Genomic DNA, 72,089 nt, shown 5'->3' on the forward strand with positions numbered 1-72,089 from the left:
GGCTTCCTTAATGGTCCTTTAACAAACTCTTCGATCTCTCTTTGGCCGCCCTGGCTCTCTCTCGCCTGCCTCCTCCCTCTTCGCCTCTCCACTGCCTCCATCAGTTATTTATGACCAGCGTTAATTATTCATGAGAAGAGAAAACTCCAGCTTTGGGAACTTTTGTAGGAGCGTTTAGGGGTTTTCTCCTTTTCCTGACTCTATTCGGTCGGATCCTGCCGCGAAGTGGTGAAAGGGAAGCCCAGTGGTTGGGCCGAGGACAGAGCGGAAGAGGGGAGAACTGGGGGGAGTGGACCCTTCGTGCTGCCCGCGCTGGGTAAACTCCTGGAACCCGGAAGTTACCAGGCGCGCTCGCGGGAGTCGCTGTCCTGGGGTGGAGGTGCTGAAACCGCTCCGTCTGCTCTGGGCTGCGGGCTGCGGGGGTGTGGGCGCGAAAATGCGGCCGCAGTCCTAGAAGGGGTAGCCTCTTTCCACAGTTCTCCAAAAAGTCTCGTTCTTTTCTCTATCTCTATACCGCCCCCCCCCGCACAAGTGACACTAGAACGCTGTAACCAAAGATTAATTGCCTTAATCAAATTGACCCACCCTCTGCAATTAATCTTTTAGCAACAAATTAGAGACAATTTACCTGAACCTTCCGGGTCAGGCAGAGAGAAGAGGTGGGATGGGGTGGGGGACTAACAGGATGGGAGAAATTGACAAAATCCACAAACGATGCGGGGTGGGGACTTGGGAATGGATGTGCGTTTAAGGTGGGAGGGGAGGGGTGGAGGTAGGGGTCAGCTGTGGGGCTGTACCGGGAGCCGGAAGTTCCTGGAGTCCCTTTCAACCCAGTTTTCTCCAAAGGAGGGGAGGCCGAGGGCGGAGGACGAGGCCACTTACCTGACTGCGCCGCCCTCGCGGTCTCCGACCCTCCGCGCTCGATCCTCCTTGCCTGCCTCTCGCTCTTCGGCTCCACCGCCGCTCTCGGCCTCCCGCGGCGCCTACCGCCTCCCAGCGCGGGATCCGCCTCCGCTGCCCGCTGCCCGCCGCCCGCGGTCCTCCTCACTCCTGCTCGCGGTCGGGTCTTCCGCCGCTACTCTGTCCCGTCCCGCCTCTCCCCTTTTCGGCGGTCCCCCGCAGCCACCCAGCTCTTCCCACTCCTCTCCTGGGCAAGTTCGTAAGTTTGGGGTGAGGGTCGCTCTCCTCGCTCCCAGCTTCTCGGCTTAGCTTGCTTAGATCCGCACCCCCCACTCCCCAGCTCAGACCTAGATCTCTGACGCCGCCTGTTGGCCAGGCAGGGCAGGGCAAGGCGAGGAGCGCCGCGCCAGCCCAGTCCCCCACCCCCACCTTTCCACGCCCAGTGGTCTAAACAGGAGAGAAAGGAGGCGAGAGTTGGAGGCCTGATAATTGGAGTGGGGCCAGGGGCAAGAAGGAGCAAATTGCCTTGGGGGCGTGCAGCCCGGGATGGCAGCTTGGGCTCCCTGCCAGGAGAAGGGTTATCCCGGGGCGCGCAGGTGCGCCTCTCCCTTGCCGCCCTTGGGCAGTTCACTACCAGCAGGCACCCCTCCCCCAGACCCCCGGAGAACGGCCACTGGAGGTGAGGTCCGACCTGGAGCGCAGAGTGCATAGGGAGTGCAGGTTAAGACACTGTGTGTCTCCATTACGTGGAGATGTGTGCGTGGAGATGTGTGCGTGGATATCTAGGGGCTGTGAATGCTGGAGATGAGTGAGTTCTCAGCACAGCCACAGAGTCAGGCTGTAAGACTAAACTTTATGTTGCTTTAAAAAGAAAAGTTAGCCGAATCCATCACTGTGAAATGTTAGACCTTTTGGCGGGGTGAGTGCCGGCCAGGGGTTCCAGTGGGAGTCCAGCGCTCCAGGACGGTGATGGTGAGAATATGGGCTATGGGCCGAATTCGGGAGGACTGAGTGGTGTTACAAAGGCAGCCTTTCGGCTTCCGGCCTCGTCCCTCCCTTGGCAGCTTTCCAAACGCCGGCAGTGCTCACCGGGCCACCCTACGCTTGGAGCTTCTTGGGAAGCCTCGGTCTAGCCCTGGCTCCATCAAGACATCCGCGCGCAATGGAGGTCGTATCCCCCTCCCCACTCTCATCCTGTCTTTTTCATTGAAAGAATTGATGGACTGTTTCTCCCCTACCCCCTCCTTCTCTAATAAACGCTTCCCATAGATTATTCGACGCAGAGAAGGAAGGCGGCTGCTTAAAAAACAAAAAGCCATAGCCCTAATGAGTTCAATTACAATGTGGTAAACACATTGCCTCTACGCTTTAATTAAGCCTGCTGCCCAATTTTAACTCATTAGTAATTCATTAAGAGAACAGCCCGATGCTGGCGGGTGGAAGGCACCGCAGACCGACTGTGCGCCACGTAGTCCACACACGTTCCAGCCGCCACCGACCCTGTCCCTAGTGGTGCAGGTGATCAGGTCGAGTTTGCGACCCAGTGACTTCGGTACCTACAGATACTTAGAGTTCTCTCCCCCAGATGAAAGGGGCTTTGCCACCCTGAGCCGGGAGATGACTTCTCCTGGCTCAAGTTCCTCGGACTTGAAATGGAGTTTGCAAACCTGTTGGGTAGGTGGTGGTGTGGACTGGCCCAGAGTGGGGAAGAAAGTCCCCGGATTAAACGTGTTTTTTACTCCAACGTCAAATCCAGTCTCGGAGTTCTGGGCACACTCCCTCCCACTTCCTTCACTTTGCACTAGTTTCTGGAGAAAAATCTAGGTCCAGCCTTAGAGACCTGCTCTGGCTACCTGCTGCAAGCCTCAGACACTGCCATCAGAAGCTTCCATACAAAACAGATAGTGACTTGGGGGGTGGGGTGGGTGGATGGGTGTGAGGTTGGGAGAGAAGATTGTTCGGCTAGAGAAGTGGAGGTCTGATTGGGAGCTCAGACCTCTGCTTTCCCCTTTCACTTTCTACTCCGCTGCTTGGGAGCAAGCAGGGGTATGGCCACATTTGTAATTATGTCAGTTGAGAACCGTCCTCTTTCTGGAAAAGAAAGGGAGACAGTTGCGAAGGAAATCACGCCCCAGGCAAGGAGAAAACTGTACGGCTTTTCCCCTTAATAATCGAGAGGAGAGAAAAGAGTGAGGGCAAGCAGTTCACCCCTAACTGGGCGGGTTCTTGGAAGAAAGTGCCTGCGTGGTATGAGCGTCCCACGGTTTGGATGGAACTGAACTCAGAGGTCCCAGCCTCCAACGTGGAATTTCCAAAGAGAAAGGAAGAGTGAGTGTTAGTGGGTGAAGCTTCGGTTGAGAAAGGGACCTTTACCCTCCTTCGTTCCCCAGCCCTGGCGCTTTCTTCCGATAGGAGGAAGAAACCGGCAGCGCACCGCTGCGCTGGGCGCCCCCTACCTAGGAGAGACGGGAAACTTCTCCCTCGGGACTGCCGCTAGCCCGGCTCCCATAGGCGGCTGGGGACTCCCTGGAGAGTCAATGGAGAGCCCTCAGTCCTGCCCCTGCACCTCGAAGAAATGCCAGAAGCTGTTTGCTCTCCCTTCATCCTGGAGCTCTTTGTCAGGGTTGCCAGTTGCCTCTGCAGGCGCGGGGCCCTTTCATTCCCTCGGGTGAGCGGCAACTCCTCCAGGAAGCTAGTGGACTGACGGGATTTCCTCTCAGCGAAGGGTATTGGAACCTGCAGTCCAGCACCGTCGCCCTGGAGGAGCGCCGGGCGTGCGTAGGGGCTTCTTTGACGTGTGTGTGTGTATGTGTGTGTGTGTGTGCCGTTCGTTCGGAACCATGGGAGGCAGGAGTAGGTCTTTAACTTTGGGTCTACCCCATCCCTTCTCTAAGTCCGGAGTCAAGAAATGGTGCGGGATCAGATTGGGTGCCCCGAGGACCAGGGTCAGGCTGGGCGTCTCCCTCCAGGTTCCGGGGAGTCGGCTGGCTGGGAGGAACCGTGGCCCAGCGTGGTCCCTGTGCCAGCTCCTTTTAGGAATTTGCGGGGGACCGACCGGAGGAGGGCGGATGCCCGGCGGTAGCTTCCAGAAGGGTTAGGCGCAGAGCCGAGTGGACCCGGGTCTTAGATGTGAGGCTCAGCCGAGGGTTTCGTGGGGATTTGTTGTTGTTTTCCACGGGATCTGCGGGGGCCTCGCCCTGCTGCCGCTTGCTGGACTCTGCAGCAGCGCCTTCTCATGCCCCGAGGATTGTCGCGCGGGACTTGCCTGGAGAAAGGTCACTCTCCGGCCCAGAGTGCTATGAAAGTATATTTAATAAATAAATAAATTAAATAAATAAATAAATAAATAAATAAATAAATAAATAAATAAATACAATCCCTACCTCAGGCGATCAGGGTGCCTGAAATGAAGGAGGGCAGCGATGGGATCAGAAATGCTCGCAAGTTGACAGCTTTGCAGGAAACCCGCCTGGCATTTCCGAGTTTGGAATCCAGTTGGACGTCTGCGGGGAGCTCCGAGCTCTCACCCAACAGTGGCGTTCTTGGCTACTCTGGGGGAAAAGTGGCTGGGGCAAACGTTTCGGAAATGTCCCTCTTGCCCCATGTTAGTGACATCTGAAATAGACTCTCTTCCTTCATTTTTTTCCTGCTCTAATGCAAGGACGGGGAGGTAGGATATCCTTTATTTCTGTCGCCAGTGGGAGAAGTGAGCACATTTTTGGATTACTAAGACTTTCCCGGTGGAGGAGGGCCTCTTTCGGACAGCCTCAGAAGGAGGCTTTAGAATTGACTCTGGGGCACGGAGGTGGCCGTGTTTGTCTAGTGCTTTTTTCCCGACCATTACCGCAAATAGTTCCTACCCTTTTCTTTCCTGACCTGGGATATGGAGAACTAGGGCAAAGGAGGCTAGTTTAGGGGGCACAGCTGTTAGAGATTTGCCGGGGTCAGCTTGAGCCAACCTTTAGGTTTGCCTTTCATTTATTTCTTTTGCCACTCTTCGGAGCACTGGCTGCTGTGAAAATACATCCTTAGATATCTGGCCACACCAGATATCAAGGGCAGATACCTGTTACTATGTCAAAGCATTTTTTAACTTTCTTGAGAGGTCACTACAGTGGCAAGGCGGTTACCCCTTAGTTTAGGTCTGTACATGGAGAGAGGTGTGGAGAGGGGACGAAATGGAAGAGAATCAGCTCTTTGGAATTGCTCAGAAGGCAAAGATACCAGTTTATTAGTCCCAAGTAAGCAGCCTACTTGTAGCTGTTTACAAGCCTGTCTTAATAGGCACTGGGAGAACCTGGGCACCTGCTCGTGAAGGCAGGACTTAAGCCCGAGCTGAGAAGGTCTGCAGGAAAAGTGTCCTGAGACCCAGTGTAGTACTAAAACAGGAAGTATGTGCTGACTCATGTTTGAAGAATTTTCTGAAGAGGAGGAGAAATGTGTCCATGCTTGAAGTATTTGCCATGTGCCGGGCATATGTGAAACATTTGACATGCATGTTTTATTTAGTTTAGTCCTCATGTGGTTTCCAGGAGCTAGGTATTATTATCGACATTTTACGGACTGTGGAATTTGATGCTTAGAGAGGATAGGTTTTCTCAAGGCTACGTAACAGGTAAGTGGCAACACCAGACATCAAGCACAGATCTGTTTGGATCTCAAATGTGCCGCTAATCAATAAGCCGGACTATGGCTGGACACCATAATATTTCGATCCCTCTAACAATCTCATTAAGTGTAGACGGCTTGCCTGAGTCCCATTTGCCAGGTAATAAACCCAGAGGCCTTGGACCATGGTTCTCAAATGTGAGTCTGGCCCCACCCCTAGACACTGATGCTGTCATTCAGCCTGGACTGGAGCCCAGATCTGGAGCCGGTGATTCCGAATCTGGGATTCTGGGAGTGCATTTTGAGAAACACTGCCACAGAGGTTAGTAGTTTGCTCAAGGTCATAAGGATTGGGCCAAACTGGTAGCAGACCCCGTTCTCCTTTCCTCTTCATCAAGGTCTCAGTGGAAAGTGATGTCTCCTTTATTGAAATCCACATAGTCAGAAGCCAGAGGCTGGGTGGGGGTGGGGAAAGAAAGCTGTGGCTCTGACAGCAGAAGGCGCCTCCCCTTCACTTCCCAGCAGCCACCAGCCCAAACTTCATGGAGGTCAGGAACCTGAAGTACCTTAATATCACACACATCCAGCTCACCTGGACAGGCAGACCCAGGCACTCCAAGCAGCTGGGAGTGCTTATAGCTGGGACTCAGCAACACCCTCCAAAAGAAATACTGAATAGAGAGAAATGAGCCACAAACATGGACTTGTCCTTCTCTACAGGGTGCAGCTTAGAAGGAGGTGGGAAACACTGTCAAAGAAGACAAATGTCTGGACCCAAATGGCATACAATTTAAGAGAAACTACAAATCAAGGTCTGTAGGAATGTGAATGTAGGACCTGCTCCATCCCGAAAGGTTTGGACTTTCTCTGGGTGCATCCTGAAATGTACCAAGGGTTCCATTCAGGGAAGCAGACAGGCTCTGCCCCACCAGACACCAGAGAACCTATTGGTTGATGACCCTTGTTTTTTCGGTCCCACGAAACTCTCAACATTTTCACAGGAAATTCCCAGGAGCGGTTCCCTTGTTGGTCTCCAGTTTTAGGCCCATGCAAATCTTTATTATCAAGAGGAAACCAAATCACTCTCTGAATCCTTGAAAAATGGCATCTGTGAAAGTAGATGGCAAGAGGTTCTTACCTGCCAAGTCATAACTGTGGGGTAGTGATAGGAACCAAACATTTAGACCCACAATCTAGCTTGGCTTTTAGGCGTCGCAAGACTGCATTAGTCTGTTCAGGCTGCTGTAACAAAACACCACAAACCAGGTAGCTTATAAACAACAAAAATGGTTTTTTTTTACAGTTCTGGAGGTTGGGAATTCCAAGTCAAGGTGCCGTCATGGTCAGATGAGGACCCCTTTCCTGACTTAAGGCTGGCACCTTTTCCCTGTGTCCCCACATGGTTGGAAGGGTCTCAGGATCTCTCTGGAACCTCTTTTATAAGGCACTAATCCCATTCATGAGGCTTTCACCCTCAAGACTTGACCACTGCCTAAAGGCCTCACCTACGAATACCATCACTTTAGGGGGTTAGTAGTATTTCAACATATGAACCTGGCAGGGACACAAACATGCAGACCATAGCTCTGTCTTAACTGTGATATATCATATATTTGCATTATGCATGAAATAACTTGACATATGCAGTTTTAGCAGCACATTATTAGCTCCAGATGGAGTGCTTATCTGCCCTGCCTTTTGGATGACACACATTCTGTATTTATCTGGCTAGCTGAGTAGCAGAAATGTATTTAATATAATGAAAGGGCCAGATTTGTCATTATTACATCATATGGTGTGAACTTATTTGATAGTCAAGCTATTTCACTGCAACAAATCACTTGATGGAGGGGCTGATAGAATTTCCATTGCTTTTTTCTTGTCCAGGAAAACAATAAATATCCCACAGTTGTTTTCTTTTTAATTTAAAAGGCTGACTATAGGGGCGCCTGGGTGGCTCAGTTGGTTAAGCGTCTGACTCTTGATCTCAGGTCCAGTCATGATCTCAGGGTTCATGAGTTCAAACCCCGCCTCGGGATTTTCTCTGACGGCACAGAGACTGCTTGGGATTCTCTTTCTCCCTCTCTCTCTCTGCCCCTCTTCTGCTTGCTCTCTGTCTCTCTCAAAATAAATAAATACACTTTAAAAAAAATGAAAAGGCCAGCTATAAGCAAGAGGGAGGAAGTAGGAAAGTAATTGATGGATAGGCTTTTGTTTAGGCCCAAAGAGGTAGATGCAGAAGTCACTGGAAAGTCTGGAACCTCAGAGGCGCCAGCAAAGCCCTATGCCCCTCAAAATGATGTCATTGCCAATCTGCCAGTACTTAAAATTCTAGTGGTATTTGTTTGTGTGGGCATTTCCTTAAACTCAAGCGTCATTTGTATGTTAGGATGAATTAGTTTACTAGATTTTCCCCAAGATCTTATTTTGATTCGCTTGAAGGTTTCAAAAGTATGAAGATGCCAGGTACCTGGGATCCGAGAGGAAGTGGTGTAGTCCATAAGGGGAATCAGGAGCAAAAGAATAGGGCCCCAGAGGAAGAAACGCTTATTGACAAACTTTACCAAGGGCTGGTGAGGCACTATGGGGCACTATGAGGGATTCAGGCATGGTGCCAACGAAGGTCCTTATATTCTACGTGGCGAGATAAGATTGACATCGACATTACGGAGGACAAGATAGGACAGCATGTAACCAAGGCTAACTTGCGTGATTCAGAATAAGAACAATACAGGGCTACAGGGAAGACAAACCCTTTTTTTGTGTTGAAGGTCTGGGGCAGAGATTTAGGGGACTTTTGTGGTGCCAACAGATCCTATGTGATTCTAAAAACACTGAAACCCAAGGGCGCCTGGGTGGCTCAGTCAGTAAAGCATCCAACTCTTGATTTCAGCTTGGGTCATGATCTTGTGGTTCATGAGTTCGAGCCCGGATCCAGCTCTGTGATGTCAGCGTGGAGCCTGCTTGGGATTCTCTGTCTCCTCTCTCTCTCTCTCTCTCTCTCTCTCTCCCCCTCCCCCACCTGTTCTTGCTCTTGCTCAAAAATAAGTAAACTTAAAAAAACCCCACCCAAACCCCAAACCAAATAAACATTTTTTGGATCTACATTTTTCGTTACGGAAACCCCTGAAGAAATGAATCTTCCTACTGCGGTATAGAAAGTAAGAAGCAAGAAAGAAACACGGAGAAGAGTCATATGCCAGCCCGTGTCAAGATCAGCAATCGTTGCACCTGCACCCCAGAACCAGTAAAGGCAGAGACTCTTAAGTTCCTGCTTGCTGCCAGCCCTGACTCTCATCTCTTGGTGGAAACCTCTTCTGTCGCTGGTCGCACTTGGTGACGTATGGCCCAATGGGTACCTTCTTGAGGAAGAAGAATGCTAATTGAACTGGTCAGATTTTAAGGAGCTGATAGGACCACATTTGCTGGTCAGTGCAGGGTGTGTGGGCCTTGCTTTGTCGTTCACAACCAGGAATATAATAAGATTTGGCATTTGAGGGCAGTCATTGGCAAAAGTAGAGCTGAACAGGAGGCCTCCTGGCCCAACTTTAGTTGGAGGCCTGACCAACTTAGGGAAAAGAGCGGGCTGTCTGGCCTAACCTCTCCCCTACTTGGTGGGACATTTTCTTCTGTTCCTTCCTGTGTCACATTCCTTGGGAACCTTACGGGGAAGGTGGCTTTGTTCACATCCCCACCTTTTGTAAAAGTTTGTCTCTTTTCTCCCAGGATAATCTTGGGTTATCATTGAGGTTCAGCTTTGATTTCTTCTCCTTCAGTATTACAACCTCAGTTCTTGGCAATTTTTCCCTCCTCTGATCTTTTCTGGACCTGGACCCTCTATCACCTGCTTTATCATTTACACACCACCTTGCTGTTTGCTATAATTTGCTATGCTTTAAGTGTATCTTTTTTTTTTTTAATGTTTATTCATTTTTGACAGAGAGAGAGAGTGAACAGGGGAGGAGCAGACAGAGAGGGAGACAGAGCCAGAAGCAGGCTCCAGGCTCTGAGCTCTTAACACAGAACCCAGCATGGGGCTTGTACTCACAAGCCACGAGATCATGACCTGAGCTGAAGTCGGACGCTTAACCAACTGAGCCACCCCGGTGCCCCAATCTTTTTTTTTTTTTAAGTAGGCTCCATGCCCAGTGCAGAGCTCAATGCGGGACTCAAACTCACAACCCTGAGATTAAGATCTGAGCTGAAATCAAGAGTTGGGTGCCAGACCAACTGAGCCACCCAGGCATCCTGTTTAAGTGTATCTTAAATGGCCAACCAGAGCACGAATTTCTCAGTGGCCCATACCTGCCTTTTCAAGAGCAGGGGACAGCTGCCTGTTATGTATAAGTCTTTGTGCTGGTCTTCGATTATTTAGATGTTTAGAGATTATCTTCCTGACTTTGAAGGTTATCTTCTAGCTTGGCATCCACTAGCACCGTAGTGGAGAGGTGAGCACTAAAGGGTGGTCAGTAAATGCTTGCTGACAGTTTGACTCATCCATGATACATATCCTAACATTTTCCGAGATCTGTGACCCACAGTGGAGTAGGCTGGACTTGATGAAACATGGGGGGAATCCCAGCACTCGGTTTACAGTCAGAAGAGAAGTCTTTAAATGGCAGCGGGACGCTTGGTGCGTGTTTTGAACACAGCAGCGACCTAAGCCCCTTGAGATTTTTCCTAATAGCCTGCCTCTCGGGGATGGGCCCCATGATATTCCCTAGCTGTCAACGTCTGTTAATCCATCAGCATAACATACAATATTCTCTGAGATTTTCTTGGGGTTGCTTCTTAGCATTGTATCTTGTCCAGTTGTTTTGTGGTTTCCACCTCTCTCCCCACCTAACTAGTTCACGCTTCAGTCGCATTTCTACTAATGATGTTTTATTTATTTACTTATTGAAGTTTGTTTATTTTGAGAGAGAGAGAGAGAGAGAGAGCGAGAGCATGAGCTGGGGAGGGGCACAGAGAGAGAGGGAGAGAGAGAGAATCCCAAGTGTGCTCTGTGCTGGCAGCACAGAGCCCGATGCAGGACTCCATCTCTCCATCTGAGATCATGACTGAGCGGAAATCAAGAGTTGGACACTTAACCAACTGAGCCACCCAGGGGCCCCAAGGTCACTTATTTCTAACCTCAGCGCATCTTGGCCTATACTGACTAGTACAGCTAACAATGTTTTTTAACTAGATAATTCAATTGATTGATTTAAATGGATTTATTTTGATTAGTGATATATTTGAATTTCTTTCTAGCATTTTCTTGTATTATTTGCCCTGCTTTTCTGTTTTCTTCATCCTTCCTTTCTTTTGGGTTGATTTAATTTTTTACAATAATGTTCTAATTTTATTTTGCACTTCTTTTCATTTATCATCTACACACTACTTTACAGTTATTATTGTCATTTAAAAAATATTTATTTATTTAAGTGATGTCTTTGCCCGATGTGGGGCTTGACCTTACGACCCCAGGATTGAGATCAGGAGTCACATGCTCCAGGGGCGCCTGGGTGGCTCAGTTGGTTGGGCATCCAACTTTGGCTCAGGTCATGATCTCACGGCTGGTGAGTTTCAGCCCCGCAGTGGGCTCTGTGCTCACAGCTCAGAGCCTGGAGCCTGCTTCTGATTCTGTCTCCTTCCCTCTCTGCTCCTCCCTTGCTCATACTCAATCTCTCTCTCTCTCTCTGTCTTTCGAAAATAAATAAACATTAAAAAAAAAATTAAGAGTCCCATGCTCTTCTGACTGAACCAGTCAGGCACCCCTATTATGGTCATTGCCTAAGACACTTAACAAAGCCTAAATATCTTTATCATCCACCTGAACAATACAAAGACTTTATAATGCTTTAACTCAAATTACCCCTTGCCCAACTGAACGGCTACTGTTGTTTTGTATTCATTTCTGTTGTGTTTTAATCTTGTCTTTTAGTCATGTAAGTTGGACATTATTAATATTGTTTTGTAGAGCCAGTACTTATTAATAGGTACTCATACATTTATCTATACATTCATATTGACTCCTCTTGTTCATTTCACTCATTTTGCATGCTTTTTGTTTATCATTCCTTTTTTGCCTCTGGGAATTATTTCCTGCCTGTCTAAAGGACTTTGGAATTTCCTTTAATAAGGATTTGTTTGTAGTGTGTTCTCCCTTTTACTTTCTCTAAAAATTATTTTCGCTTAGTTTGTGAAAGATACTTCTTCTGCCTATAGAATTCTAAGTTGACTGTTGTTTTTTCTTAGCACATTGACGATACTGGCTCACGTGTTCTGGCTTTCATAGCTGCTCTGAGAACTTAGCCATCCTTCTAACTGCCACTCCTTTACTGGTGACTGCTCACTTACCCCTGCCTATTTTGAATGTTTTCTTTTTGTCTTTGGTGTTTTTCAGTTATCCTATCATGACTAGATTTATTTTTCTTGATTAGGTTTATGTGGGGACTCCTGATTTTGACGACTGGTGTTTTTCAATAGTTCTGAAAAATTCTTAGCCACGGTCTCTTCAGATACTGCCTCTTCCACGCTCTCTATGGTCTCTTTCAGGAAATCTGGTTTGCCATGTGGGACACCTTCTCAACCTATCCTACCTGCCTTGTAAACTCTTTTTGGTTTTTATGGCCCTGACTTCTGATTAATTTCTTTCGATCTACCTTGCAGTTTGGTAATTCTTTCTTTAGCTGCCATTAATCTACTATTAAAACAGTTTATTAAAATTTCTTTTTTGTATTTAAAAAATTTTTTTAAACGTTTATTTATTTTTGAGACAGAGAGAGACAGAGCATGAACAGGGGAGGGGCAGAGAGAGAGGGAGACACAGAATCTGAAACAGGCTCCAGGCTCTGAGCAGTCAGCACAGAGCCCGACGCGGGGCTCGAACTCACGGACTGCGAGACCATGACCTGAGCCGAAGTTGGACGCTTAACCGACCGAGCCACCCAGGCGCCCCTAAAATTTCAATTTCAAAAAAAAATAAAATTTCACTTTCAAGTGCATATATATAATATATAAAAATAAAATATATAAATATAAATATGTATTTGTATGAATATTTTATATAATTTTTATATATTTTATATATTTATATAAATAAATATAAATATAAATCTTATATATATATATATATATATATATATATATATAAGATTTCTGGAATATCTCCTTATTCTTCCAAATATACTTGGTTGCGGGTAGAGCCCTGTTGCTTGCACTATTTCCAAGGGTCCCTTTTACTTCATAGTTATAATTAATAAAATTATAGTTATTGTTTATTTTGTGTCATTTAATTACATTACATGAAGTCTTTGTTGGTCGGATCTGCTGTCTGTGTGTTTGCTAGTTCTAACTCATAATGTCTTGGCTTCTTGTGTGGTTTATGATTTTCAGCTATGACTTGCTCACTTTACTTGGAACGTTAATGTGTAGGGATTCTTTATGAAGTTATGTTCCTCCAGAGAGGACTTTCATTCCTTTAGCTGGCCACCCAGACACTGTTGACCCAGGCAACTTTATTTTATTTATTTTTCTTTTCAACATCTTATTTAAATTCTAGTTACTTAGCATACAGTGCAGTGTTGGTTTCAGGAATAGAACCCAGTGATTCATCACTTACATACAGCACCCCGTGCTCATCCCAACAGGTGCCCTTGTTAATGCCCCTCACCCATTTATTCCATCCCCCACCCGTCTCCCTCCATCAACCCTTAGTTTGTTGTCTATCATTAAGAGTCTCTTGTGGTTTGTTTCCCTTTCTCTTTTTCCTCCCTTCCCATATGTTCATCTGTTTTGTTTCCTAAATTCCACATATGAGTGAAATCATATGGTATTTGTCTTTCTCTGACTTACTTGCTCCATCCACATCACTGCAAATGGCAAGATTTCATTCTTTTTGATGGTTGAGTAATATTCCATCATATAAATATACCACATCTTTTTTTTTTTTTAATGTTTATTTATTTTGAGAGAGACAGAGCACAAGCATGGGAGGGGCAGAGAGAGAGGGAGACACAGAACCCAAAGCAGGCTCCAGGCTCTGAGCTGTCATCACAGAGCCCAATGCAGGGCTCAAACTCATGAGCTGTAAGATCATGACCTGAGCTGAAGTTGGATGCTCAACCGACTGAGCTACCCAGGTACCCCTATACCACATCTTCTTTATCCATTCATCAGTCGATAGACATTTGGGCTCTTTGCATAGTTTGACTATTGTTGATAATGCTTCTATAAACATCAGAGTGTGCGTACCCCTTCGAATCTGTATTTTTGTATCCTTTGGTTAAATAGCCAGTAGTGTAATTGCTGGATCATAGGGTAGTTCCATTTTTAATGTTTTGAGGAACCTCTATACTCTTCTCCAAAGTGGCTACAGCAGTTTGCATTCCCGCCAACAGTACAAGAGGGTTCCCCTTTCTCCATATCCTCGCCAGTACCTGTTGTTTCTTGTGTTCTTAATTTTAGCCATTCTGACAGGTGTGAGGTGGTATCTCATCGTGGTTTTGATTTGTATTTCAACCCAAGGAAAGTTTATTTATTTATTTATTTATTTATTTATTTATTTATTTATTATATGAAATTTATTGTCAAATTAGTTTCCATACAACACCCAGTGCTCGTCCCAAAAGATGCCCTCTTCAATGCCCATCACCTCCCGTCCCCTCCCTCCCACCCCCCATCAACCCTCAGTTTGTTCTAGGTTTTTAAGAGTATCTTATGCTTTGGCTCTCTCTTCCACTCTAACCTCTTTTTTTTCTTTTTTTCCTTCCCCTCCCCCATGAGTTTCTGTTAAGTTTCTCAGGATCCACATAAAAGTGAAAACATAATGGTATCTGCCTTTCTCTGTGTGACTTATTTCACTTAGCATCACACTCTCCAGTTCCATCCACATTGCTACAAAGGGCCATATTTCATTCTTTCTCATTGCCACGTAGTACTCCATTGTGTATATAAGCCACAGTTTCTTTATCCATTCATCAGTTGATGGACATTTAGGCTTTTTCCACAATTTGGCTATTGTTGAGAGTGCTGCTATAAACATTGGGGTACAAGTGCCCCTACGCATCAGTACTCCTGTATCCCTTCAACCCAAGGAAATTTTAAAAACAACTTTGTTGAAGTATCATGTACATATCATAAAGTTTTCCCATTTTAAGAATACAGCTCAATAAGCTGTAGTGTGTTGGCAAGGATGTGCAATCATCACCATCATCTAGTTCTAAAACTTTTCCATAATTCTCCAGAGAGCCCTTTGCTCATTTAAAGTTATTCAGCATTCCCACACCCCAGCCCAGGCAATCACTAGCCTACTTTCTTCTTCTGTAAGTTTGCCTTGTCTGGATATTTCATATAAATGGAATCATATTATATATGGTATTTTGTATCTCGTTTCTTTCACTTAGCATAATGTTTTTGAAGTTCATTCATGTTCCCAGGATCATTTTCAATTAAAGTCTAATCTTGAGATTTATTGGACCACATAAGTAGCATGAATTCAGACCTAAATCCTGAGTGAGGTCCCTCTTATAAATACAGATTCTGATGGAAGAACTTTTCTTCCCGCTCAATGGTTCAACTAAGGCTGAAATAGACAAAGTTCCTTGTTGACTGTTTCTCAACTGGCACCCATTTCCCCCCAGATTTCTTGCTTTCACTTTATCTTTGATGTTTGTGTGTTTCTTATGATTGCGCCAATTCAGCAGTGCATTTAAAAATATAGTTTTTACATTTATCCAGTATTTTAGTATTTTAGATGTTTTCATCGAAAGAGAAGCACTGCCAGAAATGGAAGGCTGGCAAATGCCTCTTACCAAAGTCATTTGCTCACCTGTTCAGATCTCAGATGGGCGGATAGTGAGGGGGAGATTATTCACATTTTGAGCAGAAGGCCATCCCATCCCTGCCTGCTGCCTCCCCATCCTCACTTACTTACTAGTCTAATTAGGAGTCCTACCCATGGGTCCACTTTGTTAAGCATGTGCTTCCTTCATATACACCTGCATATACCCCTCTTCTATACCTTTGCTGATCCTTTTGCACTTCTGGTGGGTCATTAAAAACAACCATTTCTTAGAATGCTTTGGGGATTGCTAAGATCTGTGACCAGCTTAATGCATGTCAATATTTGTAGTTAAGGTGGAAAGGGCAGGGATCAGAGGTGAGGAAACTGGGGCTCAGGGAAGTGAGGAGACTTACCCAGTTTCATAGCGAACCAGAACTGGAGCCCAGACCCGCAGACTAACTGGGACAATGCTCTTTCCACCACCCATTCTGCCCCGTGTTGGCGACTAAGGAAAACGGAGTGGGAAGGCACAGTATCGACGCATTCATTGATTTGAGAAGGAAAGCTTTTGGAGAGTCTGGATTTTCCTGATCTTTGATTTCTCAGGCTCCATTGCCCCTTGTTAGGTGAGAGCAGCAGTTGAGAAAAACAAACCGACAAACAAACACTGCTGCTCAAGGTTTCTATTTTTAAACAATATGAATCCTTCCACAGAGAAATTACTGGCATCTCAGCATGTTATGGCTGGCTGGCTGGCTTGACCCTTTAACTGGAGGAGAGTGAGGGAGAATCCAAGAGTTTCAATCCCAGCCCGTTCACCCCTTTTCAAGGAGTTGTTTGCCCCATTTTTGGAGGAAGGATAATGTTATTAATGTCCTTTCTAGCGATTTGGAAAAAACAGACAAGCATGGCTTCGAGAGAAATCCTCGGTGATTGAAAATATCATTAGACACAAGCTCCTGGTATTCTCGGTGTCATTTCCAAGTGTTGTGATGAGTCTCATTTGAGCGCTGCACTGTACGGAGCTGGCGGCAGCCCATGACAGTGAACGCGCGTGTTGGCGATGGGGGAGGGGCAGGCGGGCAGGTGTCACTGAGTCACCTGCGTTTGAAACCAAGAGAAGCCCCAGACAGAACCTGCAGATTTGCTTCTGGTGCACTTACCAGTTACTGCCTCCAAATCGCCTCAAGCTGTGTCTTCCCGGTGCCAAAATGATGCACTGATGAGTAAAAAAAAAGCAGTCAGGATGGTCATCTGAGTCATGGAGACAAACAATCACAACAGCGGGGAAAAACTCACAACCAAAACACCAGCTGTTGGACTGACTTCAATAGTTTAAAAAAAAAAAAGAAGAAGAAGAAGATATAAAGGAACCTAAGGAACCTTCTCCTTAGGGTCTCATTTGCATGTAGGTAGATTCAAAACAGGTGAAGTTGTGCACGTCTAATTGCATGGAATTCAAGTTCCTTTCCTGCGCTGTAAAAAACATCAAAAACAAAAACAAAAAACAAGCGGGGCCCAGAAACATGACTAAGTGTTCTTCAGGTGACAAAGACTTGAAACTGCTGCTCATGACACTTGGAAGAGATTCCTACATAGCCTTCAAGGCCATACCGCCAAGGAGGTGCCGAATCGGCACTTTTTCCCGTCTTTACCTACATAAGAAATGCACAAATGGAACAGAGGTGCAGCAAGAAAAATCACAATGGATAATTTCGGCCGTCGCCAAATCTTGAGACCTGATTTCATTTGCACTGGACTCTCTTGGAAATAGCGGGGCAAACAGTAAGAGGTAAGAAGGCACCCACTTCAGTCTCCAAGTTGTCACTAATGCTGTGGATGTCCTGACCATAACGTTTTGGCAGTAACTGTTCTAGTACGTGCCCCTGGCTTCTAAGGGAAAGCCTGTGACTTCCAAGTGAATCTGTGACTCTCCTTGTAGGCTGGAAGTGTTGGGGACTTCATGCCCTTGGGCGTGGCTCCGAGGCAACGATTGACAGAAGCCAGGAGTATGATTGTTCTGAGTACTTGCTCCCCAGGCAGCACAACTCCATGGCCTGTTCCAGACTGACAGCATGACTGAGCTTGCCGACAGCGGTCACTTGACTGCTGGCCCACACAGGGTTGCTTTCCTTTTCTCTCCTGTCTCACTTTCCTACTTCCCTCCTGGCATTTGCTGGGATCATCTCCCAAATACAGTATTTGCACTCAAAGTCTTGTCTTCGAGTTTATTTCTAGGGAAATCCAACGGAGACACGGGGGATCTTTTCCTGTTAACTAAAAGTTCTTTGCGACATCTGATTCTTTGTCCTACTCATTTGGCCACAGATTCAAAGCATGTTAAAGCTGAGAGTGCAGAAATCCCCGACCCAGTGGTGTATTTTATGTAAGAGGAAATTGAGGCTCATCGGACACACGGCCAAGTGGTTACAGAAATGAGACTAGAAGCCAGCGGTACCCCACCCCCCCTACCCCCCAGCTGGCACTCTCCAATCCCCACAGCTCACCCCCTGGGTGTCTTTTAACTCTCATGTTTTTTAAAAAAAATTTTTTTTCAACGTTTATTTATTTTTGGGACAGAGAGAGACAGAGCATGAACGGGGGAGGGGCAGAGAGAGAGGGAGACACAGAATCGGAAGCAGGCTCCAGGCTCTGAGCCACCAGCCCAGAGCCTGACGCGGGGCTCGAACTCACGGACCGCGAGATCGTGACCTGGCTGAAGTCGGACGCTTAACCGACTGCGCCACCCAGGCGCCCCTTAACTCTCATGTTTAACAAAGAATCCTCCCATCAGGGTTGTAGTAGGAGAAATCACTGATTCTCCCCTTTCTCTATTAGGCAGGACTTTACCTAAGTCAACATCCCTATTATTATTATTATTATTGTTTTCAAATTCATGTGAGTCACTTTGTCTTAGACTGGCAGATCATCATGCAATTCCATTTTACTTTTACGCTTTTGACAAATATTTACTGAGTACCTAGCTGGGCACCAGGCAGTGCATGAGGTGTAGGAGATATTACAGGATGCGACAGTTCTGCCCTCACAGAGCGGAACAGTCTTCAGGGAAGAGGAAACAGGGGAACAGGAAACTGTAATGCAGAGCAAAAAGGGGGTTGCTGAGTGCTCTGAAAACACAGAGGAGGGGCGTGTAACCCCGCCCAGGGGTTTCCGGGAAGTCTTCCAGGAAGAAGTGGGACGTGTAAGCTGAGACCGGAAATTGTTAGGAGAGGTGGGTGAGGGGAGCGTTCCGGTCCCCGCATAAAGGCCTTTGGAAGGCTGCAGGAGAAAGCATGGCTACTGAGAAGGACGGAAAGAGGCTCAGTCTGGCTGAAGCTTACATTGAACGTGTACAGGTGAGTCCTAGGAGGGAGGAAGGGCCCCCATCACCAGGGGCCTCGTGAGGCATGTAGTAAGATGGGATATTATCTGGGGGACAATGAGAAGCCATTCAGATACTTTAACCAGAGAAGTGACAGGACCCCAACTACATCATAGAAAGACTGCCTTGAGGGTCCTTAAAATGGATTGGAAGGGTGCCAGCCAGGAGGCAGGGAGGCTGGTTAGGCAAGACCGATAGTGACCTGAGTTAGAAGAGGGGTCATGGGGGTGGAGAGACAACAGCAGAACTAACTAGGAGGGAGCCTCAAGAAGACCTGGGAAGGGATTGGGGAGGTTGGGTTGGGGGTCAAGCCCATGGCCAGCTTCAGCAACTAGGTAAATGGTGTTGCTGCCAGTGTGCCACTCTTGTGGCTAATGTAGAGCTCAGATCTGCTGGGATCCAGGAGAAATAGAGGAAGGGAAGTACGGGACCCCCAGGTGGCTTAGTGGATTGAGCTTCTGACTCTTGATTTCTGACTCTTGAGTTCGGCTCCGGCCATGATCTCACAGTCTCGTGAGTTCAAGCTCCGAGTTGGGCTCTGCACCCTGACCACGCAGAGCCTGCTTGAGATTCTCCCTCTCTTCCTCTCTCTCTGCCCTTCCTCTGCTAGCCCTGTTTCTGTCTCTCTCAAAATAAATAAATAAACTTAAAAAAAAAAAAAAGAAAGAAAGGGAAGTCCACTATCTTTCAGTCTGGCTGGGAGAAAGGATTAACACATGCAGGGAAAAATTAAGCACGAAAATGCAAAACAGCAAAGCAATAGGAGAGAAAAGAGGAACATGTGTTTTATTCCGTGAAATTTCAGACACATATCAAAGTAAAGAATATGGTACAATGGATCCCCATGGATTGATTGCCCGGCTTCAAGATTTGCCAACTCAAGGCCAGTCTTATTTCATCTGTACCCCTAGCCCCCCCACCCCCACTGACTTTTTGAAGTAAATACAGACATTATAGCATTTCATCTGCAACTATTTCAGGAAATACCTCCAAAACATACTGGCAAATGCGCTCTGTAGAAAACACATAACCACAATACCTTTATCACACCTAAAATGCTGAAAAAAAAATCTTTAGTATCATCAAATATCCAGTCAGTCAGTGTTTAAATTTTTGGGGTATATACACATTTTCACATGTATACATCCACATGTATACACACATATATGTATGCATTTTGGTCTGAATCAGTGTCCAAATAAATGCATTGGATTTATTTAACTTAAAAAAATAGACTTTATTTTTTAGAGCAGTTTTAGGTTCACAGCAAAATTGAGAGGAAGATATAGAAATCTCCCATATACCCCATTTCTCTCCCTACCCCATGTATAGCCTCCCCCGTTCTCAACACCCCCTACCAGAGTGGCATGTTTCATTTGTTATAATCCATGAACCTACACTGACACATCATAATCACCCAAAGACCGCAGCTTACATTAGGGTTCACTCTCAATGTTGTACCTTTTGTGGGTTTGGACAATGTATAATGACATGTATCCACCATTATAATATCATAAAAGTAGTTTCACTGTTCTAAAAATCCTCTGTGCTTTGCTTATTCATGATACTCTCCACCCAACCCCTGGCAACCGCTAATCTTTTTACTGTTTCCATGGTTGGTCTTTTCCAGAATGTCATATAGTTGGATTCACAGTATGTAGCCTTTTCAGATTGATTTCTTTCTTTTAGTAATACTCGTTTAAGTTCCCTGCATGTCTTTTCATGGATTGGTAGCTCATTTCTTTTTAGCACTGCATAATATTCCATTCTCTAGATGCACCACAGTTTATCACCTATTCACCTACCGAGGGACAGCTTGATTGCTTCCAAGTGTGGGCAGCTATTTTATTTATTTATTTATATACTTATGTATGTATGTATTTATTTTTAATGTTTGTTTGTTTGTTTGTTTACTTATTTATTTATTTAGAGACAGGGTGTGAGCAGAGGAGGGGCAGAGAGAGAGGGAGACACAGAATCCAAAGCAGGCTCCGGGCTCTGAGCTGTCAGCACAGAGCCCGACGCGGGGCTCGAATCCATGAATTGCAAGATCATGACCTGAGCTTACGTCGAGTGCTTAACCGACTGAGCCACCCTGATGCCCTGCAGTTATTTTTTAAAAATGTTTATTTATTTATCTTGAGAGAGACAGAGAGAGAAAGAGAGAGAGAGAGACCCAAGCAAGTTCTCACTGTCAGCCTAGAGCCTGACGTAGGGCTTGATCTCATGAACCGTGATATGATAACCTGAGCTGAAACTAAGAGTCAGGCGCTTATCCAACTGAGCCACCCAGGTGCCCCCAAAGCTTGGACAGTTATAAGCAGAGCTGATATACACATCCATGTGCAGGTTTTTGTGTGAACATACGTTTTCCAATCCCTTTGGGTAAATACCAAGGAGCATGATTGATGGATATCTTTTAACTTTTAATCTACAGATTCCCCTTTCGTCTCTTTTTATCCATGTAATTTATTGATTGAAGAAACTGGGTTGTTTCTATAGAATTTTTCACAGTTTGGATTTTTCCAGCTGTCTCCCTGTGCCCTTGTTTAATGTGTTTTCTCTGTTGATGTATTTCCTATAAATTGGTCATAAAATCTGGTGGTGTCATCAGATTCAGATTTGATTCTTTTCTTTTTTGGTAAGAATACTTCACGGGGGTGTTGTGTTTTTCCAAGAGCCTTTTCATCAAGCTGCCCTGGAGATGGAGTGTTATAAGATTAGTGAGGGAGATTGCTTTTAGTGATGTGGGCAGAGATGTTTCTAAGGCTTCAACTTATGCTGGGTAGGTGTCTATTGATTTCACCTGTGCATAAGATCAGCTACCATTTGTGTGTGTGTGTGTGTGTGTGTGTGTGTGTGTGTGTGTGTGTGTCTGTCTGTCTTTATATATGAATTTGCTCTCTGGGATGAGAAGATTACAGGATTTTAGATTGTAGCTTAACCAGGGTATGCTAAATTTTCTGGCTTCTCAAGGAAATAGAACTTAATAGGGAGAAGACATTCTGACATTAACAGTGAAGATTGTACAGTAATATTACTATAATAAGGGGCTGTGGCCACAAAGAACGAGGAAAACAGTGTTTCTGTTTCTGAGCTGACTTTACTGTGGCAGTTATTTTCACTTTCTCACCAGGTCCCTCTTTAATTTTTCCATCTGTATTTGGCAATCACATTAGTTGCCATATTAGTTTATATAAATACATGGGATATTTGTTCTTAGACTTTTAGGACTACTGCTAATTCATGGTACAGTTTTTTATTAGTGTTTGAAGTTCTAAAAACTACAGTACAAGGAAGTTCTAATATTGTTTAGAATGTTGCTTCTTAGGGGCACCTGGGTGGCTCGGTCCGTTAAGCATCCGACTCTTGGTTTCGGCTCAGGTCATGATCTCGTGGTTCATGGGTTCCAGCCCCACGTCGGGCTCTGTGCTGGCAGAGAAGGGCCTGTTTGGGATTCTCTCTCTCCCGCTTTCCCTGCCCCTCCATGCTTGCTCTCTCTCTCCCTCTCTCTCCCAAAATAAACAAACATTAAAAAGCCCACTTTTAGTTAAAAAAACAAGACCCAGAATGCATTGCTTCTTCATGGATTGCCAGATTTTCTAGCTCAGGTTCTGAATCTCAGTGAGTTTGTATTCATTAAAAGAGGACACCGCAGTTTAAAGCCCTTCTCTTTTGCTAGGTAGAGAAACAATTCCTTGGAACCAGGGTTAATGCTGAATAGCTTGTTGCACAGTCCATGCCGATGGCTGGCTTTCAAGGAGTTGTGCGAGTTTCTGTGACTAGTAGAGAAGGGCCTGTGTCATATTCACCCCCCCCCCACGGCATCCCCCCACCCCTGCTCCCAAAGGGCTGCCCCTCTTCCTGTTCATCCCACAGCCCATGCTCATTGTCCTGTCATGGTTCCAAGTGTTCTCTCAGTGGGAATGTCTTCTTTTCTTCCTGGTCATGTTGCCCACCTTCTTAGGGCTTGCTCAGGTACCATTTTCTCTATGAAGCCTTCCCTAGTCCCAACTGCCCCAAGCTCGCCGGTCTATACCTCAGTTTAGCATGTAAATTTATCTCGTGTCATTCGTTACCTGCCTCTTGCGAGTTACCATCATGACTTTAACTGGAACGTAAACCCTGGCAGGGTAAAGATAGACCACCTCATACATATCTTCAGTATACCCCGCAGTCCTGCAGATACTCAATACTCTGTCGATCTGTCGTTCCCTATTTATGGCAGATGAGGGGTCAAGAGTGAAATTTCAGAATGAAACTTATGACCCATGTCGATAGCTTTAAATGTAGAATCATACAATCATCAACAATTGGCTTCAGACATGCATCAAAGTCTTGTTTTCCCTTTTCTCCCACAACTGCATACTGGGCACCTGCTAGGTATCGTGTCTAGGTCGGCACTAGAGACGTAAAGGTGACAAAGACACAGAGCTTGCAGTCTTGTAAGTGAGTAGCTGTATTGTGATGTGGCTCATGCTATGCTAGACACAAGTCCCAGGTGATGGGATGGCAGAGAGAAGGGTGAGAAAGTCCTCTTGGGGACATTCTTCATCTCTCTGGATCCTTATTGACTTCAGTGGGTCACTTTCCAAGGGTGGGGTTTTGTAACATCACTGAGTAATAGATTCTGGCATGATTATCCCTTAACATCAGGGAGAAAGCAGTTTCACATATGGCTTTACAGCACAGGCCCTGGAGCTAGATCTGGGTTCTAGTCATGGTGCTGTCACTGTCTAGGGTGGCCTTCCGAAAGCCTTCCTAACCTCTCCCTGACCGTTTCCTTGTAGGAAAAGGGGGGATCATCATTACCCAACCACAGGTGGAAGATGAGGATTCAAAAGGATGACTCAGGAGTTGTGAGTCTGGCACATGGGGGATACTCGGCAAAGGTTGGCCATTAGATGGCTGGGAAACGTTCCTTCGAACTTGACTCACCTTCTCCTCCCCCTCCCTATGACTTAAGTTCTTTTCCTCTGCCGTCATGCATGCTGTTCAGCCTCAGAGAACTATCTCATTGGATCCCAGGGCTTAGATAGATTAGAAGGCAGTGGGAGGACAGGGACGTGGAGGTTCCCGGTTCCGAGCCTGCTTTCCATCACAACTGCTGCCTTTGCTGGGCTTACTCTTTACCAAGTGCAGAGCCAAGGGGTGAGGATTTTTGTCTGTCCCGCTGGGACCTAGGGGGTGAATGAGTTAACATTTACAAAGTGCTTTGAGCTCCTTGGAGAAAAGGCGCAATCTAAGTATTCTCATTACTGCATGAATAATAGATGAGCATAAAGCACTTTGCAAATACGAAGTTCTTTAGCAATGCTAAATAATACTCCCACCAACCTACCTGTGAGCGAGGGCTCAGTTCTGGAAACTCTGATGGCTCTGGTCTTGGCTGTCACTAATGCGAAGGCTGATCAGAGGCAAAATCGTCATCCTCCTCTGGGCTATGGCAGGGGTCAGGGCAATGTCATTTGTAGGAAGGAGGTGATGATGACTCCTTCAAAGCAGGACCGGTTCCTGGGCAGAGATTCTGGGCAGGATGTGGCTACTTTCTCCTCCTCAGTGCCTTTTCTCCAGGTGTAGAGGGGATGGGGGTCCTTGCACCCAGGACCGTGGAGAAAAGATCTCCTGGATTTGAGGGCTATAAAAATACCTAATAATTTTCTCTCCCGCCTTCCCTCCCTCCCTCTCTCTCTTTGAATTGTAATAAAGTACACATACCATAAAATTGCCATCTTAACCCTTTTAAATATACAGTTCAATAGTGGTAAGTACACTCACATTGCAGTGCAACCAATCTCCAGAACTCTTTTCATCTTGCAAAACGGGACATCTGTACCCATTAAACAGCTGGGACAACTGCCATTCTAATCTCCAGCTCAGAATTTTCTTCCTTTTTAAGACTGAATAATATTAAATATTATAAGTATAATAAATATATAAATATATAAATAAATATAAATATATTTGTGTATAGGTATAGACCACATTTTGTTTATTCATGCATCAAGGGACCCTTGGGGGGCTTTCACCTTTTGGATATTATAAATAATGTGGCTAAGGACATGGTTGTACGACTCTCTTGAGACCCTGCCTTCATTCTTTTGGGTTTATACCCAGAAGTGGAATTGTTGGATCATATGGTAATTCTGTTTTCAACTCTTTAAGGAAATGATCATATCTTCATGTTCTCCAAAAATGTAGAGCTGGAAAATAAACTTTGATAGCCTTCGATTCTCTATTCTGCATGGTTATCTCCATCAAGAGTCCCTGCGTTCGCTTGTAGTCACTAAATGTTGACCTGGAAGATCACTTGCACTTTTTCAAGAGGATTTTGTGATTTTATTTATTTATTTTTTAAGTATTTATTTTGAGAGAGAGAGCCCAGGCAGGGTAGGGGCAGGGAGATACAGAGAGAATCCCAAGCAGGCTCTATGCTATCAGCGTGGAGGCCGAGACGGAGCTCAGTTCCATGAACCGTGAGATCATGACCTGAGCTAAAACCAAGAGTTGGACGCTTAACCGACCGAGCCACCCAGGTGCCCCGGATTTTGTAATTTTAGACTCTTGGGCTTGGATGGGACCTTAAAGACTTGCTATATAATAAAGAATGCTTTGATTTGGCCACACGCAGGGGCCAGAAGACTTACAGCACGTAGGTTTCCTTGGGTTGGGCAACTCCAGTTAGAAGTATCAAGCTAAGGGGTGCCTGGGTGGCTCAGTCATTTAAGTGTCCAACTTCAGCTCAGGTCACCATCTCACAGTTTGTGAATTCGAGCCCCGCATCGGGCTGTGTGCTGACAGCTGGGAGCCTGGAGCCTGCTTCGGATTCTGTCTCCCTCTCTCTCTGCTCTCCCCTCTCGTGCTTTGTCTCTGTTTGTATCAAGCTAAAACTCATCTCTCTTAACTTTCCCCCATGAGTCCAGTGGGACAACACAGAATAGCCTCCATCCTCTTCCATACCCAGACCTTAAAAAAACTTTAAAGCAATTCTCATGTGGCTTCAAGTCTTTTCTCTCCAGCCCACACATTTGTCCATGACCACTTCTTACCAGGCATTTCTCATCATCTTTGGCTTTAGAGGTAAAATTAGGTGGGTGGCACCTTTTCAGAATTCCTGACACTCCAATGAGGGGCCCAGATTTTTGCTCCTGTGCCAGCACTCTTTGAATGACACAACACATAGTCAGACCCCACCCGCTTTAAACCACAGCTCTGGGCTCCTGGAGAGTCTGCCAAATACAACATGTGGGATAATGTCGGAAGCTGGATAGATGGCGATGTTTCTTCCAGAACATGCACAGAAGAAAGAGATCTCTTCTTGAGGATGGGCGAGGTTACATATACCATTCGGGAAGTGTTTGACTGCAAGTAACATGTACCCTAACAGTGGCTAACATAAAAAAGACATTTAATGAACTCAAATAGCCAGAAGTCTTGGCAGTTTTAGACTTGGTGTGGTGGCTCAACCCTCTGGTGTCATCTCGGAAGCAGGTTCTCTCTGTATGTCACTCAAGCCCAGATTGTTAGCTTTTCGTTCTTAGGCTTCTTGCCAGAAGGTCGCAAGTGGCTGCCTCATCTCCGCAGAGCAAATCCTCACATACTCATGTTTTAAGGGAAGAGGAAGCAGAAGCCCCCAACCTTATCTGTCTTTCTCTCGCTCCTTTTCTGACAGGGAAAAAGATTCTTCCAGGAGATTCCTCAGAGCAAACCTCCCCTTTCGTATCTTTTACCAGAACTGAGTCCCACGTCCCTACCTAAAGCAATCACTTGCCATTGGAAATGGCATTCGCGGGCTCATCATGGACCAATCACAGCTGATCCTTTGGGGATAACGGCTCTGCGAACAATGGCGGACACCCTAGCCCCAAGGAAGCAGGCAACCAGCAGCGTCTACACAAATATGCTACCCAGAAGAAGTATCAAGAGTGACCATAATTTTTTACCTAAAAAATTTTACTTTACCGAGGCACCTTTAATTCAGGGGCTTTTAACCTTAGCAGTCAAACTTGTGACAGAAAGATCAGAGCCTTTGCCATATACCTTAATTTCTCTTTCTTTAGTTCCCCTTGACCGCTTCTCAGCCGCTCAGGAAAGATAATGATGCTAATTACATATCTGAGTGACATTTCATGGTTCATAAATAATTTTCACGTACATTATCCATTTGACCCTCACAAAAACTGTGTGGGGTAGGTAAAGGATTATTACAATTTTCATTATTTTTTTATTGGGCTTCGGTTCAGAGGGCTGAGTTAATCATACTTCTCAGCCCATGGCACCCGGCACACTAGCATCTATTGTTTGTAATCTGCCCTTCCCTTGTTTTAATAATTAATTAATCCATCCATCCCCCTTTATTACTCTCTCCCACTCACACTTTCCTTCTTCCACACAGGCCACCGTTCTAAGTGTGTCTGACGTTTACCTTGTTACCTATCTGTGTGCACGTAAAATGTGAATTTTGCTTAGCGTGCATGCAACTTTCGTTTACAGAAGTGGTACCATCCTGTCGATCTCACTCTGCTTTGTGCTTTTTTCGCTCCACACTACGTTTTCAAGAGGGGTCCATGTTGCTGTATGTATGTACTCCCTTGCCTCAGTATGCTGCATCACGCTCCGTGGTGTGGGTGCATCTGTTTTATTCATCTACATCCTCGAGCGGAAGCCTTGACGGCCTGCTCTGTGCCCACAAGCATCTTCGCCACCGCTGCTGGGCCTGGGTGGGAATTTCCCTGGGATGCAAGCCCCCGAGAACCGCTGCTGAGCCATATGGTAAACGCCTACTTTGAATAAGTACCACCCAAATGTCTTTCAGGACAGGCGGCACTATCTGTACGAGATCAGGAATTGCTCACGTTTAACTGGAAACTGTGTCTGGAGGAGGCTTCACTTGTTCGAGCTCACATAAGCACTAAAAGCAAATTCGGATGTCACGAACCCAAACCCAAGTCAGTTCTTCTGACTCCAGAGTCTTCTCACTTTCCGGGGCATCACCCGGAAAGTCTCTGGATCGTAATATTGAACGCTTAGAAGATTTCTTGAGGCTTTTATTATTTAGGGAATGCATGGACTTTCAGAGACGGCTTTGCTGATGCTAATGGCAAGCTGCAGTGAAAGGGGACAGGTCCCTCATGTTCTGTGACCTGGGTCCTTTTGGCTGCTTTACCACACAGTTGCCATCACATTCATTTGGGCAACATTTAAAAAAGGAGAGGACTTGCCGCGTGTCTAAGCTCCCTCCCTCCCTCCCTCCCATTGACCAAGGGACAGCACGCGCCTCCAAGCTGGTTTGACCTTAAAGAAAATGAAGCTCAGGGTGATGTATGCAAGTGTTTCATTACATATTGTACACCTGAAACTAACATAACACTGCATGTTGACTACTCGGAATTAAAATAAAAAGCTAAAAAAAAGATAAAAAAGCAAATGAGGCACCATAGGTCAGATAGTTCTATAATCAGAAGAGGTCCTAGAGATTGTCTAGTTCAATCCTCCCTTGTTACAGATGGGGAAGGGGAGGCTCAGAAGGAGGAAGCCACTTGCCCGAGACCGTATAGCTAGAAGTAGAGACAAGACAGGCACGCGGGTCACCTGAAAACCAGCCCATCACTCTTTCCTCTTCCGTCCTCACCAACTTTTCCTGCCTACGCTCGAAATCTCAACAGCCTATGAACAGTGGCATACTAGCAAAAGCATACGAACCACCTCTCTAGGGGGATAAAAACCCCAAATAAACTCTATTCGTAGCATTTGTCAATTTCCGTGGTGTAAATACTCCCACCACGGCCATTTCAAGCTGCCAAGGTGATGTCACTGAATGTGGGGGTGGGGCGTGAGGGGCAGTGGCGCCCCACGATGAGGCATTTTCACCGCACTGGGACAAGGGACACAAAGGGCTGCAAGAACATGGAAATAGCAAAGTCTAGGACAGTGATTAAAAAGCGATGCATTTTGATGACTTATTACCTTTGTTTTCAGTATAATTTATTTGGTTGCAAGTTTATCTAATTTAATGCCTAATGACGGCTGTGTTTGCCACTCGCTCACAAAATTCCTGAAAACGCAACATCCCGCTCCCACGAGCCCGCGTGCCCCAGCCCCAACACACTATTGCCTGCAAAGTGATGAAGCCAGCTTCTCAGGATGGCAACCTATCTTCATGGTTTATAAGTTTGTCTGAGTTCTTTTGAATGCTCTTTGGTGGAAATATGAATAGATTGAAAGAGAAAAAGGCAGAGGATAAGTAAGTCATTCTGGAGATGAATTTTCTGCATGGCTGATGGCTTAGCTCTTTAAGCTGCCAAACTATGAAAGTTTTAACTCTGATAGACGGACTTTTAAAAGAATAGTGTCATACCCTTTCCTACTTCATTATGCATGTGGTATTATAGCTTATTACTTTCTTATTGACACGTGGGGGCACGTGGGGATGTGGATAGCTCTTTGCCCCTGGAATAAGTGACCTCGGGCTGCTGCGCTGTTGGGGTTCTTGACTCACTTTCTGAGGATGTTTATTCTCACTCAGTGTCCAGAACTATGACTTCTTCGCACCGTCAGTGTGTCTGTCTCTTGCTTTCCCTCTTTTTTTCCTAATTGACTGGAACAACAACAATGACTCTTATTAAAGTCATATTAAAAATTTCATTAATCTGCTGGGATGCAGGCCTGAAGAGTAAATGCTAAAATTTTAGAGCCCAGATTTTGCAATATTTGTTTTGGTTGTGCAGAAGCCCTTTGGCTTCCATTTTGCTTCTTGCAAAGTCTCTGGGGAGGGGATATTTCCAGATGACTATGTTCCAGATCAGTGGGTACGGCCACAACCTTATCATTATTTTCTGTAAGACTATACTAAAGTTGATTAAGTATGGCAATATTTTTTTAACATTCTATCTCATCAGTAAAGTTAAAAAGTTAAATTCAAAAAGTTAAAAATGAAAAAAATTAGATACAATTTTGCACTCACCAAATTTGTGAAAGTTGAGTCGGACAAGAACAAGTATTTGTAGAACACAAACAAACAAAGGCTTCTCATACGCTGCTGGAAACGTTTTCCTTGCATGCCTGGTGCTCCATTATAGAAGACAGGAACATTCATCTCTGGCCAGGCACCGTGTCAGATAGGAATTAGAGCGGTCCTGGCCTGTATGTTGAGGGACTCCATGATGCTGCTGGAACATGAGGTGGTTCCACTGGGTGAGCTTTGAAAGAATGGTGAGAATTCGATGGCAAAGTTTGGGGCATGTCTGCTTGCTATCAAGGGGATCCCTGGACTCGCGGTGCAGCCCCAGGGGGTGGGTGAGGAGGCAGATCTGTGTCTGAGAGTTTTCCCTTGTGGAGTAAGGGAGGTCCCTCCGTGCATCTGCCACCCCGGAAGTGCTGCTTGCTGGGGCTGGGAAAGGAATGGAGCCTGGTGCCCTATATTCACTGCCGTACCCACTCCTTTGCTGAGAAGGAGACAACGGCAGGTCATTATCAGAGGAAGGGGTTTTCCATCCCTCTGTCTTCCTTAACTGCAGCAAAGGCAACATGAGGCGCTGATTGAAGGGCCAGCCTCTGCCGGGCAGAAAAGGGGCACCCCGTGCCATCCCTAGTACCTTCCTCACAAACTGGCCTCTCAGCCCTTTGGAGCCTCATTATACTTTCTTCCCTTAAGACTTGGTTAACTCATTTGAGGAGGTTCGTTTGATGGGCCATGGAACAGAAGCAGGGTCCAGGGCTGGGAGGCCGCCTCGGGAGGGCCAAAGCCAGGAGGCAGGGGCAGGCCCAGAGACAAACTTCCTTTCCGGCGCTGGCCCTGGGCTGGCTGCTGTTGACATCATTCGGGCAACTTCTCTGAAGTCTCTGGAGCTGGGGTCACCCCGCATAGGGCAGCGGGGAGCCCAGTAGCAGGGCTTGCTCCCCCACACCCCCGTCATTGGCCTAATTAACAAGTTGGGTTTTTTCCAACTCCTTTCTGTGGCTCTCGTGGGGCTGGGCTCCACTGCGGGCGGGCAGACAGTCTTACTTTAAGCAGCGTATTGATCCTCGCCTGGTCATGTGCCCCTCTTGGGGAAGCACTCTCATGTTTTAAGTGCATGCAGTTACTCTCTTGACTGGCTTGTAAACAGGTTTTAATGGGGCTATTAGTGTAAAAGGACAGGAAACTTTCAAAAACAGCCTCTTAAATATTCATGAGGATGTTAAATCTGGCGCTTAATCACCAGTGTTTGCACACAGCTAACTGGGAGGGAGGACAGCTGACAGGCTGTCTTCACTCTGAACAACTGACAGGGCATTAATAAACGCTCTTACAGGCATGATTAATGGCCAAGAGAACAGGCCCCCCCCCCCCTTTTTTTTTAAACAAGCAGAGCCCCTCTCCTTTGGGGACTCCTGTTCGGGGAGGCGGGGACGACGGGGGTGTCCCGTTGGGGGTAGGAGTGGGATTCACGGGGAGATGGAAGCCGGCAGGGTGCCCCATCCGGAGAGATTCTATCCTCTCAGAAATAGTTAAGTGGACCCCTCCCCTCCCCAATATGGCCGTTCATTTCCTAGAGCATGGTTTCTCAGGGGAAACTTTCCAAAAACTGAAGCAGAAAATAATCTCTGAAGAATTCCTACCTGGAGAATTCTTAACTCAACCTTGGCAGGGCCATGAGGGAAGCACCTGGGACCTCATTGTGGGAGCTCCCTGGAGGGTCCTTACCAGCTGCCTCTTCGCTAGCTGAGCTCACACGCTTTCAGAGTGGAGTTAAATGCAGACAAAGGTGGTGGACTGGGGCTCGGGGGCGCCTAAGAGCTGCCCCCCTCCCCAAGCCACCTGTCTGCGTGTGCATTTTAATTCCTGGAGCTGCATCTTTCTCTTACTTCTCTCCGCAACGTTTGATGTAGAATCCCCATTGGAAACATCTGGGAAGAGTGCTTTTTAACTAGTCAATGATCCACACTGTTTTACTTCTGGAGTGGACCTTGGAGACTGTCTAGGTCCATCCTCCCTCCTGCTAGATAAGGAGACCGAGGCGCAGAGAGATGAAACAGGCTGTCCAAGGCCACGTACTGAGGAGGTGACAGAGGGCACTGGCCACTAGGTACCCTGACTCCTAGTTTACCCCACGTTGGCATGAGGTGACTTCTCCAGGGAGAGTCAGAGAACACCCAGCTGATTCCTCCACAAGTGCTGCGGGCTCGAAGTCCAGATCTGTCTCAAGTATGGCAAGGCTAGTGCTACTAGAACCCAAACCAGGTTAAGCACAGAAAGTTCTGGAGAACATCCCACAATTTCTGTGTGGCGGGAAACCCCAGCTTCATTCTCTGAGACCCACTCAGAAATTCAAAACTGTTTCCTCACTGTAAGTGTCAGTTGGGATTTTTCGTTGACAAGTTCTATTTAGAAATGAAACCAAGGCTACCTGCCCTGCATAAAGTCAGAAATCTATAAAAATCCATTTAAAGGGCTAGGAAAACCCCCCACTATGCTTTACAATGGTAGGTCAGCATCTTCCATAAAACTTTTCCCAGTGCCTAGCCGTTGCTGCCTGTATTCCACACGCTTCCTTCCTGTGCATAAGCTACTGAATTAGAGGCTGGGGTAGGGGAGGATTGCCACGAAGACGGATAACGAATGTCTCCATCCCCAAGGCACTCTCCCTCTAGTTAGCAATATAATGCTAGGGCCATGTCAAAAGACGGGGTGCAGTACCTTGCTGAGTTGTTATCAATATGACTTTTTTGTCATCTCATGCCCCTAAAGTGACACCCTCCACATTTGGGGCCAGCCCATGTTGACCCTCCTCTGAACAGCCAGTTTTAGCTTCTCCTCTGAGACAAACACATCCCCTCCTTTCTAGGCAGTGGACCTCGGAACATTCTACAGGCAACGCAGATATGATTACTAATCATAGACTTGTTTAGAGACTCAGTGCAACATTTTTTTTTTTATGGAATGCCAACCAGGAATGAAAAATCAGCCTCTCTTGCTAAACAGTTTGCATTAATGACTTCCATAAGAGCCAATCTATTGATTTTTTTTTTTTAAACAAAACTCCACTTGTCTCTTTCATCTGGATATATAGCTGGTAGGTGCTGTTGGTAAAGCAACCAATTTGAGAAATAGTTTCCTTCTCACAATTAGAATGAATATATTTTGACAGTTTTTACCAATAATGGTTACAATGGTTGGCACAAACGCAAAGCACAGACGAAACTTTAAACCCCGGTGGAGTTGGGCACTCTTTTCTCAATGGAGAGCCGACTGTCAACAGTATGGAGTCTATGTGACACTAATATGACACATATAGACGGAGTCTGTATGATGGCACATGTTGGACAGCACAACATTGATTTTGCAGAACATGACGTTGGATTGACGTTATGCCTCGTCTACCAAAGTCTCCTGTTCTATAATGTTATTTTTGGTTTTGTTTAATCAGTCAGATGCAGAGGACTCAGCACAGCTTACTGAAATTATTTATTTATTTATTTGTTATTTTGAATATGAAATTTATTGTCAGACTGGTTTCCATACGACACCCAGGGCTCCTCCCAACAGGTGCCCTCCTCCATGCCCATCTCCCCCCTCCCTCCCACCCCCCCATCAACCCTCAGTTTATTCTCAGTTTTTAAGAGTCTCTTAGGGTTTGGCTCCCTCCCTCTCTAACTTTTTTTTTTCCTTCCCTTCCCTTACTGAAATTATTTAAATTAGGATGTAGAAAAGTTAGGTTCTACTCCCAGCAATCCCCCTAAGTTGTCATGTAGATTAGGCAAGCCTCACTTTCCTCACCTGTAAAATGGGTAGGGTAAAACCCGGCATATCCATCTGTTGTTTCAAATGACGTAATGCATACATTGCCTATGTGCTGTTTCCCTTTGCTGGCTCAGTCATCTTAAAATGAAACTTCCCTACACTGAGCTTAGATTCTCCTCCCCTCGAACCCTATTCCTTTTCCAGCATTCTCAGATCTATCGGTGGTATTACAAATCACTCAGGTGCTCAATCCAGAAACAGGAGTCATCCTTTCCCCCGCATTATGGCTGATCAATATCGCATTCTGTTCTGTCTTTTAAGTAAGTGTCAAATGTACTCGCCTCACTGACCAGTCTGGTCCAAGCCTGCTTGTCTTCTCCTTACTCTGTTGCTCTGCCCACCATTGCCTCCTCTGGTTTTTACCCCTTAAAGCAGCCAGAGCCATCCTCTTAACATGTAACCTGCTTGCATCTATAACTCTCCTATTTATACTCTCTGTAACTCTCCAATGGCTGCCCAGGCTCATCAACACGATGATCTTGTTCCTACCTGCCGCTCCAGTCTTATTTTGATCTCATTCCACTTCAAACACACTGGCCTCTTCTGCTCCTTGTGTGCTTTTTTCAAGCCTTGGTGGCTTCACAGTATAGTTCCCTCTGCTGGAAAGTTCACAAGCCCATCATTGCCCAGATGGTTCCTATGCACCTGTTAGATTTCAGCACAAATATCAAAAGTCACTTTTGTAGAGACTTCCCTTCTCCCACTCCCATTTCCCACTAGGTCGGACTCCTATTATCATTATATTTTGCAGCATTTAACAAAATTGCAACCTAAACATTTATATTTATGTGATTGTTTGCATTGTAAGCTCCACGAGGACCACTTTGTTTGCCCCTGTGCCCTCAGTGCCTTGACAAAGTGCTCAACACGTGGCACGTATGGAAAGTTAACGGGACGAACACGCATATGAATGAATGGCTGGAGACCAAGCATCCATACAAATTCAAGTTATTTTCATTCTTGTGTCTGTGGGATATTACATTAAGTGGCAAGATGAGACATATCTCATGAGTCAGAAATTTTTTGGGTGTAGGTTAACAGAAACTCTTCTCGAGCTAGTTTGAATATTTAAGGGAAAGTTTATTGGCCTCTGTCACACAACTAACCAAAAGCAATATTGGAGATGGCCTCAGGTATTCAAAAGATAGCAGTTAAACTCTGTCTTTTCCCCACCATCTTTGTCTCTCTCATTCCTCTTTGACTTCACTCTTCAATGCAACTGATTCTCCACTGGGTAGGGCACAAGGCCATGGGGAACTCTCGATTCACAACTTTTTCATTTCTCCTGCCAGGAAAACTCCAGGAAAGCATTCTGATTGACTCTGCCTTGGGTCATAAGCCCATCCCTGGTCACCGTGGCTGCTGTCCCCACCATGGCCAAGAAGGTGGAGCCATTATTAATCCATCCCAGAGCTCTTGGGGTTGGGGTCTGTTACCAGAAGGGTGGGGATGGCATCTGGCATTGGGGAGAGGTCATGGGTTTGGCAGTTAAAAGTAATAACCATCATACAGCTCAAATCCCGGGGAATGGAGACCAGTTGATCTGGAGTCTAACGTTCGTTATTTAAGCCTCGATTTTTCTGACTCCTGGCACAGCTCAGCATCATCAGAAAACTCAGAGCAGACGTGTCTCTACTTGGGCATAGAGTAGGCAGCCAGCATCTTGAAATTCCATGAAAGGAGTTACTCTTTGGGTTAGGACAAGAGTCCTCAGTGGTTAATTACAATTCAGGAGCTAATATAAAGAGTCAGTCTTAGAATTCATCCTGTCAGCAGCCACCACTAACCTAACTGTTGTTCTCCCTCCTTTCTAGGGAGTTAGTGGTGGAGATCTTTGGCATAAAAAGGCAATGATGATCCTTCCTGGTGATAGTTGAATTAAGAAGTAAGATGTAGAAGATGATATATTCCCACCCATACTCTATAGCCTAATTAAATGTCACCCTCTCTCTGAAGCTTTTCACTGTCCTCCTATAAGGACTAATAGTTAAAGTTCTATTTATAGGATTGTTATGAGAATTTAATGAGTTAATACATATGAAGCACTGGGTACATTGTAAGCATCAATGACTTGTAGCTATGATTCTTGCAGTAGGACAAAAGGGAAAATATACGCATGGTGGCTACCAAAAACAGATGTCACAGCCTTTCTCTGTCTTGGGTCTGTATATATTTTTCCACTTGATACATGTAACTTTTGCTTTAAGAACTTGCCTGGGAACGACACCGTGGACATTTCTGGTTCAACATAACTGTGCTGGAGCTGGATTATCTCACGCACAGACATTTTTTTAGCTGGATTCCTATAATAGCTTTACAAAATTTAGATACCTTTTGTGCTTAAGGCTCATTGGTAGAGCTTGTTTAAAATGTGGTTTTCCTGAGTATCCTTCTGAGAGATTCTGATTTGGTAGGTCTGGGAGAGGGGTCCAAGAATGTCACTTGTTAACCACAGCTTCATTGTTCTGTGGGGTGGTTTCATGGAGCATGGTTTGAAAAACAGACCCAGAGGAGGGCGCAGTAGGGATGAAGAAAGATGGGGAGATGAGCAGCACTTACTTTATAGGTGGATTTCCCAAAGCCCCAGAGTGCTCCCTACCAAGAAGAGAACTTCATTGCGTTCCTCTCATGTACCAGCCAAGGTGAGTGTCACATATGTATGAATCATCTACTGTGCCTACTTCTCCACTCAACCTGTAGCCATCTGGGCTAGTGACAGGGTCACACCTCTGTCAACCCCCCGATTCAGCACCCATTCATTGTTGAGCTGCCCGTCTGGAAGAAGGGACGGTAGTGGGTAGAGGCCTGGAGTGTCAGAAGTTCCACAGAATGAAGGTCTTTATGGACATCATGGTGGACGCTCCCCTCAGATCTTTGTCCCCTTGCATAAGAAGATTTCCAGGAAGGTTCAGGACTAGATTTTGAATGGTCAGATGCAATCCCAAAGACCCTGCCTTTGGGCAGGAGTTGGTGTGTATTAAGGCAGCCTATCAGAGGAACATGCATTACCAACTCTTATGCTTTTGTATTAAGCATTATGTCTCATCTTTACAGTCAGATTAATGGAGATTAGTGGTTCCATTTAAGAGTTTAAACATTGCGCTGACCCAAATTGTCGGAGCCATCATAACATGGTGCTATATGTTTAAGGGCTGGGCCAGCTGGTAGTTGAGTGGGGGAGGGGAATCACATTTTCACAAAGCGATTTCATTAATTGTTTTGCGTCAGAAAGCTGGGGGTGACTCTTTATACATAATGTATATATGGCATTTCCTCCACTTTCCACACATTTAAATGCCCATCAGCCCAGTCTGGTGATGCTCCTTTGCTAAGAGGACATTTAATAATCAACGGTCACTCATGCTTGCCTGCCCTTGGCTTCTGTGGGTGGAGCCCAGTCCCTGAAGTCTCAAATGGTTTCATTAATGTCTTTTATCCACTTGAAGGATAAAAATAAATCTCTCAAAAGCTCTTAGAAACCCTATACTCTGTATGTAGGAGGAAAAAGAGTAGGCTGTTAATTAATAAACTTAAACCATCTCCACAGGAGCACACAGCTGTGATCCAGAGAGCACATGAACCAAACTCAGCCTTCCTGTCTAGTCAGAGTTGCTTGTGTTCATTGGACAGATTAATTAATTGAAAACCCTACATCTCAGTTCAGACTGTTATGATAAAATACCATAGACTTGGTGACTTAAACAACAAATGTTTATTTTGTGTAGTTCTGGAGGTTGGATAGTCTAAGGCCAAGGTGGGGGCAGATCCTGTGTCTGGTGAGGGCCCACTTCCTGGTTTTCACGTGAATGCATATAGTGAGATGGGGAGAGAGGAAGGAAGGAAGGGAGGGAGGGAAAGAGGAAGGGAGGGAGAGAGAGATAGAGAGGGAAGGGGGGGGAGATCTCATGTGCCTTCCTCTTGCTATAAAGGCATAAATCCCATCATGCAGGCCCCACCCTTATGACCTCATCTAATCCTAATTGCCTCTCAAAGGCCCTACCTCCAAAACCCATCACATTGAGGATCATATGCTTGCACACTCGAATTGGGGGTGAGGGACCATAGAACTCCGTGGTTGTTATAAAATTAAAAAGGAAGTCACGTATGAGTTTTGCTTTCAAGCAAAGCGGGTCTTCTTTAGCGAGTGTACTCAGGGTTGGCAGGAAAATCTTTTGCATATCCTCAAAGGGGAAGAACTTGGTTGGAAAGAATCGAAACCTGCTGGGAACCAAATCTGGTGAATAAGATGAGTAAAAAGCTGGGGAAGGACACGTTTGGCTAAGAGGAGAAAATGGAGTAGTTTCGTTGTGGGGCCAGCTGGAGCTGGACGTTAGCAAGAAAGGAAGCCCCCAAATGCTGGCATAATAGTGGCATCACCAGATACAAAGGTTATCGGTATGGGCAGAAAGGATCAGGATTTGGTGGAAGGAGGGGTGTGTTTCATGGAAAAGGCTCTGACCATACCCTCTCCCCCAAATCCAGTTATGAATAACTAACTGATCTAAACTGTCAAAGGGATGTCCTGGAATATGAACATTCACTGAATATTCAGAAATTTTTGTTCTAGAAAATTTAAGAAATTCTAAGAATTTCTAAGAAGTTCTAAGAAATTTGCTCTCAACTTACAACCATACATGTATATACGTGACTAGAAGGATTTTTTTTTTTTCTGAAGTGGCTTCTACTTCATGTTTTTCTAAGAGTATTTATACGTATCTTCACAGTTTCCTCTTTCAAGAAATTCCTCCAAACGCTGCATGTAATGCAAACGGTTATTTGAACCAGAAGAGTATCAACTGATTCCCCTACAAAGGCTGATGATGTCAGTAGCACTGGGGAGACAGGTGAGTATTATTATTTTGTCATGTTACAGAGGAAGAATCTAAGATACATACATGTTAGAGTTAGGATTTTAACTTTGGGCTGTATGACTTGAAATGTATGCCGATGACAGTAAGATTTCTGTCATTTCCTGCCAATCTGGAGAAAGGAAGGGGGGATTTCCCTCAAGTCAATCAAACCTGTTGGAACTGAGCCCTCCCCTTGGGCTGGTTCTTTTAGGGGGCCCAGAAGGAGTCCAGAGGTCATCCCTCAGGGGCTTGAACATTCATATTAGCACAGTGTTGTAAATGCTGGGTTAGAGACGAAACTTCATAAATGCCCAAAGGCCTTGGAATTCTTGCATAGCGCCAGGGAGCTGGGGGAGTGGAGCAGTGCCATGTTCTTACTTCTGTTGGCCATGATTGTTTGACATATATTTGCCGTGAAATGTTAAAGTAGAGGTTGGGGGACACCTGGGTGGCTCAGTTGATTAAGCATCCGACTCTTGATTTCGGCTCAGGTCATGATCTCATGGTTCGTGAGTTCAAGCCCCAAGACCGGTTCTGCACTGACAGTGCAGAGCCTGCTTGGGATTCTCTCTCCCTCTCTCTCTGCCCCTCTCCTGCTTGTGCTCTCTCTCATGCACTCTCCCTCTCTCAAAATAAATAAATCAACTTAAAAAAAAAATAAAGTAGAAGGTTGGATTCCCTGTTGTGCTTACTCTTCCTCTCTAACTCTGTGTCCTTCTCATAGGCTGGTCCCTTCCCAGTCTCCCTGACCTGAGGCCCCACCCAAATGCTAAATCTATTCTATGAGGTTACTGATTCATAATTGAACGTAGGGAACATTCCACTGTCTTCTCTACTCTGTTTCCTTCTTTAAGTAAGCCAATGAGCTCACTCCTTCCAGGATTTAAGTGTCCTTAATTGGAGATCTTCTAAGGCTTTGCTACTTAATGGTGTAGTCAAGGGACCAGCTGGAACCATCAGCATCAGCCACCTGGGAACTTGGAAGGCAGCAACTTAGGCTCTGCCCCAGACCTACTGAGTCAGAAGCTACATTTTAACAAGACCTCCCCAGGTAACTTAAAATTTGAGAAGCAATGCTCTAATGAACCCACAAAGCCCTTCTGCGCAGGTAGAGGTCAGGTTACCTCTGGTACAGGAGACACCCTCTGGGGGTCTGTGGTTGGTCTGGAATGAAAGGCCGGGAAGAGAGGGAGAGTTTGTGTGGGAAGACCTGAGATTTCCTAGTTCCTGCTCCATTCCTTCCTTCCTCGGTTTCCCTTAGAGTCAACATCACCCAGACGAACTCTTTGGATATTGTCTAATAGGCCCCAGGCCAAGGGAAAGAAAAAAGAACTGTTTTCTTATAATCTCGCATTCTTAGGAGGGTAAGAGGTTCCTCTGTCTCCTCTCTTGAGCAGGAGTCGCTTCTACAGCATCTCAGATCCACAATGACCTGCCCTTTCTCAAATACTTCCGATGTTGGGGATTTCACTGCTTCCTGGGCACTTTTATTTTCCAGCACACATTTGTCAGGTGCCTTCTGGGGGTCAGGCTGTTAGGGCACAAAGACAATCTGTCAGTCTGTTCCTGTCCTCGGATGGTTAACAGTTTGTAACTTCAGCTCCATAAAACGTATCATATTCTTTTGAAGTCTTCCCCAGGCCAATTAAACCTATTATGGTGATGAAATGTATACATGTATATATAGATGTATACAGTATATATATAGTGTATATATGGAGTGTGTGTGTGTGTGTAAATATATATGTTTTGGAATTAGTGTTTTCGTGAATCCCTATGAGTCTCATTTGCTACATCTGTGCTGGTATTATTTTGCTGGTCGCAATAGCGCAACTCTCGTTAGCTTTAGCAAAAGGGAAGATTTATTGACCCATGGAATCAAAGGCATGGTTGAACAGGCACACTGCAGTGAAGCAGCTAGGGTTTGGGAACTATTGCAACAAAGACCAGAAACTCAGGAGGTCCCCTTTGCCTCTTTCTGCTTGCCCTGTTGACTTTAGTCTCTCTCTGCACGTAATTTTATCAGAATATGACTACATTTTATAGCTTTAAGGGCTTCTGTTTTCATTTTTATTTTTATTTAATGTTTATTCATTATTGAGACACAGAGCATGAGTAGGGGAGGGGCAGAAAGAGAGGGAGACCCGGAATCCGAAGCAGGCTCCAGGCTCTGAGCTGTCAGCACAGAGCCCGACGTGGGGCTGGAACTCACAGACTGCGACATCACGACCTGAGTTGAAGTCAGATGCTCAACCAACTGAGCCACCCAGGCACTCTATAACTTTAAAGGCTTCTAAGGATTTAATTAAGGTTAAATGAAGTCATTAGGGTGGGGCCCTGATCTGATAGGATTCGTGTCCTTCTAAGAAGAGCTAGCAGGGAGCTCAATTTCTCTATCTCCAAGCCTGCACAGGGGAAAGGCCAAGTGAGGACACAGCCAGAAGCCAGCCATCTGCAAGCCAGGAAGAGAGACTCCCCAGAAACCCACTAGGCTGGTATCCTGATCTTAAACTTCCAGCCTGTAGAACCGAGAAGGTAAATTTCTGTTGCTTAGGTCCCCCAGCCTGTGGTGTTCTATTAAAGCACTCTAAGCAGACTAACATAGTATGCGTTTCCCTAATGAGGAATGATGTGGAACTTTTTTTCATGTGCTTATTAGCCGTCGGTGTACTTTCCTTGGAGAAGTGCCAGTTCAAGTCCTCTGCTCATTTTGAAATTGGGTTGTAGTTGCATGGTAGGAGCTATTGCTTTGTGTTCATTTCATGCTTTCTTGTCCTTTCATGATAGATATTCTTTCTTCCTCACCCCCAACTCCAGTCCATCACTGGTTGTTACTGCCACGCTCGAATGCGTCCTCACTGTTGTCATCTGGGATACAATCTTCCCTCTTTTTCTCCTCTCGCCGGTTCTCTCTCCACCCCTGAGTCCAGTCTTCATGCCACAAACAGAATATAAAATCTGTCATGTCACCGCCCTGCCACCGCCATGCTCAAAACAATTCAGTCCATCTTTAATTTCTTGTAATGAATTTAAATTCCCTTACATGGTTTTAAAGCCCTCCTTAGCCTGCCTCCTATCTACCCTTACCCCTCTGGCCTTATTTCTTGCTATTCTAAAAATCTAGAACATCTCTTTCTCTGTCTCTCAGGTTTCCTTGGGGTGCATTTCAAAGTCAGTTTAGAGGTCAGCGCACTTCACATTAACCATCTCAGCATGCAAATAGTAACATCTCTTATTTGTTCTGGAAGCATTGAGGGTCTCCCATGGGGCTAGGTGACAGGGTCACAGAGATATGTGCAACTCAGGCAGGCTTTGAGGGGCTCCAGTCGGTTGGGGAGGGGGATTATGAAGAAGCAATTACTAACCAACAAGCTAAGTGCTGTGACAGAAATACGAAGAGGTGTCTATGAGATCAGAGAAGGTGAACAATGGCTTCCTGATGGAAGTAAAGCCTGCCCTGAATTTCAGCGGTTAAGTAGGAGCTGGCCGCAAAGGCGGTTGGGATGTGGATTTCCTGGTGGAGAGAGCAGCCAGAGCAAAGGTCCTGAGGTGAGTTTACTCAACTGAAACATGGAGATCATAGTTCATAGCTTTGTCTCAAGGACTTTATGAGGTAACAAATGAGACATGAGGTTGTATTGTATGGGAGGCACTTACACTAAAAAAACCTTATTCATTGTTTATCTGCAACTCGAATTTACGTGGGCATCTTGCGTTTTTATTTGCTAAATCTGGCAATCTCAATGTGATAACACTTACCACAGCATCCAAAAAATTTATGTTAAATTTAATTTTAAGCTGTTTACCTGGAATGAGAGAAGAGGAGTAAAACCTAAAGGTAGGACGACTAATAAAGTATAATAAAGAATTTAGTTCTTTGAGGGGCGCCTGGGTGGCGCAGTCGGTTAAGCGTCCGACTTCAGCCAGGTCACGATCTCGCGGTCCGGGAGTTCGAGCCCTGCGTCGGGCTCTGGGCTGATGGCTCGGAGCCTGGAGCCTGTTTCCGATTCTGTGTCTCCCTCGCTCTCTGCCCCTCCCCTATTCATGCTCTGTCTCTCTCTGTCCCAAAAAAAAAAAAAAAAAAAAAAGAATTTAGTTCTTTGAAATTGAAGTCATCGAAAATTTCCCTTTCAGGGGCACCTGGGTGGCTCAATTGGTTAAGTGTCCGACTTCGGCTCAGGTCATGATCTTGCGGTTCATGAGTTCGGGCCCCACATCAGGCTCTGTGCTAACAGCTCAGAGCCTGGAGCCTGCTTTGGATTCTGTGATTCCCTCTCTCTCTGCCCCTCCCCCACTCACTCTCTGTCCCTCAAAATAAATAAGTAAATAAATAAAATAAATGTTAAAAAAGAAATTTCCCTGCCAGGAGTAAGGGCATATTCTGCCAAGTGCAAACGTGTTTAGATAGGTCCTCCTTCATGGTTACAAATACTCTTGGAACAATGCTGAGGGCCTCCCGGGTGGTGGGGGTCCTTTGAGGTGAGCAGTGGGCATGGTTCTGGGGTAAGAGGACCAGAAGGGTAATACTAGGCACAGTTTTGCTCCAGGGCGTTGAATGAAAACATTCTTCCTTTCTCAGTCTTCTTTGTAGTCGGAGGAGTTCTGAAAATCCAGTGACCTCTTAGAGAAAAAATTTAGCACTGAAGTGCCTCAAGAACCACAAGGCTTAGTTCCCCACCCCGGCTCCCATCTGGGCCTTCTTGGAAGCATGAGTCACCTCCCCCCAGTCTTCTGGACACCCCAAGGGCCCAGCTTCCAGGACCACACTTCCTGACCTGCTGTAGGAGGGGAGTCAGGGAACTTCCAGCCCTAGGTGATATGGCTGTGTCTAGATGTGCTTAACAAATTGCCTGTTCACTCAATTACATTTTATTTAATCATCTGTAATCATATAAATTATGCCTGATGGTAGTAAATGTTCGTGTCAGTTCCTAATTACAGATTGATTAATTGGCTGGGGTGATCTGTATTCCTACTTATATAAGAATATATGAAGGTGATGATAAATGAAGGCTGGTGGGACTGAGCCCAGGAACATGGAACATTTCCAATTGCATCCTACTTTTGGGGGTGGGAAAGCCATTCTCCCTTCCCTGACCTGTTCCCATCAGACGCCTCCAGGAGGGTTTAGCTTCTATTGGTTGGTTGATTTCGGCAATATCTGAGTCAAGAAGTACTTATTATTATTTAGTTAGCGTATGTGTGTGTGTAAAATTTTTGCCACGCCATGCTTTCCTTTTTGGCTGTTGGCAGATGCGAATAATGACAAGCTCATTAGGTTCAGTTGGGCTCATTACAGCCTGCTGGGCCCAGAAAGTTCCCAAGGTTGGATTTGGCCTGGAGAGCAGGAAGCCAGAGAATGAGGAGATGGCGTGACTCTATCAGCATCTATGGAACAATTCCCTATTAGGTAATGTTGTCTTTTTGTTTCCTTGCAAGTTTCAATGTCAAATGGCTCAGATGTACCTGACGGTTTTTCTCTAGTAACAACAGCCCTTTGTGGTGTCTTCAAGGCAACTTGCCTGGGATGTGTCATTATCAATTCTCAGCTTTTGAGAATATAATCTAATTAGAATGCAGCCTGCTTCCATCATCCTTGCCCCCTCCTCCCACTCATACCTGAGGCTAAAGGTAAAGATGAGGCAACATGGGGTAAGACGTGGACCCTGGTTTTAAGGAAGGGACTTGAGACTTCATTCCAGGTTCCTTGCCTCCTGAGAAGTAATGGACCGTAATGGGAGACACTCGTGGGCTTTTCTGCCATTCTTTCTCCTACACCCTGCAGACACAGCATCCTAGGGGGTTGCTAACCGGAGAAGACCTCGGCTCACCTCTCTCCTTGACAAATGAGCTACAGTAGGAGCTCCTTCCACTTACTTTATTAGCTGAAGTTCCCCAGCTGGTTTTTTTCTCAGATCCTGTTGGCCACGATTAGCTCCCCAGTCCACCCTACATCAATCATTGTCAAGGGGACCGACATACAGCTGTGATTGGCTTAGACCGGTCATGATTGACTCCCTAGTGGTCCTTGGAAGAGGGCCACCTTTCCTGAATATGTGGCCTGATGGAGGGTAGTCTTACCTGACGGTGACACTTGAACAAAATTGAGGGTCTATCAGTTACCAAGAAGTAAGAGAATATGGGAGTGTGTGTGTGTGTGTGTGTGTGCACAGTTAGGGACAATTGTTGTTTGTTGAGTTGGCAGCCGACAGTGTCTGCTCTGGGGAAATCACAGCAATCCTGAAATGCAGGAACCATGCATGAATATCTCATATCAGATCCACAGAAATGAAGATTCAAGTGACTCGGAAGAAAAACGTAATAAACAAGGCATATCCTTCCATGTGACTTAGCTTTTACTTAGCTCTTCTCATTTTGCTTTCATAATAACACCTTGCAGTTATAGATGGCTTTCACAGTTTTATTCCGTGCATCGCCTGCAGCTGTCAAATAGCTCATCTATTAAAGACACCATGAAAATGTCGGAGGACATGGTTAGTAGCCTCCTCAGCATCCGTTCTCCCAGGGTTCAGACTGAACCCTGATGAATGCCACCCCAGCTTCAGAGGAGGATCTTCACGATTCTGGGCCAGTTGGGGTCCGGCAGCCTCCTGGCAGTGGTTTTGGGGGAAGGAACGAGGCAGCACGTGATCACCTCCACTGTTGCTGGCAGTCATCGTGGGGGACCAAGTGTGACACTGAATACGACAGGGCCAGGAGAGGGAAAGAATCTAGGGACTCAGCGGTCTCACTGAGCCAAACCAGGAGCTCTGCCTTTGACCTGCTGAGTAGGATGGCAACTTTCCTTATGACTTAAGCCAACGTGTACCGAAGTTTTTGTTTGCCTGCAGTTGAAAGCGCCCTCTTGACTGAAACAGGCATCCGTTATTATTTTCTTTTACAAACAAGCTGAACAAGTCAAAGTAAGTGAGCTGCCTTAGGTCCTACAGCCAAGAGAGGGGTGGAAGAATTAGAAGTCCAATCTTCTGACCCCGAGGTGGCTTTTTTCTTCCCACTGAATTCTCTCCCGTAATGAAGGACTGTTTCCCAGCGATCAGAAGTATCTTGAGCTGATCTGGGGAGGCCAAGGGGAAGGGTGAAATGTTTCCTAGGAGTCCCAGCAGGGTCGGGCTGAGAAATCTAACTCCCCCTGGGATGGCTGCTGGCTGCCATCTGGATGAGCTCATTATTACCCTGCCCTTTCTTTGTTTAACTGGCTCCATAGTGGGAACAATGGATTCCAATGAATTGTGCTGGGAAACAATATCTTTTGTTTCCTGGGGGGCAATTTACAAGACAAAGGATGAGAATGCCCCCACCAAGAAAGAAGGGCAGGGTGGAGAAGGGGAATAGACTCTTGAGCCATGGCAACAGTGCCTCTGAGGCTGGTCATGGGGAAAGGTCAGGCTTGTGGAGACAAAGTGGCTAGAGCCACGGCTGGCTCCTGTCCTGAGAGGCCAAAGCTCCACACGAGAACTGGTGGATTCCCTGGTGCGGAGAAGTTGGTATTTGATGCAAGCCCAGCCACAGCCTGAGCGATTCTCCAGGGAGCTCTGGAGCTGAGATCTCCCCTCAGAGTTGTCCTGCACTGGGTGTTTCATAGCCTGGCCTTTATAGTTTTGCCTTCATTAGTCACTGGCTATGGGATGCCCCTGGAAGGGCATGACTTTGAGCAAGGCGGCTCTCTGCAGCTGAGGTAGTCCTGAAGGGGCAGACAGCTGAGGGCTGACCGCTGACCGCACTCCTGGGCAGCTAGGCCACCAGTCCTTCTGGAAGAGAGACCAGGTGGTGCATCTTTGTGTCTATCCCACCTGTCCCCACTGACTACCCACTGAGACTCTCCCATCTTTGAATTCTTCTCTGGAGACCAGGACTCCGCTGTCTCTTCCATCTATGAGGATGCCACAGGAGAGGGAGCCCTTTGAACAAGGAGACTCTGTTGTAGCATCTCAGATATGTTCATGCCCACTGTGAGCCCAGCTGGTGTCCAGGAACTAACAGCCAAACCTTAAAGGCTTGGGGACCAGCTTGCAGCTTCAGAAGGAGGTCCTATCAATGGGGAAGCAGCTCTGGGCTTTTCAGACGGATGGTCAGAACGAGGGTTGACTAGCCCCAGCCTGGGATGTCCGTGGCAAAGCCTACTTTTGTCTCTTTTTCCTCATCTGTAAAACTCAGAAAATCTCTCCTTTCCTGCCCCTCATGTAAGACGAGCGTGAAGGTAACTATTGCAACGCATACGAAAACACGTATGAGAACAACAAATTAAAAGTCTATGGAATTGTGGGCAGTGCCACTGTCGTGTTTGTTGTCAATGGAAATGGCTGATGGACCGTGTGAAAGCCATGCCCCGCATGCCATGGACCTGTCCTAGCACAGACAGAGGTGAAATGCAGTGCATTTGGGCTCAGGGGGGATGACTTTCCCTGTGTACCAGTCCCCCTGGAGAGCCCTGTGCCTTCTTCCCTAGAGGGCAGCTGAACTCTGACTTCCCTGTGGCTCAGGGTTGGGTGCTTCTCTGACCTGCTTGCCTTGTGTTTCCTCCTTGTGCACTTATTAACGTGGTCTTCCAGAAGCCTCAGGTTATGTGTAACCCTGGTGAGAACGTCAACACTTGGATGGCGGGGACTGTCTTTGTTCTCGGTCCTGTCTAAAGCCTGCCTAACCAGGGCTGGACACACAGGGCTTTAGGTAGCCAGGTTCTCTGCCTGCAAGCCACAGTCGAGAGGAGGTCGGGGGGAGAGCCTGGGCATGGGGTCAAAGCTGTTCCTCAGCAGTTCAGGGACTTACGGACGAATAGGCCATCAGCCCTGGGAGAGACTGCAGTGGTCATTTGTCATACTTCCTGCCACTTTTCTTCCCTCTTCCACGAATCTGATATTTAGCACATATTTTGGGGGCACCTGAAACACGCCAGGCCCTGTGCTGGGGGTGGCAGGAGATATAGTAGCAGTGAACAAAACAGTTCCGGGCCCTGTGGAACTTACATGCTGGTTGGGGGTCGGGAGCACATAATAAACAAACCAGGTGTAAAATATATATTGTATCAGATGGTGACAGAAACGCAAAAATATCAAGCAGGGAAGGGGAACAGGTAATGCCAGAGATGGAGAGGAGGAAGGGGGTGCCATTTCAAACAAGGTGGTCAAGGAAGGCTCCTCTGGGAAAGTGCCTTTTGAACAGAAATATGGAACAAATGAAGGAGCGGCCATGTGGATACGGGAAGGAAGAGCATTCATTCCTGGGGGAAGGGGTGCATGTGCAAGCATGTGCAAAGGCCCTGAGGTGGGCCTTGGCCTGGTAGTTTTGAGGTGTGGCAAGGAGACTGAGGGCTGGAGCAGGGTGGAGGTGGGGGAACAATGGTAGGTAGCAGATGATCAGAGAGGTAGTGGGGCGGGACTGCTCACACCAGAAAGGGCCTTGCAGGCCTTCGCGAGCACCCCGGCTTTTGCTGTGTGAAACCTGCCCCTGCAGGTTTCTGAGCGGAGGAGTGACACAATCTGGTTTAAGTTTAAAAGGGTCCCTCTGGCTGGTGAGTGAATAGATAGTAGGAGGCAAAGGATGGAAGCAGGGAGATCTGCTCCTGGGGATTACTACAGGAGTCTGTGGTCCGTAACCTAGGTAAGAGGTGAGGTAGCAGAGGAGGTGCTGAGAAGTGGTTGGCCTCTGGAAGCATCCTGAAGGCGATGGCACGTTGATGACAGATAAGGAGACTGGCCCAGAGAGTAATTTGGACCCGAAAGGAGACATCTGCCTGAGGTTGTGCAGTTAAGTGACAACAGGACCAGAATCGGCTGAATGACACTGACCTCTGTGTCTGGACCGTGATTCTGGCGTGTTTGATGTGCCTGTCGGCTCATGGGCATGTGCCTGCGTGTGTCCTTGTGTCCGTGCAGGGGGCAGGTGGAGCTGGCTGGACCAGGTGAAGGCAGCCAGCGGTGGGGAGGTGTCTACATCTTAGCCCGCTGCCTCTCCCCACAGCCGGCTTTTTCTCGCCTCCTGGCACCTTCCACTGGCTCCCTGGGTGCCTGGCCCCGCTGCTCCCAGGTCCCCCCGATCTGGCTTTCGCGAAGCAGCCCTTCCTGTGTCTGCTGTCACCATGGAGAGGAAAGACTGAACCCTGAGGGCATCATGCTGATGACTTCTTTTCTACGTGTAATTTTCTCAGTCCAGGTCCCAGCTGAGCAGCTCGGTGGCTGGGCATCCCTCTGTGGCTCGGAGGAGGGATGGGGACGGGATGGGTGGCAGATGGGATCGGCAGGAAAGGACCTGGTGAAAGGTCTTTGTGTGGAGGTGGAAGTGGACACTTAACCATCACTTGGGAGAAAGACCCTTGACCCTAGAAAAGGAATTCCCACTGGAATACTGAAAAGACCACGCCAGGGCAGTCCCTGAGGCCCAGGATTCCTTCTCGCGGTTTTATGGGTGGGCCTCCCTTAGTTCTGCCAGTCATTACGTGAGCTACAGGGAATGCTTCCCTTGATTAGCTGTTCTTGACATTTCATCCAGGAACTTATATGGCCTCATGCAGGGAAGTCCTTCCATGTCTAACGTGAACTTCATCTTGGCCCATAGGTTGCACAAAGACGCAACTCTCAGTTCCCGTTATCATCCGCCCACCAATTTAAAAATGAAACGCAGCCTCTGATACGGCTGTCTAGAGAGTGACTCTTTGTGTTTTGGGAAGTTTGCCTCCCATGATTCTGTAGTGCCCGTGCCACGCCTGTATGGACACCCGCCCTTGTCTCCAGCCCCCGTGAAGCCAGGATCCTAACATCCAGACATCTGTTCCCCCAACTAGCCCTCCAGCACGACCGATGGGACTTTCTGAAAATCCTACCAACTATTGGCTGTAAGTGTTTCTACAGAGATTTGAATATAGAATTTGATCCACTGAACTGGATGAATGGCTGGCTTAAATTGGGGGATGCTGGATTAGCGACTCGCCCTTTCAGCAGGAGGAGTCTGAGATCTGATGACAAACTCTTGGTTAAAGTGACTGAATGATGACGGGATCGGCATTTATAAGCGCAGCCACCGCACCTGGCTCCTTATTCAGCAGAATCAGTCATCGCTACATCCTCAAAGTGGTGTTCGCATGGCTGCTGGCCAAGGCGTGGGCAGGGCCTCCTTTGTGTGAGCTGAGCGTCTATGCGTCCTTTCCTTACAACTACCCGTGGCACTCAAGACCCACCTCAGTCTGGCCCCAACCTCCCCTGGCTGCATGATGCTGTTGCTGCTTCTCTCCACACCTGTCCTTATGCTCCCCACCCGACACTCCAGCTGCTGCCTTTCCTCTCCCCGCTGCTCTCTGCCCGCCAGTCACCCAGCCCCTGGCACTGGACCTGCTTACCCGGTGACCACCTGCCTCTGCATCCAGCAGGACTTCCTTCCCACGCTGGCAGCCGGATCTGCTCCCAACACTTCCACTTCCTGGCCTCTTCTCCTGCCGCATTTCTCCTTCCGTGTCCAGCGAGGCACGAGATGCCGAATTTTGCAATCACGCGGCCATCGGCTGGCTCGTTTCCTGCTGCCCTGTACACATCGTGCTTCCCTAGCGGGCGTCTTTGCCTCCCGCGTGGCCAGTCCTCTCTCTCTTCTGCCGACAGGTCTCTTGAGGGCTTCCTTTTCCAGGAAGATGGTCCTTACCACAAGGTGAGCTCGTCTTTCTCTCCACCTAACTCTCACTCTCTCTAACTTTTGTTTGGGCTGAATCCCATGCTGTCTAGTGACCTCTTTGGATATTTCTTTGTCCTTTTGCATGACACTTTCTATGGACTGAATTGTGTCACCTCCAAATTCATACATTGAAGCCCTAATCCCAATGTGTTTGGATTTGGAGGTTGGGCTTTTAGGATGTAATTAAGATTAAATGAGGCCATAAGGCTGGGGCCCTAACCTGATAAGATTGGTAACCTTACAAGAGGAAGAGAGAGGGAGCTCTGTGTGCACACGGGCACAGAGGAAAGGCCATGTGAGCACACAATGAGATCGTGGCTGTCTACAAGCAGGGGAGACAGCCCGCACCACAACCTGACCACACTGGTACCCCGATCTTGGGCTTCCGCCTCCAGAACTGTGAGAAAATCAAGTTTGTTGTTTAAGCACCCCCGTCTATGGTATCTTGTTAAGGCAGCCCGAGCTGACTAAGACAACACCTTTTAGCACATCTGTCTATGGCTGGTCGGCCCAGGAAACTCTGAGCTCCAAGGCCCCCATTTTTTTTTTTTTAACTTTTTAAGTTGAAGCTTCAATATGCCTAAACAATGGTACCTGTTATCATTCACATGGAGCTTGCTGGATGTGGACAAGCTGAGCACAGTCATGTGACCAACGTGCGTCCTCCTGGTCAAGAAATAGCACACGGCCGACCCCTCTGAGGTCTCCTTCGTGCAGCCTTCCAGCTTCTGCCAGTCCCCAGGGTAGCCACAATTCCGACCCCCACGCGTAGATGACTTGCCCGGCTTTGTGCTATTCGGACCTAGAATCCCCTGCGTGCACTCTTTCGTGCCTGGCTTTTTGTTGTTGTTGTTGTTGTTCAGCATTCTGCTTGTGAAATTCATCCCTATTGTTGTGTGTGATTGTGGATTATTCATTCACCTTGCTGTCCAGTAGTCCGCTGTGGGAATATGCCACAATTTCTTTGTTTGTACACTCTACTGCGGATGGGCATTTGGGGAGTGCCTGGTTGTAGCCGTTGCAAATGGTGCTGCTATGAACATTCTAGTATGTGTTTTTTTCGTGCACGTAGGTACGTTTTTCTGCAGGGTCTGTGCCTCAGAGTGGAATAGCTCAGTCACGGGACAGACTTGTGGTTTTGTGGCACAGTTTGCCGAAGCAACCGAGTTATTTTGCACTCTTACCAGTCAAGTGTGGGAAGAACTATTTTTTAATTCTCGTGTATGCCTCTGGCATGGGGAGGAGTAGACACGGGGTATTTAAGAAATGTTGGGGCGCCTGGGTGGCTTAGTCGGTTAAGCGGCCGACTTCGGCTCAGGTCATGATCTCGCGGTCCGTGAGTTCGAGCCCCGCGTCGGGCTCTGTGCTGACAGCTCAGAGCCTGGAGCCTGTTTCAGATTCTGTGTCTCCTTCTCTCTGACCCTCCCCCATTCATGGTCTGTCTCTCTCTGTCTCAAAAATAAATAAACGTTAAAAAAAAAATTAAAAAAAAAAAAAAAAGAAATGCTTGCCGGATGAGGAGAGAGAAGGATTTTCTTGGTGTTTAGGCAACGGTGGACCTAGGAGAACATGGATGAATGCAATAGGTAGGGATAATCAGGACCTTAGTTAGCAATCGATGTCACAATGTTCAGAAAGCCTCCTTAGCCATTGAAAAATTGCTCTGTATGTATGTGAGAGTCCTGGTTGGGGAGGCAGGGGCTCCACCACTCACTCCTGGGTTTCCTGATTACTTCTTGAGTATTTGCAACGGAAATTCATTTGGAGAAGTTGCCTGGCACTACAATGATGCAGAAGCTGGCTCTTTCCTCTTGTCAGATATTTCCACAGGGTAAGTCAGCAAGCTGGAAGGAAGTTAGGGTGAGGAAGAATCCATTGTATAGCTTTGGAGCCATGTTCAGAGGATGACCGATAAAGTTGAGATGGAGAGGGGGTCTACTCCATTAGAGGGCTGCCCCGGGAAGGGGAGAAGTGGCAGACAGGAGGGGGGCCCATTGCCTCAGGCAACTCTGAACACTGCGTTCTCTACACAAATGATGTGCGCTTCAGCAAAGTCCCCAGAACTCAGGAGAGAAAGGTGATGTGGTCAGTGGCCAGAGCAATCATTTCAATCAAAGAATACGAAGGTCTCGCAAAGAACTTCAGAAGATTTCGAATTCCCCTATTGCTAGAAGAAGGAGACTCCCAGCATCTCAGCCCCCTCCTTGGGATACATACCAGACTCTGTGTGCCTTTTACAATCTGGAAGCCAGGAGAAGGGACCGGAAGCATAGATACGGTCTGTCTAACACAGAGCACAGTGGCATCAGCACTTCCTTGATAGGGAATTTAAATCCACACAAAGATTTTAATTTGCTTTATTTTTGCAGCAACTATATTACATTGTTAATTCACACTGATTGTGTGGTGAACTGAAAAAACAGTCCACCCCTTATCTTCTCAATATAAACTGCTGCTTTATTCTGTTCGGGCTGCTGAAATGAACTACCATAGACTGGATGGCTTACACAAGTATTTACTTGAAGTCCAAGATCAAGGCACTGGCAGATTCGAAGTCTGGAAGACGTGGCTCTTGGTTCATAGACGGCTATCTTCTGGCTGTCTCCCTGCATGGTGGAAGGCAGTGAGAGAGCTCTCTCTGCTCCTTTTCATCAGGGCGCTAATCTATTCAGGAGGGTTCCACCCTCATGACCTGATCACCTCCCAAAGACCCACCTCCAAATACCATCACGTTACGGATTAAGCTTCCAACATATGGATTTTGGAGGGACACAAACATCCAGTCCATTACAGCTGCGATCTAGCTTTCCCAGTTGGCTTGTGTGCAACTGCCATTGTTATTTTTAGCTTAATGGCAATACTTTACATTTCATCTTTGCTTGATTTCATCTTGAAGATTTTATCTTGGGGCCTCAGTGTGACCTTCAGAGTAGGTTACCTAAGCGAAGGTAATTCCTGCTTATAGTTTAGAACTCTGCTCAAATGTCCCTTCCCCCAGAAGATTTTCCTTGCACCTCCAGATTAGGTTAAGACTCCCAGCCCATGCTTTTATTGTACCTTGGACATCTCCTTTGGTCCCTTATCACAACCGTCTGTCTGTAATTTATTGAGCAATGTGTTTGGTTTTTGATTCTTTTTTTTTTTTTTTTTTTTTTTTTTTAAATTTTTTTTTTCAACGTTTATTTATTTTTGGGATAGAGTGAGACAGAGCATGAACGGGGGAGGGGCAGAGAGAGAGGGAGACACAGAATCAGAAACAGGCTCCAGGCTCTGAGCCATCAGCCCAGAGCCTGACGCGGGGCTCGAACTCACAGAGCGCGAGATCGTGACCTGGCTGAAGTCGGACGCTTAACCGACTGCGCCACCCAGGCGCCCCTGGTTTTTGATTCTTGTTGTAGACTCTCAACCCCCTTGAGGGCCTCTTTATCCCCAGGGCTTAGCAAAGTGCTTGACTTATAGTGTGTCCTCATTAACATGGAAGGGAGGGAGGGATGGAGGGAGGAAAGAAGGAAGGGAAGGAGGGAAGGAAGGAGGGAAGGAAGGAAGGAAGGAAGGAAGGAAGGAAGGAAGGAAGGAGGGAAGGAAGGAAAGCTGTCCTAAAAGAATCCATGATATTTATCCAGTTATGTCCTCCCCCTACTCTGCAGAAGAAAGCCTTATGAGATGATCTCTCCAGCCTGATTATAAGCAGCATGAGGGACCCTCCCACCAAGAAGTTAGTGCTTTTCTTTAAATTAAAGCTCCTTCAATACGCTAACCAGTGTTTTGTTCTCAGTGGCACTGTCTCACCAGAAAAAGTCCAGGCTCTGCATGCGGAGAGCCTTTGGTACTCATCCCGGTGTCCAACTCCTTTCTTGCCTCTTCCACTAGTACACCTGGGGCTGGGAAGGGGGGCTGGGAAGCCACCTCCATTCTAGCTCTGCTGTTGCCAGAGGAACTTTCCTCACCACCCAAGGATATACCAAGGGTCCGTAGTGTCATGTCCTCTGTGCACCACCTGCCTTCCCAGCAACAGGGTGACAGTCCTTGGCTGCAGAGGTTTGGCTGGGAGGTTCTTCTGGAACAAGCAGGGTGGTTGGTGGGTGGCACGTTCAGCTGCCACAATGCTTTGTGCCATAGAAGGGGCATGACCCCCACCCAGGTCTCTGGTATGTGGTGGTGGGGCCGGGGATAGAGATGTGCCTCCTTATCTAAACTTCTCCTTCTTCTTCTGGTGCCCCAGACCTCTCCCTTTCGTTGGTTTTTCTCAGCCTTCCAATCACTCCCATTGCTTGTGAATCTACTTCCTGGTTCTACAGAAATAGCCTTGATTTGATCTGTATCAGTCCTTCTGAAAGATGACCTCAACCACCTCCATTTTGACCTCAGTCTGTTACTTTCTAATTGATGAGGTTCTTTCCAGCTTATCTCTTCCCTCAGGCCAAAGACCCAGCAGGCAAAGTGTCCGTGATGGGAACCGGAACTACCCCCTCAAGCAACAAGGGCTGTCCTGAAGCCAGCAAGACCCGGAGGTTGACCACAGACAATGATCCGTCTGACTTTACCACCTGCCTGTGCGTGCCCACTGACCTTTGTCCTGCATTCTCTTTACATAAACCTGGAAGTAGTTCAGCGCTTGGGACACGGCCTTTGAGATGCTAGTCTGCTGTCTTCCCGTTGGTCTCACTGAAATTAATTCCTATTTCACCTCCACTGGTTTCTCTGTCCTTGGCTTTTGTCAGTGGCAAGTGGCCGAACCTGGTCTGTTTGGGACCCCCGGAGTCTGGCGCTCTTGCACCTGGGGGCCCCAGTTACGCCTTCTCGGTCTTGCCAGTTTGGTAGTCGTGGGGGTTGGATGCCAACCTCTGCTGCCAGGTTTACTGTTGCTCTGCAGAGACTTGGGGCGTTTTCTAGTCTTAGCGTCTGTTGGATACTCCCGAGGGCGGGAAGATCGGAACCTGAAGTGGTGAAGGATGAAATGATGCGCGTTGTTACAGGTGGAGTTTTGTCCCCTAAAAAGACATGTTAAAATCCTCATCCCTAGTATTTATGCATGCAACCTTCCTTAGAAATAAAGTCTTTGCAAATGTAACCAAGTTAAGATGAGGTCATTAGGGTGGGTTTTAATCGGATAGGACTGGTGTCCTTATATGAAGAGGACAGCACAGTAGGGGAGGAAAACATTTTTTTCCCCCTCTACCCATTTTAGGGTCTTTTCCTGGTGCCCAGTAAACTAGCCTGAGAAAAGATTATCAAGAGAAAGGAAAACGTAAGTTTATTAACACGTGCAGGGTATATACACGGGGGAGCACCCAGCCATGAGTAGCTCAAGAGGGGGCTCAGAACGTGGGCTTATATTGCATCTTTACAAAAGAACCATAACTTTTTAGAGACGTGGCAAGACAGAGGAAAAGGGCTTTGAGCTTTAGGAGCAGCAGACTGTGGGCCGGCAAATACATAGAGGAACCAATGGCGGATAGGGCTGGTTAGTACTGTGTGTTACGTAGATTCCTCTGGTGCACGTCTGGGCTGATAAGGGCCTGGCATTGTTGCTGGTGATTAACTTCTGTCTCTTCTGGTAGAGAGGGGAGAAGAGGCACGTACAAATTTATGTCCTGCTTTTAGGCAAGTAAGGGGCGGGAGGAGCACTTTTCTTGTATCTGCTTCTCAGTCGCTTTCAGCTCAAGATAATCCTTACGCCCAAGTGGCACATTTCAGGGTAGCCTATTTTGCTGCCCTTCAGCCCCCCGTGAACAGAGACACACACAGGGAGAAGTTCATGCCACGACGGAAGCAGAGATTAGAGTCATGCGGTTGCCAGCCAAGGAGCACCAAGGGTCAGTGGCCTCTATCAGAAGCTGAATGTTTGTATACCACACCCCCCATCTTCCCCACTCATATTTTGAAGCCTTAACCCCAGTGTGGCTGAATTAGGACATGGGGCCTCTAAGAAAGAAGGAATTAAGGCTAAATGAGGGCATAAAGGTGGGGCCCCAGTCCTATAGGATGAGTGTGCTTATAAGAAGAGACACCAGAGAGTTTTCTCTCTCTCTCGACCTTTCTGTCTATCTCGCTCTGCACCTCCTAAAAAGAAGGGCCACATGAGGACAGAGTAGCCCTCTACAAGCCAAGAACAGAGCTCTCACCAGAAGCTGAACTCTGCCAGAGCCTTGTTCTTGGACCTTCCAGCCTCCAGAACCACAAGGAAATAGGGGTCTGTTGTTTAAGCCACACTAAGTCTTTGTTAGGGCAGCTGAAGCGGCCTAAGACAGCTTTCATTTAAAGAAAGGGTTCTATGGCAAAAACTAAAAGCTTGAGATGCTCTGCTTGTAGTCTGAGCCATCCATTTTGGAAATGAAAGATGGACTTGGGAAAGACCAGATGAAGTGTTCGTTGATGGGATGGTGACTAATTCCCATTCCACAAATGTTGCGTTTAAGAAGGTTAATCTCACTGTGAATGAGAATGATCTTACTGCTACTGAAACGAGGAAAGACAACTTGGTAGGGTAGAAATCCGAGCCTGGGTGTTGATCAGGACCAGGCTCAGGGCCTATCAGAGAGGTACGTGGAAAGCATAGTCCGACCCAGGACGGGGAGGGTTGAGGAAGGTGAATGGGATTTTTGTTACCCAGGATGTTTGGGCCGTTTGGGGTCTTGAATGAAGGGAGGGCTTTGAAACACAATCTCAGTGTAATTCAATCCCAAATCCCAAGTCCTAACAAAACAATGGGAGAAGAATGGGATCCCGGGCTGGACTGGTGGAAGGTTACAGGGAGTGGGTGTCCCCATAGCGTCAGACTCAGGATTACAGCCTCCCGGTCAGTAATGGGCACCTCAGCTTTGGAAAGTTTTAGCAAAGACTGGACGTCCAGCGGTTTGAAATGCATCTAAGAAGGTTCTGCTCTGGGTAGGGTGTTGGATCAATTCTCTTTCTCACCGGGAGACTCTGAAATTCTGCAAAAAGAACTTGATGTCTTCACATATGGGTCTTTTAGAAGGTGGAGGCGTGGAATGAGAAATCAATAGACAGGAAATAGAGTGAGGGATGGACTTTAAACATGGATGATTATAAACCAAGGGAGTCAGAGTTGAGGTCCTGGATTTCAGGGACAAAATCGGTTGACCCAGGGAGAAGATACTGGTTTTGGGGTTGAGGACAGAGGTGGGAGACTATGGTAGAATGTGGCTCTCCCTAGAGATTGTCTGAAAGCTCCGCTGATGCTCAGTTTTGGGGGGATTAGGAGCAATTCTGCCCGAGGCAGAGTGTTGGACCAGATGACCTCTCAAGATTCCTTCTCTTCTAATGATTCCGGGAAGACATTTCTCATTGTCTTGACAGTCCCGAAATGTCTTTTCTTAATGGGGAATTTATCTGCTGGATTCAATTTAACTGTTGCATTTGTATTTTGTACATGCACCTGCCCTGGGGCAATGGTTACATTTTAAATAAATCAAATAAATCAATAAATATGATACGCCTCACTTTAATCATTACATAATGCAAAAAATTATGATAATGCCACATTAAGTTGCAAATTAAGACATGCAAAAGTAAGGAAATGTGGAAATGAATGTTCTGACAGCAACATTAACTCCCCTGCCTTGTGATGTGTTATAATAAAGTCTATATTTATATCTGCCTACCTAGCAGTCTCCCATTCAGCATGGGCCAATGTGGGGGATTATTGCCACGATGAACCTTAACTTTTGTGTCTGATGGCTTGTTGTAAACGTGCCATCTTAAATGAGCATCAGCCTGGCTCCTGCCAGGGGGAGGGGAGGGTGTGACAGTGGGGGCACAGGCTTCAAGCAAGATTGCCTGGTCTGGGAATCCCAGTTCTGCCTCTGAGCAGCTATGCAACCTTCCCAATGTACTCAGCTCTCTGGACTTCTGTTTCCTCAACTGTATAATATGCGATTGAAAAAAAAAAGGATTGAAAAATCTGTCTGGAGTGTCTGGATCTTTGCCTCCCGCACTTTCCACGCCGGTATGGACCAGGGAGGGCAGTCTCCAGGGAGGGCAGTCTCGTTTTGATCGGTTTTATTTATTTATTTATTTATTTATTTATTTTTATTTATTTTGAGAGAGAGAGAGAGAGAGAGTGAGAGAGAGAGACAGCAGGGGAGACGCAGAGAGAGAGAGAGGGAGAGAGAATCCCTAGCAGTCTCCGCGCTGTCAGCACAGAGCCCGACGTGGGGCTTAAACCCACAAACCGCGAGATCATGACCTGAGCCGAAACCAAGAGTTGGACGCTCAACCGCCTGAGCCACCCAGGCGCCCCTGATCTGTTTTGTTGTGGTTCCTTTATAATTTCATTGGGAAGAAAAGGGCTCTGCTTCAAACAATTTGCCATCACGGCTCTAGTCCTAATGTTATGGAAAAGGAAGATCAGGGTGGTGAAGTAACTTGCCGGGGATCACACAGCTGTTTACTCTCAAAGATGCCTCCACCCCAGGCCACTACTTGCTCCCAGGTCAGCGACTTTCCACTGACCTTGCTTTCACCCTCCTCATGAAAGCCCTCTGGCTAGGGCCTGGCTCCTGGCTGGTCCTTGATGCAAAAGCACAGCCTGGCTGTATTTGTGCAAGATCCAGGAGGTCTCTGGAGTAGCAGGGGGTGACTGGAACATCAGAGGTGCTGGGGTTAGGTTGATGTAAATTCCAGACCCACCACCTGCTGCTCGGGGACCTTGAAGCATTTGGAATCTCAGTTACTTCTTCTGTGAAACGGTGGAAGAGAATCCCACCTTTTAGGACCCTGTGAAACAATGTATATAAAATTGTTACCATGCTCAGCTCCGTGTGGGCCTTAACAAATGTCAGCAGAGTTTTCAAAGCATGCTCTGATGTAAACAGCAGGCTGTGTTTCCTCAATTTCCCTTGAGCTGCCTCAAGAATTTTCCTATCGAAATTCTGTCAATAGCGATACATTTATTTTCTTAAATGCTATTTATTTATTTTTGAGAGAGAGAGAGAACAAACTACGCTCTCGTGCAAACGGGGAAGGGGGATAGAGAGAGGGAGAGAGAATCCCAAGCAGGCTCCGGGTTGTCAACACAGAGCCGGATGCAGGCCTTGATCCCATGAACTGTGAGATCGCGACCTGAGCCCGTATCAAGAGTTAGATGCTCAACCTGAGCCGCCCAGATGCCCCAGTAGTGATACATTTAAATGGATTAAGCATTTTCCTCTCCGCACCAAATAACCTCTTTTTGCTTGCGGAAAACCTGAAAGACAATTGTACTCAAGGGTCCTACCTTTCCTGGCTCTGCATTGCCACTGCCTAGGGGATCAAGTAAAAGTCCTTTACTCTTCACCACCTGCCAACATTGCACACAGGGCGATTCCCTGTGTTGACGAAGTGTTTTTCGCTGTATGACCATTGCCATACTGCAGGAGAGGCTGGGGCAGGGGAAAGAGACTGGGCTGGGGGGACAAGGAGAGGCTCAGGAAGGCCAAAACGAACGTGGAAGCCCAAGCTTTTGGGCACCACAATTTTGTCAAAGGTGGGATCTGCAAAAATGGCCCTAAGAGCCCCACCAAGATCAAGCCCAGGAGAAGAGGGTGTTGGATGTGTTGCTTACTGCTGCCTTAGTTCTTCTGGAAGCCCATCCGTGCCATTAATGCCAGCCTCCCACCAGGGCCTGGAGCTTTCGAGTCCCAGGGCTGGCATTATTTGGGATCAAACGGGTGGAAATGAAATTCGTTTTTCCTGTTTGTTTCACTGCCGAGTGGGGTTCGTAATCCCTTGGGCTGCACCCCGAGGAGCCTTGTGTTTTATAGACTCCACTTTCTGCGAAGGAAGGGGTGGGTGGACGATTGAGGAGGTGACTTTCCTTCTCCTGTGAGTTTGGGGCAGAATCTGAAGTCCACAGCCATACCAAGAAATGAGGCTTTTGTGGGCGGAGTCAGACAGCAAGGGTGACACCAAAGAGATAGAAGATGCACCCGCTGTTCCTGGGGGCCGTGTGCTGAGCTGGGTCCTGTCTCGGGCAGTCTGCTCCATGGCAGGGATTTCCTGGGTGCCAGTTAGATGCCCCCAGCTGTGTTAGGACGAAACGGTTTTGACAAAACTATGCTGCGATCAGGATGTCTTTCACCTGTTTTCAGGTGTCCAGGAGGGTTGGACCCGCATGCAATCCAGGCTGCAGACCGGCCATGCACATCTTGGTGTCAGTGGCAGTCGCTGGGTCCCTCTCTTCACATCATTTGCACCTCCAAACGGATATCCTTTGGGGGTGACCACGGAGCAACTACCTGCTCTGGGTCATTCACGATGCAAACCTTTTTCTTTTATCCTTAAATCATGGAATATTTCCAAAGTGCAGAGAGGATAAACTCTTTATACCTGCCCAGCATTCACATGTTAGTGTTTGCTCATATTGGTTTCAGATCTTTCTTTTTTTAATGTTTTAAACATTTATTTATTATTGAGAGACAGAGCATGAGCACGGGGGGGGGGGGGGTTGGGCGCAGAGAGAGGGGGAGACACAGAATCTGAAGCAGCTCTAGGCTCTGAGCTGTCAGCACAGAGCCCGATGTGGGGCTTGAACCCACGGACCATGAGATCATGACCTGAGCCGAAGTCGGACGCTTAACCGACTGAGCCACCCAGGGGCCCCCTTTTTTTCTTTCTTTTTTGTTTTAAAGGTACCAGAAGCCTCATATATACACTTAAAGTCCTGTGAGAACCTTCTCTAACACGTGACCTCACTTAACTCTTACAACAACCCACTCGCTTTAATAATGTGGCATTGCCCTCCCTTCCAAGAAATCATCAAGGTGAGGGTCCATGAGGATAAACAACAAGTGTAAATATCTATTGCTTGTAAACGAGCACATGATCCTTCACACTCGGACCCAGCTCACCTCTCAAGTTCCTGTCTTTCAACCTTCCCACTATTCCAGTTCTTTTCGCAGGAAGGAAGAAAGCTTATATTCTCTAGGTTTTATCAAGACCCTAAAGGAAGCAGTCAGCAGACAGAGAATTTTGTTGTTGCGATGGGGATGATGGGGGACGTGAGAGCCTTCTGAGTCTGGGAAATGCTGCTGCTTCTGCTCTGTCTCCTCTATCAAAGCCCCTTTGAGAAACCGGGCAACCTGTGAACCCAAAAGGCAGGCAGAGCCCAAGCATGTGTGCCCGTTACATCTTATATCTCTTTCCTTTAGGAAACTTTAGAGGAGGGAACAGAATCATTTAAGGGGCAAAGGTGGAAGGGGCATGTTGGTTTCTGCTTTTGTGTCTCCACAGCTTTTGTGCAAGTGTGGCCGCCCATACCGCTGGTCCACCAAGATGATCTGAAGGGTTTGGGGTCCAAGCTTCTTGAGTCTGAAGCCCTGTGAGTGGCTGGTAAGATGCCCTCAGCTGCAAGGAACAGGGAATCTGACTCACAACGACTTACACGCCACCCTTCTGTTACCTCCAGGTCAAGAGGTTAAAGGTTCTGAGTAGAGGTCTGGAGGCTGGTCATCTAGGACTGCTTCTGAACTCACACTGCCAACAAGGCCATCTTTCCAGCGACACTATCCTTAGAATTTTGTCTTTTTGTCCTCATGCTGATTGCCTTATGGTCTCACGCTGGCTGCAGCAGCTCCAGGCATCGTAACAATATTTGAAGATAGGGAGCAAGAAGTGGTTGGGGGAAAGGGGTTGACAAAAAGGCAGCATTTTCTTCTCTTACCTGGGAAAAAATTTCCTTTTCAGAAACCTTTCAGAAGACTTCACTTTATATTTCACTGTGGGTTACATGGTCACTCCTGGCTGCAAAGGAGGCTGAGAAAGTGAGCTTATATTTTTTCCCCTAGTGTTAAGGGCTGAATGTTTGTGTCCCCCCCCCCCCCCCATCATGCCCCAAATTCGTATGTTGAAGCCCTAACCCCCAAAATGTGATGGTATTAGAAAGTGGTGCTTTGGGTAGATAATTAAATTTAGATGAGGTCATGAGGGTAGGACCCTTAGGATGAGATTAGTGCCCTTACAAGAGAAGGAAAAGAGATCAGAACTCTCTGCCTTTTGGGAACACAGCAAACCATATAGAAGGCTCTCACCAGAACGCAACCATGTTGTTACCCTGATCATGGACTTCTGGCTTCCAGAACTGAGAAAATAAATCTCTGTTGTTTACACTCCCCACCCCAGTCTATGGTGTTTTGTTACAGCAGCTTAACTGACTCATACACACAATAAATGTCTTTTTGTAGACACTGGGGTGGCAAGCAAGCAAGAGGAAAGGGACTGGGAGTTATTTTAGGTGTGAAGGATTTTGTGGAAATTGATTCCTAAAGCCTTGTAAAGAATGGGATGATTTAGGTCTATGGTCTCTAAACCTGGCTTTCTTCTGGCCCCCTGGGGAGCTTGTTAAGCATTCAGGTGCCTGGGTACTGCTTATGCAATCAGAATCTCAGGGAGCAGAGCCTGGATCCTGCATTTACCGTCTTCCCTCCTCCCCTTAGGTGATTCAGAGGCAGCCGGCTCCACACCATCTGGGCTGGGAGCTGTTGGCTCAGGGCAGTAGAGTGTGGTGAAGAGGTCTGTGGCTGTTGTGCACTAGACATGACCTGCCTGGAGCACAGAGGTGGTTTGGCCTCCCAGCCTTCAGACAAGAGCCAAGGCCTTCCATAAATGGGCTCCATGTTGCCTCCTTAGGTTTATCTCTATGCTCTTAGGGTCACTGGCCTTGATGCTTTCCCCCTCTTTGCCTTCCTGCCTTAGCGCACGTTCCTTAGTGCCTCCCTCCCTCCCTCCCTCCCTCCTTCCTTCTTTCCTTCCTTCCTTCCTTCCTTCCATCTTCCTTATCCCTTCCTCCCTCATTCCTTCCTTCCTTCCTCCCTCAAAAAACTCTTACTGATAGCTAATCCTCTTCCTGTAGCCTTGACCATCTGTTCCCCATCTTTCTGCTTATCTAAATCCTTTCTAGTTCCTTCTTCATATATATATATATATATATATATATATATATATATATTTCAATTTTTATTTTGCTTAGATTAAGTATGTTTAGGTAAATTGTTTACAAAAGTTCAAAAGTAACTTAGATTTTTAAAAATCCTTTCAGCCTCCCTATCAAATTTTGTTTTAATTGAGATATAATTGACCTATCAGATTGTATTAGTGTCAGGTATCCAACAGAATCATTTAATATTTGTATATATTGCAAAATCATCACCACAACAAGTCTAGTTAACATCTATCACCACACGTAGTTATATACCCTTATCTCCAGTTCCTTCTTAAAGCCGTTTTGGTCATCTTCCCACTACCTCCCTTTGAGATTATTTTCCACCACTAGCTTTAACCTCACAACAGCACCCTCTTTATCCAACAACTCTTGATTGAGCATTTCTCAGCAACTCTTGATTGAGCATTTCTGCTGCCCAGGGAATGTTCCAGATGGTGAAAACACAGAAACAGAGGAGACACACAGCACAGACCCTTAGAGTGGCTTATGGCTCAGTCTGGAATCGGTCTCTTTCTACAAGTGTATGTTAAACATCTGAAGAAGTAATACATTGCTGTAAAAAACATTCTGACAGTAGAGTCTAAAAACTGAAAAGCAGAAGCACAGCTCTGTGGGGTGTCCTGGCTGGGAGGTGGGGGCACCTGGAGGGGCATGGGAGCTCCGCCCCTTCCACACACCTTGTCCTGTGCGTCTTTTCCATCTGGCTGGTCTCCAGATAGAGGCTTATTGTCATATAACAAACTGGCGATCTGATACCTGGAGGTCTGCGTAGCAAACCTCAAAGAATCTATGGAAAATCTTCTGGAGCTAAGAAGAACTAGAAAAAGACGAATATACCACCCCCAGAGTTAGCAGAAGGAAGGAAATCACAAAGACCAGAACAGAAATAAATGGAACAGAGATCAGAAAAGCAGTAGAAAAGATAAACAAAACCAAGGGGTGATTTTTTTTTTGAAAAGATAAAATTGACAGAGCTTTAGTGAGACTGAGGAATAAAAAAACTCAAATACATAAAATCAAAAATGAAAAAGGAGACATTACAACTGAGACCACAGTAATATAAAAGATCATAAGAGACAACCTGAAAAATTACACACCGACAAGTTGGATGACCTGGAAGAAATAGACAAGTTCCCAGAAATGTACAACTTACCAAGACTGAGCCATGAAGAAATAGAAAATCTGAACAGACCCGTAAAGAGTCATTAAAAACTCCCCAACAAAGTAAAGCCTATGACCTGATAGCTTTTCTGATAAATGCTATGAAACGTTTAAATAAGAATTAATACCAATCCTTCTCAAACTCCTCCCAAAAATTTGAAGAGCAGGGAACATTTCCAAATTCATTTTATGAAGCTAGTATTACCCTGATACCAAAGTCAGACAAGGACACCATAAGAAAAGAAAATTACAGGCCAATATCCCTGATGAATATGGATCTAAGGAAGTAGATCTTAATTGTTCTCATCACACACACGCGCGCGCGCGCGCACACACACACACACACACACTGGAAAGTAGGTGAAGTGATGGATGTGTTAATTAACCTGATTGTGGTAGTCATTTCAGAAAGTATACATGTATCAAATCATCACACTGTATACTTTAAATATATACAATTTTATTTGTCAATTATACCTCAGTAAAGCTGGGGAAAAAAAGCACAACTTTGTTCTTCTTTTCCCTTCTCCCATTTCCATTCTTCAAAGATAAGTGGGAGCACCAGTGTCTTATATGTCTTTTCCAGAAACATTCCAAACCTTTTTATTTTTTTCCCTAATGGTTTTGTGTGTGAGTCCCAGTGGGTGACACATAGCACTTAGTTTTGTCACTGTCCCTCCACGTTACTTTTCACAGGCCTGGACACACTGCAGGTAATCCATATTAATAGCCTGGCACAAAATTCAGGGACAGAAACAGTTCTTTGGGATACTTGTATTACAGATCTTTTAGTATTTCTCATGTGGCTTCTTGCCCCACCTAGGTGAGATGGCCCTAGAAGGCAGGGCCACTCAGACTGTCACCACATTTCTCTTTCAGGCCTATGGGGCTTTGGGGTTACCTCCCCTCGGGCCAGAGCCCTTAGGTGGGTTCCAGGAACTGGAGCCATTCTCTGGCTGGAGCAGGGACAGCTGGGGCATCAGCACCCTCCCCCAACCAGCCACTTGCATGACCCCACTTGTGTGTTCGAAGGAGTCTCAGAGACCAAACATCTTCGCTGGCACGATGCAGCTTGTAAGAAAGAAATTCAGGGGGCCTGTTGATGTGGTGTCTGGTGGGCACCCAAGAGAGGAGGCTGAGCTGTCGGAATGAGAGAGACTGAGAGGGAGCAGGGGACAGCAGGGGTATCAGAATGAGTGATGTGTGATGTTCGGGGGTCAGCGCATTACAAAATGATTCTCGTTAATTATTTAGAGCCTGCCATCTATCGTATGGCAGGTGTGGACAGGGGGATGGGATGACTGCTCTTCTCTCTGAGCCACGGGGAGAGGGAAGGCTGGGTGGCCACGGGTCAGTCTTTGGATGGTGGTTCTGGGGATGGCCCCATTGTGGGGGTTCCCCGATAGGAGACCCAGGCTAAGCAGGGCTCCCCATCTTTGAGAATTATGGCATTTAGTGTCATGGTGGCCCTCGGCACTGTATAGGTAGAAGACTAAGGAAAATCACCCCCCCTTCCAAAATATGATCTAAGACAAGATCACGTGCAGGCAGCTGAGGCCATCTGATTAGGCAGAATAAGCAGTAGGAGATGTGAATTAGGGAACACAGAGAGAAATGTCTGGAAAAGTATTTTCTCAGCCTTCGGGAGAATGTCTTGCTTCCTCTCCAGCTCTTCCCCTTCTCTGAAATACCTCCCTCTCTCCCCAGCCAAGTCTAACTGCTCACTTCCCAGAGTTGCCTGGGGCAGTGTCTGCTGGCCTGTGCTGTTCTTGGTTGCTCATCTTGTCTCCCCCGCTGGGTGTGGCACTGGTGGCCCCTCCCCTTCTGGGTGTGGCACTGGCGGCCCCTCCCCTTCTGGGTGTGGCACTGGCGGCCCCTCCCCTTCTGGGTGTGGCACTGGCGCTCTTTCCCCTAATGCTAAGCCCCCTACCCTGATTGCTGAAGAAGTGTTTTCTTTCTTGGCTTGAATGAGATTGTTTTCAGAGAAGGACAAGAGAAGATGTTGAGGAGAAATGGAACAGAAGAAGATCTAGGTAGCAAAAACAACCATGGAGCAGAGCTAAGGGGTCAGTGGCACGGTCCTGGAGTCAAACACATTGGGGTTGGGCCTTGGCCTGCTGATGGAGAGCTGTGTCCACCAGGCAAATTGAGTGATCTCACGCAGCCTCAGTTTTCTCGTCTGTGAAGTGGGGCCTGGCTGGGCACTGGGTACAAGAGTCTTCTGTGTCTCACAGTCCGTCCCTTGGGCCATTCTCATCGCAGTCTTCCCTGGGGCCGACTCTGTTGAACCTGGAAGGAATCTGAATGCCAGGCACCACGCTGCAAAGGCACATGGATAAGCAGACACACCACTGGCTCCAGGAATCCGGACACCCTCTTGTGGCCCTGGCTCTGGAGCTGCCCAGCTGGGTGGCCCGGACACACTGCATTTCATTCCTGGGCCTTGGTTTCTTTGTCTTTAGAATGACAGAGGTGGACCGGTCAGCACTTTACAACTTTAGCTGGAGCACTCCTGGTGGATGCCGCAGAGCCCCTGAGATGGGGCAGCAGATTCTGCAAGCCCTGCGAGGAGGAGGGGTCCGCATTCACAGCTCTTGTGTGGTTTCATTTGGCCTCCGCTTGAACGGCACCCCCTCCCTGGATCTTTCACAGACTGCTATGAAGAGAACGCACGCCGCGCGTTCCTTGTCCGCCCTCCCACGGGTGCGTAGTCTCCTCCTGGTGGAGTGTGGATATTTAATCTTATCTGGGAACGGCGTGTCAGTGTTTCCAGAGCCTCTGTGCGTTCATTCCAGCCATGCCTCCGTGCTCTGTGCTGGAACAGAAGTCCCTTGAGGGTTATCCTACGGGGTGGCCCGTGGGATGGAAGCCACAAGTCGCTGGGTTTCCACGGCAGCATCTCCTGCAGATGCAGCCCCCTTCCCAGGTTGAAAGTAGGCAGGCTTGCGGGAGCGAATCCCTTGCCCGGCAGCCCCGCCCCTTCAGGGTGTGGCGCCCCGCCCCTTCAGGGTGTGGCGCCCCGCCCCTTCAGGGTGTGGCGCCCCGCCCCTTATGGGTGTGGTGCCGGCGGCCCCACCCCTTCTGGTTGAGGCACTGACTGCGTCTGCGCCAGGTGTCCTTTGCTAGATTTAAGCCCTAGTGTTGAGAGGCCGGGGCTCCTCTGGCCTGTGTGTCCTCAGCTACTACTGCAGTGTCGGGCAGGTACGTACTGGGTGCAGGTACCTGTTGGGTGCAGGTACGATTCGGGTGCTTAACAAAAGTTTGTTGGAGAAGGGATGAAGGCGTGGTCCTTGCAGCCCCACGAACTCAGTGGGGAGAGGAGGCAGTAAGACCATCCTATTATTTACTGAGCATTTAGTAAATGCCAGGAAGTTTCCCCGGTGGGTTTTGTGTATTAAACCATATAACCCTCACAATAGTTCTCAGAGGCAGATACTCCCACTTCACTGATGAAAAATTAGAGGCACAGAGTAGTTCAGACACTTACCCCAAGTCGCGCAGCTGGTGGGTGGTCAAACTGGAGTTAGTGTCCAGAGCAGTCTGGCTCAAGGGTTTATCTGCTTCATCGCCAAGCTGTTTGGATCTGAGAGGTGGGCTTCACGTTCCAACAAGCATCTGAAACTGGGGACAAGTGAGTGAACCCCGAGAGGGGCCCGGGGGCTTAAGTGTAATTCTGAGGTCAAGTTGTTGCAGGACCACACTCGGTGTCACCTGTCAGCTGAGGTGTCACTTGCTCTCTGGTGCAGAGGGACCCACTTTGTTCACAGTCCCTCATCTGCTCTAGCACGTCGGGGCTGCTCGGCTGGCAGTTTCAGCGATGGCGGTGGCAATGTTCGTGGCTTTCTCTCCCTCCTCTGGGCTTATTCTCTAGCCAGTTCTGATGGCCTCCCCCGCTACCATTTCTGATTTTCCTTACTGGAGGTTTGGCACCTCTGGGGGGCAATCGGCACATGCCGTTTTTAAGCTGGATGCCATCCTTCCTCACTCTGTGTGCCTAATCCTGGGCTGGGCTCGGAGAGTACAACAAGGGATGCCTAAGGCGTGGTTCTGGCACAGAACAGTTTTCTGATTTACTTGGAGAGAGATGAGTGAATTGTTGGAGAGCGTAAAATCAGGTGCCCCGTGATACAGTTCCTGTAAGTGTGACAAGGGATTCAGAGAGGACAGATGAAGGCAAAATGAAGACAGTGGGAGTTAGGAGATGTGTGGTTCAGTCCCAGAGACTGCACTCACTTGCTGTGTGACCTTGGGTCACTTCCTTCCCCTCTCCGGGCTCAGTTAGCTGAGCAGTAAAATGAGATAGTCCAAACTCTAATGTTCGCTTCAACTGTAAAATTCAATACTTGTAAGACTTCCTGAGATGAAGAGGAACTTCAGATTTGTCCCCCGTATGAGGCAGCTCTGAATGGGGGATAGAGGACTTGGTGAGTACTTTCTTCAGGTCCTATTTGGCAACTCCCAGGGCTGCCCTTGGTCCCATCTCCTCATCAGGATTGGACCCTCCTCTCCGTTCCACGCTGCTCCCTCGGTTACCCTGTGCTTTCCCCCACCTTCTTTCCCTCTTTCAAGCCTAGATTGTTCCAGTATTTGTAACTGGTTCTCTGCTTCCCTCAGACACCACCGAGTCCAGCTCAGCCAATTTCCCTCCCTCTTGATGCATCGCTTTCTTCCTTCCACGGTTGGACCTCCCCCCACCCCCCATCACTGCTTCCCCTTTCCCAGAACCTTGACTCCAGCTCATCCATCTTCCTGGTGTGTGACTGGCCCTGGCGTTCCCTTTCCAGTGCATTCGGGGGACAGGTGCTGTCGGGATGCACACATGGAGAGAATGAGATGCTCCCCCCTCCCTGGGTACAGGAGGATAATGATCTGAGTGCTACCCTCCCAGGGCACGATGAGAATCAGTGAGTTAATGCCCATAAAGTATTATAATTACTCCACAGAGTCATCTGAGGGAGCGATGAGGAACTGGGCATCTGGCTCGAATTTACTTAGAGCTGGAGAATTCAGGCAGAAGCAGTAGCCTTAATTTTTTTTTCTTTTGGTGCCAACCACTCACCCCAACACAGAGCAGATTTTCTTAGCGGAGGCTGACACCGTCTAGTGAGATATAAATGCACCGCATTCGTGACTCGTGAGACCTATGTCTGGAAGGTTCATTCCAGATAGGCTTGTCCCCCTCTGCCAGCCTCTGGTGAACTAGGAAGCGGGTTCTGAGCCCTTCAGTGACATAACCTTAACCACCCGGCTGGTTGGTAGTGGGTCCGGGAAAAGAAAGTTCGTTTCCTCGTTCCCAGCCACGTGCTATTTCCCACCCCCATTTCTCCCTCCTTCCTTTTGTCCCTTCCACATGTATTTGTTAGGGTGCTTTGTATGCGATTCCAACCTGGACATGACCTCAGGTGTCCTCTTTTGGGTGTCCAGCCAGCAGAGTAAGGAGAAGCTACTGCCAATCGTGGCACAGAGGCCAGGTGTTCTGATAACAAGAGTCACACAGTCCTTGCTTCAGCTGCGCCCACCAGTCAGCTCTCCATCCATCTCCTTCCAACTTCTCACCCTGCCTGGTGCTGCTCTTCCTTCTATATCTTTGTCCATGTGGTTCCTCCTTCCACAAATCTCTTCCTCTGGAGTATCTGCTGAGACACAACCTTCTCCTTTCAGAAGAAGGATTCAAAAACCTTCTCCTTCTCAGAGCTCACCCCACCTGCCTCCCCCAGCTCACTGAGAAGCATTTCATCCTGAATCTTGCTGACGTGGGAGCACATTGTTCAGCCGTTGACTCTCTCCGTGCCCCAGGCTCTTTTGGCTCACTGATGTCCCGGTCTGCATTGCAGACAGATTTTGCTTTACATGGTGGACTTGATGGGGAAGACCATGCCCTTTGCTTCACTTGCTTGACGGCTGGCACCAAACCCCTTCACCCTGTACTCGTGTTACCCCACAAGAGCCCCAGCCTCTGGTTGCATTGTCTCTACCGTATCTGCAACCCCTTAACGGTAACAAAGGGGCGTCGTTTGTAACAGAGGCACCTCAGGACCACTGGTCCCATCTTGCTTGGTGTCTGCCTCACCTGGAATCCAGCCCTCCAGCGGTGAACTTGCGTGTTAGAAATACTAACTATCCCAGTCCCTGCAGATGTCTCTCCTCTCGGACCTCCTTGAGCACCCCAGCTTTGTCCCTTTTAAACACGTAAGCCTTATTTCTGCCTTTGGACTCGAACATCCTGAAAGCAGAGGCCATGACTGTAATAGAATCACAATGAGCCTCAATAAATATTTGCTGATGAACTGACTCACCGACATTACTAGCCATCAGTCTAATTTCTGCATTTCGGGATCGAGTCTGTTGCTGTGTTAGGCAGCTGAGGTCGTAGGTCTTGTCTGGCCCAGACTCCGGTGGAAAGGTCATGGACCCTGGTTCCGGGGTGGGGGTGGGCCAAAGAATTAAAAAAAAAAAGTGTTTGGCAACACCCTAGACTTGAGTTCATGCCTGTAAATAGTTGATGCTTTGTAGCAAACACGGTAATTCTGGTCCTGCTGTAACTGTCACGAGGAACGGTCATTTGTTAATATACACCAGCCCCGTGCTTCCTGGGGATTCTCAGCCTGCTGAAAGATTGGACCTGCAAAACTAAGCACCATCTCCCTCACTGGCAGGCGTAATGAGTGGGAGAGAAAACAGCTTTGGTTCAAACGAATACATGTTTATCACCGATCGCAGAAACAAGAACGTGAGGCCGAAGAAGAAATTCGTAAAGCATCGTCCCCGCTTTGTAGACTTCTGCCCCACTTCTCTCTCTCATCCCTCTGCCCTCCACTTCCTCGCCCACTTCCGCATCCTCCTCTCTGTGATTACGGGAAACCCTTCTGCTGGCCTCTCAGTGACAGGGGGAACCTGCAGATTTATCCAGAAACGTTATGCACGCACACACCCACAAACGGTGGAAATTAGGTGGGTTCTCGAAGACACCGGCCTGGGGCCAAAAAGGGCTTGAGTGGAAAAGGCCCTTCCGGGAGATGGTCTGATGTCAGGCTTATGGCTGGATCAACTCCTGGCTGGAGTGAAAATCGTCTTGCATACTTGACAGAGGACATTGGTGGGCCGGCCGTTGCCCAGGTGGCTGCCTTCAGCTACCTGGCCCCTAGCTGCCCTTCCTCTGGGGTCCCGCACCAGGCCCTCAACTGGCCAGGGAGGGCTAGTGCCCGGTCCCTGGGCTGCCTCCACCCAGGGGCTGGTGAGGGGCCGCGGTCTGTTCTGGGGGCCCTGAGCCACATCCAGCTTCCTGTCTCCTTTTCTTTTGTTAAAGCCAAATGAAACAATGTAATTAGCTTGTTACAATTAAAGTGACTCGACTGGATAAATTGTAATCACCCAGAATCAAGTCAGGCATCCCTGCAGGTCCCGGACATCGCAGCTGAGCTGCCTCATTTGCATAATTAAAATATACAAATGATAATGGATTTTGTACTCAATTTCCAGCGGCTGTGAATTTGAGAAACTCTGAAATTAGAATAACAGAGATGAAGCCCGCCTTGAGGTAATGGGGATGACAAGTTTTGACAGTAGGGGTGTTTATAACACTAGTTTCTCGCCACAAAATAAATAAGTACAAAAAAGATTAGAGAGTGATATTAGTTAATAGTTCCACGGGCAGTGGGAAGTGGAGCTAGACTATGATTACCTCTGTGAATTTACGCTGCCTTTTTTTTTTTTTTTTTCCTGACAGGCTCTCGCCTAACCTTAGGGGATACCATCCCCCTGATTATGAGAAATTGAGAATGAATTAAATGCATAAAAAGGGTTGTCACAGATCGACTCACCAAAGGAAAAGAAGAGAAATAAAATTAGTCTTGCTGTTCTTGCTTCCAGCTAGGGGTGGAATGAAGGCAAAGTGCGTGCTGGAGGAGGCAGAGAGAGAGGGTGAGAGAGTGAGGGTGGGCTGGGGTCGTTGGGGGAGGAGGGGGCCCAGAGGGCAGAAATCAGGGGTGCGGCCAGAACTGAACATGGGGCGAGCCAGAGGA

This window comes from Prionailurus viverrinus, chromosome D3 (assembly GCF_022837055.1).
Source record: "Prionailurus viverrinus isolate Anna chromosome D3, UM_Priviv_1.0, whole genome shotgun sequence".
NCBI classification, from domain to species: Eukaryota; Metazoa; Chordata; class Mammalia; order Carnivora; family Felidae; genus Prionailurus; species Prionailurus viverrinus.